We start from the raw sequence: 58779 nt of genomic DNA, 5'->3' as shown, positions 1-58779 counted from the left end.
CATATTTTGAAATAGTCTTGGAAATGATTAAATGTTCCTTATATCTTTTCTTATGTTTTAGGCAAATAAATAAAACATAAATATATCAATAAAATATAATGTTTCAGTTGTAAATCCCTTTGAAATTGGTAGAAAATAAGCATTTTTATAGTTTTTTGTCAATAAACATATCCCCCCCCCCCCTTGTCACACAAAAAGCTTTGGTATGAATTTGTGAAATAACATTCCATATTACCTGTGAAAGTTTTGTGACATGCAGGGAAAGGTGTTTTAAAAATATTTTCTGTTGATTTCTATAGTGAAAAACACAATTGTTATATGTACCAACATTTTAAAGTTATCTCTCTTTGTTTTCCCAAATAAGTATTGTTTTTAGGAGAACACATAATATAATTATATAATTAAATTCATCAAATATGTTAACTTTTGAAAATTGACTTAGAGGTAGGCGGGAGAACAATACCATCGTTCGCGGTTCTTTGAAAAGAGAATATTGCTAAAATTCATTTTACTGAAGAAAAAAGAATAATCCACTTATTAGTTTCTGTAAATCACTTCAGTGTGAAAAAGGGATTGTTTACTTTAAAATTGACATCGTTTAATTATCATAATTGTAGAGAGGTCATTTATTGTTGAATAAAAAACAAAGAAAACAACAAGTTTTTACATTTGATATTTATTTCCCAGTTAGTATCCTACTTGCTCATACCCAGAAAGCTAACAGTGTAACTAACTACCAGGTATATATAACAATTGGTTCTATTCTCAAAAGAAAAATTGAAAGAATTCATCAAATAAAATAGAGTTTATGAATTTAATATACAATCATTTTGTTTGATGCTTTTTTGTTAAGCACCTGTGTATACATACGAGGGGTTATCAAAAAGTTCGTGGACTATCGTCATAAAATTAAAACCGCTTTAAGCACATCAATGAATTTTAAAATATCTAGTAAGCATCATCTTTTCTATCTAAAGAATAAACCATAAATCATAAATTTTATTTTTCAACAAATTAATGATGTTTTTGTAAGCAATGGTATGTCCAGGCGGCGCAACCTCGAACACGACGTTTTTTGCGACCTATGTGTAACCGAGAAAAACTCTTTTGATATGGTCATTTGACATCCAAAAATCCCGTGAAAACAGGTATGTGTCTGGACACAATTGTTCCATAAAATACGAAATTTTCACTTCATTCTGGAAGTTTTATGAAATTCTATCGCAAATTTTACACGGAATGTCCGAACAAATGAGGCCTTGAAAATGACGTCAAAAGGGGGCAGGGGTTTCCATTTCCAACATTCTATAAAGCTTTGCCCGTGAAAAAAACTGGTATAAACCTAAAATATGTTGAAACATAGAAATAAAATGGATCCAGAGTACTTGTCTTTTAATGTCAAAATAGATTCAGAGATGAAAGGGATACACAGCTAATGTCGATGTGCATTCAAGGTGTGAAAAATCAATCACGTCAAAAAATGACGTTGATCACGCGTTGTAGATATTGAACTCCCAAAAGCAAAATATGCCGGCACAATCAAGCGCGGATCTCTCCCAATGTATTAATCCATTTGGAATATTATATTAATTGAAGGCTACTGTTCATGACATTGTAAAGTCATATAAACAAGGTGGGTTTAAGTCCTTTCTTAGCTCCAGGGTTTCTCATCAAGAAAGTGTATGAGGTAGAAGAAGCGGACAATGAAAAGACAGTGACGTTATCGGACGTCATGAAAATAAACGACGACAGCGCCGGGTGATCATATATTGTCGTTTCCATTTTATAATAATTTGGAAAATAATGATGGTATCAGGCTAAAACTTTTAACATTTCTTTATTTTTTGTTGTTTTATGTTCCATATAAATTTTGAAAGCACAGACTACATAGTACTAATTTTATAGCCTCAGTCCACGAACTTTTTGATAACCCCTCGTATTTCTCCAATGAAATACACATGCACAAATAATTCTGATTCATTTTCACAAAGATTATCACAATGGTACATGGTAGTAAAGACTTTAAATATTTGGCACTCATTGAAAGTCTACAAAGAGGAAGATACACTGTTATAACTTCATTCTTAAATATACAAATTTTTATATACTGTATCTGTCAGTGTCAGTGATTATACATGTACAAAGGTTTGGTGATCAGTAACTGACAAAAATATAATACATTTAAGCATTTACCAACTTGCCATTCCTTACCAAAAGAGTACATATACATGTGAACATCAAATGCTGTAAATAACTTTATTGTGAAAACTTGACTTTCAAGTAATTATGCCTGAAATTTCGTTTTTATATATTACTGAAAATAAGGTGTCCCAATTATATAAAGTCATCAACAGCATACAGTTTGGATTTCTTCAAAATTATTGGTACATTAAAATACATACATTTACTGTAAATGTACGTATTTTAATGTACCAGTAATTTACAAGTAAAATTAAGTACAAATTAATTAAATTAAGGTTTGATCATTGTACTAATTTCCAGTGCCTTGTTCAAAGAAAAATATATGTAAAATGTCCTCAACATAATTTTTATAATGCACCAAAAAGGTATTTCTGAAGACTTTTCAAGATGATAAAATATACATGTACTTACATGCACAAAATATTAAATCTATATACCAGTATATAGTGATTGTGCATCACACAGAAAAAAATCAGTTATTGTACATATAGGTACTCATTTATATTTTCAGGGATACATGTACTTACATATAATATCACAGTATAATACACAATAAAGATGGAGGGATTTTGAGTATATTAGAATGGCAAAAAGCATAGAATTCTATAGCACCTAGAAAAGAAGACGTTATTCATGTTAAATGTGTAAAAATATAATGTTTTACAGCTTTACACAATAATGTTTTCATTAAAAAAAATAACATCAAAGAATATTTAGGCAAAACTATAAATAAATAAAAGGACGGACAATGTCTAATATACATGTACCTATAGAACTTAAATAACTACATGTAAATCTAATGTTTTGTCTTCTTAACTAAGATTTCCAAGACAAGCCATTGGTTCTTAAGCTAAAACAAAATCTACATGTAATATAAAATTGTACAAGTTAATTAATTTAAAAATGTTTATACACTGTACATGTGGTTGGTTCATTTCAAGGTTTTTAAAGCTAGAGAACTGAAGTACAAAACCTAATGAAATTAATAAAACTCTCTCTTGACAACATTTCAGAATAATATATCACAGATACTTCACAATGCCAATCACAACTCAGCATTCTGTGGAGGGGTCGTGGCCATCCTGAAACATACAATTTTCAATCAAATTTAATCCATGACTTTTCTGACTACCATTAAATATTGGGTATTAATGAACCATATATTTTACCTGAGGTTTTGAGACTTAATGTAAATTAATTAATTTTATACTAAAGACTTTTTGGGCTAAATATTAAGAAAAATATTTTACCCTTGGCATTCTGTGGCTAAATATTAATCACATATTTACCTGCATCCTTGTGACCAATTCGGCCATGCAAAGTTAATTCCTTGGTTCTCAGGTCTTTTTATGATGAGAGAGGGAGGTATTTTTTTTTTTATTTTATTGCCCTCAAAACATGATTAGGCAGCTTTTTACATTGTGCAAAACTTCAAAAAATGATGAAAGAGGTGATTTGTTGTTTTTATATTTTATTGATTTAACAATAAAAAGGGTCAATGAGGCACCTTTGGAGGAGATAGGGAGGGCCTGAGAACCAAGAAATTAATTTTTTTATGGCCTTATAAAAAAACTAAATATGTTACCTGTGGCCTTCTGGGACTAAATGATGGTTGGGACAGTTGCGTGAAGTCCCGAGGAGAGAAATCAGCCATGGAAACATCAACAGTGGGAGGGGTCTGTAGCACCTGAGATTGCGTGGGCGGGGCTGAAATCACAATGACAGTCATTAATACATGATCCTTACAATAATTTAGATTGACCAAATTCAATATCAGCAAACCACTGGTACATCACTTAAGCAGAACTTAGACTGTTGCTGGGGATACACCCCTAAAAATTCTTAAAACTTAGAGATGATTTTGAATAAGAATTTACAATTCTATAATTCAGTGTAATGCTGCAAATGAATCAAATGCTTGACAATTTGAATTCATGGTTTTTTTTCCCTTCTCCCAATGAAAAAAAAATCCTTTTTTTTTTAACTCAACAGACAAGAGAGTCTCCAGAAAAACAGGCTCAGGACCATAATTCTTAGGCATACACTCTTATGATCTCTGCAATTTCAGGTTTACAAAACGAATTAATAGTAGAAAAGAATCAAAAGTGAGCTCATCTAAAGAACTACATGTATATGCGGTATATTGCATATATTTGCCCCCACAAAGTCAAATTTTGAAAACTTCCTGAAATGTGCTGAATTCAATAAATTGTATGAGAAATATAAATTAACACAAAATATAACAGTGTCAAAGCAGTGTATTCACAATTTTTGTTTTTATTACGTCACAAACTAGTCCGATTTTATATCCTTTTTCAGAAAGAGGACAAAATGGACAAAATTTCAACAATTTTAGCTTTTAAATTTATAGTTACGCTGTTTGTTCAGGAACAATATTTGGGACATATTTCATTGATATTATCATTCTACACATTATATCAAAATATTGATCCTGAACACACATGCGCTCGGTGACTTTTACTCAAAATATCGACGAAATATGTACATTTTTCTGTAAAATTCATCAAAAACTGAAATTTACGTCATGTTTGTGACGTCTTTACATATGGCGTCATTACTTATGAAAATATTCAGTGTTTTGAAGTCAGCATATACTCCCCTGTTTAAGAACTTAATTAAATATATCTCCATCAAAGTTTGATTTGGGGGGCAAATATTGGTTATTACTGAATAAAGTTCTTTAACTTTTCCAGAACCAGGCCTGGGGGCCATAAAACTCTTAGACATACACTCTTTTGATCTCTGTAATTTCACATTTACAAAATGAATTAATAGTAGAAAAGAATCAAAAGTGAGCTCATCTAAATTTTACGGTATTTTTCAGGAATTGTTAACAGCAGTCTTACTTGGTGGTTCTAATAAAGCTCTGTCATCCTCGTGAATGATTTGTTGTCTGTCAGTCTTCTTCTTCTTAGATTTCTTTGGGTGGCTAAAATTTATACATACATTTAAATTCACTGGAGAATAAAGAATGCTAAATATTTTACAGGTATTTATAGTAACAATTAGAGTTTGGCACAGTTCAAGACAAGCCCAAAGTAAAATTGCATTGTACACCACTGGAAAATGTGTTTGATCTGGTAAATTATGAATCTCAGGCCTTCAAAACAATTTTTTTTAATTCTTGCAATTCAATAAACCCTATTCTGCTGATATTGAAAATAAATATAAGAACTTTTAAGGTATAATTAAAATGCTATTTTCCGTGAATTTATAATACATGCTACACACAATGTATCAATGTATGTACAATTTAAACTAATATTTACCCTCTTGCTGATCTTTGTCTAGATTCTAATTCAAGTTCAACCTCTGCAATTAAAAAAAAAATTTAGCAACTTAATTTAAGTATTTAAAACAGACACTGAACACAAAGAATCTAAAATCATGGATTATCAATATAAAAAAAAAAAAGAAGATCTTTTGTTGACAAAAACCTCTTAAAACTGAAAACCCCTCTCCCTCCTCTAAAATCTAAATTGATGAAGAACTTTTCCCCCCAAAACTAACCACTGGCGTCAGGTGGGTTTCCCAGCAGCTGATTTAACAGTCCCGTAATGGTGTTGACGCTAGTCTGTAGATTCTCCATCATATCGTCCTGTCGAACTCGCAGCTCTGTTATACTGTCTCGCAGAATTCCGATCTCGTTCTCAAATCTCTCCACATCCACCATACGGGATTTGTTGTTGAGATCTTCCTCCTCTTCATCCTTAACATTAAAAAAAATATATAAAAGAAGTCTCTCCCAAAAATATATCTCTGAAAAATTTATATAATGGCAAATCATTCTTAAAAAGCATAGATACTACACCTGTATATGATTCTATTTTCTAAGTTCTACATGAAATTCAAGAACAAATTCATTGAAAACATACTAAAAGTGAATGCAGATAAATATATAAATTGAGATAAGTCTAGATATACTGCCTTTCGATTATTTGGAGAAGCATTTTCCTTAATACACCATTGGAAACAGGCAGGGAACTTTTCTTAACATCTTAATTTCACATCAGTTAATAGAATAGATTGTCATGTTTAATTTATTAACATTATATGCATTAGTAGGTCCTAAAATTTCTATGAAGGAAAGAATAAAGACTAGTCTACAGATTCAAAATTTAAAAAAATTCTATTGGTTAATTTAAAAACTTGGCAGATTAAATTTTACCATATGTATAAATAAAAATCAACATTTCAATAATAAAAAAGAAACACTCAAAAGCTATACATATACTTATTACTGTATATGTATGATGTGCAATATAGTATTTGGCCAGCATAGAAGTACATTAGTTTGAACTGAACAAATCAATGTTCCATCAATTAACATCTGTAAATAAGTAAATGTAAGTCAATTTCAACTGAATAAACAAATATCTCAGTATCATAAATAACATACACCTATAATGAAATGCCAGAGATGGATGCTTTTTCTTCATTATTAATGTAACTCTTTATATCTATTAAACAATATGTTTTAAAGCCATGGGGAATGAAACCCCTTTTGCTGTAAGCATCAATGTATTGTTAAAATTTCCACTGAAAATACTGAAGTGAGGGAAAGGATAAAAGAAGCATAAATTATGCACAAGCTGTAAGAATCTTAAGCAAATAAGAGTATACCAGGTATCTGTACATATGTATACATTATTTGTATAATGAAGAATATGTATAAAAAAAAATTATATCTAACTTTAATACAAAGAATCTTTAATTGTGTTTCCTCTGGCAAAAATTATATATCTTGCATAAAAGTTAATAAAAAAATTGAATAAGCAAATATTCTTGAAATCTAATGATAAAATAAATGAAAAGGAATTCAAAAAAAAAAACAAAAAAACAACTACATATACATGTATACGTAAATCATAGAGGCAGTGTGTGACACCCACAGACTGTGACTTGTTAGGGAGATTTCCTAAACTGGATCTAAAAATAAAGTCAAAATTACCCCTCCTTCTGCTGACTTTCCATCTCTAAATAACTAAAGAGTCAAAAGAATAAACAAGGTGCTTCTACAGAAAAGCATGCGAGTCTCATTCACAACATTAATCAAGAACAAAAATGCTTTTTTATAACCCCTAATACATGCACGTACAACATAAAATCATCAAATTTCAATCAGATTTATCAAAGTTACCCATCTTACCTCTTTTCGCTTTCCAAACTTTGAATCAAAGGCGTCTCTTAAGTCATCTAGGTCATCCTAAAGTTGAGAAAAACATTCAATGTCAAACAATATTTTTAACTATCTGTGCAAACATGTATTGACAAAAAATTCTAATGAGATAAAAATACTTTCTTGACCTTGACCACTGACCTTGATCTGCATGGTGACCTTCTTCATGTCTTCCTCTCCCTCTTCAGTCATGTCATCGTCATAGTACTCATTGAAAGGATTGCAGGTACCTTTCATGTAATCGTAGAATGTATTGCGTCGTGACTGAGACATGTTTTCCCAAATGCTGAGGGTCATGAGTGCCTTCTGCATCACTGCATTAGCCTGGGCATTATCATAGACTCTGAAAAGAAAACCAAAGCCAACATAAAGTGATATACCCATTGATTGTAGAATATTAGCTATTACCAAAACAGTTTCTAGAGAAACAACAAAAATAGATAACCTAGCATTTACCGTATAGCGGGTATTCTTGGCGGATGTAACATTTGGCGTTTTGCCTGCTCAAAGGTATGCCAATACTTTTGACGTAATTTATTTTAGCGGACACAGTGTTTTAACTCTTTGCAGATAGACGCTAAGAAGAGTACCGACTATTTTAGCGATTAAAATTTTAGCGGACTACATCGAAACGCTAAGATAAGCCAAAATTAGCACCCCGCTAAAATAACCCGCTATACGGTATTCTTTTATTCTTGAACAAATTGATTTTAAATTCATTCATTTCAGTTAGAGATATGTAAAGCCACACCTATACAAGTCTTGAAGTATATTAAGGACTTAATTTTCATATTTTCTGTGAAAAAGGGAAACATTACCTACAATGTGCCAAAATTCTTTATGAACTGTCAGTGGTGAACAATAACACGTAAAAATGGGGGACAAATTTTATGTTTACTTACCGATGTATACATCTTTAACAATTAAGATCAATTAAAATCAAAAAACTTTTAATATTGCTAGCCTTGGCAAATTATGTCTACACTGAAGACACAATAGATTTTTTTAAAAAGTTATTGGTAAACAATATAAAACTTGCAAGAGTGGGGTCTACTGCACTTAGTTAATTGTTCTGTAAAGTGATTAATGAAAAGACACAATCTTCCAAAAAAAAATGATAGAGGTGATATATGCTTTTCTAACAGTAAAATGGAATATTGTTATGATAAACGTCATGCTACAAGTAACAAAACATGAAATGTTCAGTTTCACTCATTTATTATGATAATGTATGTGGTACTTATTTTATGATCTTTTTTATTTTCTTTAGTACACAGTGTAGCCGGTATGTAATTTTTAAAAAAAAATGTATAGGACTTCCTTTTCCATTCAGACTTCAATCCCTGTTCTAGATATTGACAAAACAACGTAAAATCTTTTAACGAAATAGATATTGATTTTGACAAGAGCCATGATCGCTAACCTGAGTAAATTTGGCCATGCAGCTCTTTACCAGATCCCCCCTTGTAATATCTATTGTGACCCCACCCTACACTCAGAGGTCTTGATTTAGACTATTTAGAATCTACACTACCCATAGATGCTTCCACATAAGTTTCAGCTTTTCTGCTGCAATGGTTCTTTAGAAGAATATTTTTTTTGTTAATTTGCAATGCCCTTTAAGGGAAGTACATTCCAAATTCAACAAATGCTGTACATTCTGTGTAAGTCTTGAATACAATAATCCTGTGTGTTTACCTACCTTTGAAATGTATCAGACAGCAGAGCAATGAAGAGATTCAGACAGAGAACCGCAGACAGAGCCAGCCAGAAGCCCACCAGGATCTTAGCCATTATAGGGTCCACTTTCTCCATGTTCTGGAAAAAAATGTCAGTCCATTATCAACTACTGTAAACCAACTTTTATTCGCGACAACTTTATTTTGCAATGCAAGGGGGGTAAACTTTTTGGCGACAAGTAATTTTTGCTATCAAGTCTTTTTGGATCTGTTAATAGATAGAGACGTTAAGAACCAGTTTGTGGCTAGATATGTTCGAGATGACGAGGCTCTTGCGAACCTTGCAAAAATTTCCCGCACTCGAATAAAAGTTGTTTTTCAGTAAAATCCTTGGCTTTTATAGGAAAAATATATAATTGTCAATAAATGGACACTGAAAAATTATCAAAGAAGTTAAAGTGAATCATTCCTAAAGAGTCACTTACAGGGAAGTCATATTCATCCACTAGAGTTAGCCGGAACAGGCTGTAGAACACATCTCCAAAGTTTCCGTACCCATCGACTTCTACTATGTTGTTATAATCGTAATAGTCCCTCTTGGTGCCTCCGAAGATCATCCAGAATGCACACACTGTATCAAAAACAATACAGAGCTACACAATAAGGTCTCCTCTTTATTTTTTCAAGGTCATTATCAATATAATGAAGATGGGGGATATATTTTTGTAAAAAGTTACACACATCTCAATCTGGACTCCTTTTTCAAAATAACATTGAAAAAAATAAAATATATATATGTCAACAGAAATGTATAGTATTTTTCAAACTAAGTTCAAACATATATTGGAATGAGTGTCAAGAAATCACAAAATGTCACAGTAATATATGATCACTGACAAGGAACACTTAGCTATAAATTGTGAATTGCTGAATGAGTTTTCTTACCAAATGGCAGGTAGAACTCTAGATACAGAAAGGCAAATCTGAGGAGATCCTTCACCATATGGGACAGCATCACAATGAAGGGCCCTGGAATCATGCGAGATAAACATAAAACAAATTACAAGAGGCCCATGGGCCACATCGCTCACCTGAGAAGCTTTGACAATTCTGTACTTTACTAGATTTACACCTTGTATTGTGACCCCATCCTACCCCACTGATCATAATTATATAAGTTTCAGCTTTTATGGCCCAGTTGTTATTAAGAAGATATTCAAAGCTTTTTCAGATATATTTCTATGTAAAACTTAAATTCCTCAATGTGCAATTCCCCGCCCAATCCCCAGGGGTCATGATTTGAACAATTTAGAATCTACACTACCCCAGGATGCTTCCATATAAGTTTCAGCTTTTCAGGCACAGTGGTTCTTGAGAAGAAGATTTTGAAAGATGTTTCCTACATATTTCTATGTAAAACTTTGACTCCCCATTGTGGCCCCGCCCAACCCCCAGGGGTCATGATTTGTATAATTTAAAATCTACCCTACCCCAGGATGCTTCCACATAAGTTTCAGCTTTTCTGGCACAGTGGTTCTGGAGAAGAAGATTTTCAAAGATTTTTCCTATATATTTCTATGTAAAACTTTGATTCCCCAATGTGTCCCCGCCCAATCCCCAGGGGTCATGATTTGAACAATTTAGAATCTACACTACCCCAGGATGCTTCCATATAAGTTTCAGCTTTTCAGGCACAGTGGTTCTTGAGAAGAAGATTTTGAAAGATGTTTCCTACATATTTCTATGTAAAACTTTGATTCCCCATTGTGGCCCCGCCCTACCCCCGGGGGTCATGATTTGTATAATTTAAAATCTACCCTTCCCCAGGATGCTTCCATATTAGTTTCAGCTTTTCAGGCACAGTGGTTCTTGAGAAGAAGAGTTTGAAAAATGTTTCCTACATATTTCTATGTAAAACTTTGATTCCCCATTGTGGCCCCGCCCAATCCCCGGGGGTCATGATTTGAACAATTTAGAATCTACACTACCCCAGGATGTTTCCACATAAGTTTCAGCTTTTCAGGCACAGTGGTTCTTGAGAAGAAGATTTTCAAAGATTTTTCCTATAAATTTCTATGTAAAACTTTGATTCCCCATTGTTGCCCCGCCCAACCCCCGGGGGTCATGATTTGAACAATTTAGAATCTACACTACCCCAGGATGTTTCCACATAAGTTTCAGCTTTTCAGGCACAGTGGTTCTTGAGAAGAAGATTTTCAAAGATTTTTCCTATAAATTTCTATGTAAAACTTTGATTCCCCATTGTGGCCCCGCCCAATCCCCGGCGGTCATGATTTGAACAATTTAGAATCTACACTACCCCAGGATGCTTCCACATAAGTTTCAGCTTTTCTGGCACAGTGGTTCTTGAGAAGAAGATTTTTTAATGACCCCACCCTATTTTTGTCTTTTCTTGATTATCTCCCCTTGCGAGGAGATATGTCCCTTCATTTCAACAATTTAAATTCCCCTTCACCCAAGGATGCTTCATACCAAGTTTGGTCAAAATTGGCCCAGTGGTTCTTGAGAAGAAGTCGAAAATGTGAAAAGTTTACGGACAGACGGACAGACGGACGGACAGACGGACGGACGGACGACGGACACAATGTGATCAGAAAAGCTCACTTGAGCCTTCGGCTCAGGTGAGCTAAAAAAACTCTTGCATTTTTTGAATACAAATCCCAAGTTTATATTTATATAAAGCAGTAACAGATGACTTTTTAAGAATGTTTATGCTCCTTTTTCATTCAGATTTTGTTACAATAAACAAAATGAAATTGGCTTAATTCTCATTTCTAAACATATCATCATCTTGGTTTCCTTACTTTTTTCCCCTTGCTTTAATCAAATACTGATAAATGTATTCACATTAGTCAAAGCATCCCTTACCTAGGAGAGAAAATGCCCTGGCCACCTTCATCAATCGAAGCCACAGTAATATAATAGTGACAGACATGATTCTGATGTGTGATCGAGCCAAGTCATCGGTGTGAACAAAAATATCCACAATGTGCGTAGCAATGCTGGCAATCAGGAAAACATAGCAGATCCAGTCAAAGATGTTCCTAAAATGATAAATGTTCGAAGTTAAAACAGCTGTCCTAAACATCAGAATAGAATCATTTTTCTGAAATCAAACATTCTACATGCATAATACTACTCAATCATCTCAATATGTAGGTTACTCTGATGGTAAATAAATAACAAGAGGCCCATGGGCCACATCGCTCACCTGAGCACTGTGGCTAGGAAAAAGTAGAAAATTGGTTTATTATTGAAAAGTTTTAATCCAAAAGAAGTCCTCTACACTACCTGGGGATGCTTCCATATAAATATGATGAATTATGGCTTTGTTATTCTTGAGAAGAAGAATTTTAAAGAATTTTTCTATATATTTCTATGTAAAACTTTGGTCGGCCATTGTGGCCCCGCCCTACCCCTGGGGGTCATGATTTGAACAAACTTGAATCTACACTACCTGAGGATGCTTCCATATAAATATGACCAATCATGGCTTTGTTTTCTTGAGAAGAAGATTTTTCAAGAATTTTCCTATGTATTTCTATGTAAAACTTTGGTTGGCCATTGTGGCCCCGCCCTACCCCGGGGGTCATGATTTGAACAAAGTTGAATCTACACTGTCTGAGGATGCTTCCATACAAATATGACCAATCATGGCTTTGTATTTCTTGAGAAGAAGATTTTTCACGAATTTTCTTATATATTTCTATGTAAAACTTTGGTCGGCCATTGTGGCCCCACCCAACCCCCGGGGGTCATGATTTGAGCAACCTTGAATCTACACTACCTGAGGATGATTCCACATGAGTTTCATCTTTCCTGGCCCAGTGGTTCTTGAGAAGAAGATTTTTTAAAAATGCAAATAATTTTTCACTAATTCATAATTATCTCCCCTTGGAAAAGGGCGTGGCCCTTCATTTCAACAAAATTGAATCCCCTTCACCCAAGGATGCTTTGTGGCAAGTTTGGTTGAAATTGGCCCAGCGGTTCTTGAGAAGAAGTCGAAAATGTGAAAAGTTTACGGACAGACAGACAGACGGACAGACAGACAGACGGACGCCGGACAAAATGTGATCAGAAAAGCCCACTTGAGCCTTCAGCTCAGGTGAGCTAAAAAAGGTTAAACATCTTTATATCTTGTTTGAATCAACATTTCAAGAATATACATATACTACTGATCATGTTTTATGAAGTATTGAATTTAGGAGGTAAAAAAAAAGGAAATCCTTGTTCCTGTAGACCTTGACCTACCAGAAGCCTGAATTTGTTTCAGTTTCCTGTAGACCTTGACCTACCAGAAGTCTGAATTTGTTTCAGTTTCCTGTAGACCTTGACCTACCAGAAGTCGGACCAGTATCTGGGTCGTGCTTCGTCCAGATTGGCCAGTTCTTTCTTCAGGTAATCACTCTCCTCGGTCCAGCGGGGGTGGCAGTACTTCAGGTCCTCCTCTATCTGCTTCCTTCTGTAGTTGACCCAATTCTAAAACACCAAATGAGAAACTGTTAAGTAAGAGGCTTCGTTATACAAAACTGGAGAAAAAAAAATAACCAAACTATTAAACTTCATATATATATTGTGCTGAAAGATACAATGCTACAACTATAAGCCAATGATTTTTAATTATCTGTTTAACACACAATTAAAAAGTACTTTTATTGCTTAAAAATTGAAAAATAACCACAAGTAACTACTTATGGCGCTACTCACATTATGGAACTGGAGTGAGCGTTTATATTCCAACACTTCCTCTATGATCTGCCAGATTGTAAACCCAATGGCTGCCACCTAGAAGTAAAGAAACGTCCATCAAAAACAACCAAAAATACAAATCCTCTGAAAATAAATGTGATGGTTTTCACATTTTGTGAGTTTTTATGAGCACCACTTACAAGAAGTACAATCCTCCACCATTGATCAGGAAGGTCATACTTGTAGCGGTCATCATACTCAATCAACAGGCCATACACAGTCCATATCATGATGTAGGCAAAGTTAAGAAGTAGATTAAACCATGCCCGAATCCTTAAAAAGAAAAAAATATCAAAGTTCAGCATGAACAAACTTACAGTTAGCAATGGTGTATTAATTGTTGTAGAGTTAATAAAACATTAAGATAACATCACTTATTTAAAGCCAAAGGCAGTGTTACCTACTTATAGGTGCACATTAATAGCTAAAATTGGCCAAAGTTCAGTGTGGTTTTCTTACATAAATCATGAAGGACTGCATGCCCTGACATTTGGTAAGGACACCAGTCCAAATATCAGCTAAGCGAAATCTAAGCTGAGCTTAAGCACATGCTTTTTTTTTTTTTAGATCTGTGTACACCTATGTAAATCTTACTATAAAAACTTTGATTCTCACCTTCCAAACTTGACCCACATTTGGTTTATAAGGGCGAGCATGACTCTGTGTGAGAGAAGATCATATTGCTTAAAGTGGGTGGCACATTGCAGCTGAAACGAAAAATCAGAGACATTTAGGTACACTGTTTCACATTATCATCTGTACAATAATCTCGTAAATGTATATATCACTGTATAATTAATTTTAATTTACTTTCATTTTCATTTTGAATGAAAACTTACAGGAGTTAAACTTTGTGCCTTTGGATCTTTACCTAAAAACAAATATATGGAAAATACAAAAAAAAAATAAATTACTGCTCAAACACAACAGGTATTTTATGTTAACACTAATACTGGTAACTGGGGTACTTAATTTGTCTGAGATCCAAATTGACATGAAGATGACGTATTTCAATGAATAAAAAAACAACACAAGTCTGTACATTTATTCACTTCAGGCCATCATATTTTTTGTTTGATGTGCTCCAACCCACATTTTTCAAAGTGGGTAGGTAGGTTTTGATAATTATCACAAAAAACCAACATACTTATAAAATTTAATGATGTTTCCATTATATATACTCTGAGCAAAGCAGATTTAATTTCTATAAAAACATTACATTGAAAAAGCTTTTTTTTTTCAAGAAAAAATCTAAATCTTTAAAATGAAACACTGAAAAAAAATTAAAAATCAAAGTACTAAAATAGCAATTGGGCAGGGGCGATTTTGATGGGTTGGTCAGAGTACATCAAACAAATTATTTCTTATTGTTGGACTCACAATAAAAGTGAAGTAAAGCAAATTAATGATTATTTCTATAATTGAGTTTTATTTCCTGAGACACTGTAGACTCACTTCTGTCAGTGATGAGGTCATTCAGGTAGAAATATTGTCTTCTGTTTGGACGGTCCGTGGAGTGGAACTGCTTTAGAGCATCCAAAGCCTGTAAACAAACAAAAACTAGTGCTAATTGTAACGGGAACCGTTACAGATGTTCCCCAAACGCTCCCCAACTCCCTTTTGGTGCCATATTCCATGTAAGCCTTATTAAATAAGACAACATCTGTGCATTTTTGACTTTAACAACGTTTTCCCAAAAGGATACCAATTATATTCAAATTTTAACATTGCACGCGTGTCCATGTGAATGCACGTGCATAATGATCATATAATCTTGTTTACAATTTCTATATATTAAAATATACTTTATATGAAAGCATTTATTCCAAAAGTATTTAAAATCACTCATTCAAGTGTATTTTCAATTTCACTCGTTCCAAATGCACGCACGTGCGTGCACGTGCATGATGACCATACCTTCTTGTAGGAGGCCCTTATATCTATCTAAGTTCTAAATCCCATCCTGTTTGGTTGAAAACCAAGGGAATTATAGCCATTTCAAGTTTCAGCCAATCAGATTGCAGCACACGTGCATCCACTTGATTTCAAGAATTTTTTTCTAAATCATATTGTAGAATATCCTAATGCATAACTATGTTTTAAATTTCAAAGCATTTCGTCAAAAATCAAAGGAGATATGGCCATTTAAAGTTTCAGCCAATCAGATTGCAGCACACGTGCATGCGCGTGATTTCTTGAAATTTTTTGTATATCAGATTGCAGGATATCCTAATGCATGACTATGTTTTAAATTTCAAAGCATTTCGTCAAAAAATAAAGGAGATATAGCCATTTAAAGTTTCAGCCAATCAGATTGCAGCGCACGTGCATGCATGTGCATGGTGACCATGTCTTCTTGTAGAAGTCCATTACATCTATCTATGTTCTAAATCCCACCCCGTTTGGTTGAAAACCAAGGGAGTTATACCTGTTTCAAGTTTCAGCCAATCAGATTGCAGCGCATGTACACGCACATGTATGCATGTGCATAGTGCATAGTACCTTCTTGTAGAAGTCGATTATATATATCTATGTTCCAAATCTTATCCTGTTTGGTTGAAAACCAAGGGAGTTATAGCAATTTAAAGTTTCAGCCAATCAGATTGCAGCGCACGTGCATGCACGTGTTTTCATGATAATTGCTATATACCATGTTGTAGGATATCCTTATGCATGGCTATGTTCAAAGTTTCAAAGGATTTCGTCAAAAAACAAGAAAGATATGGAGACTTTAGTTTCAGCCAATCAGAGCAAAGCGCACGTGCATGCGCGTGAGATTTTGCTATTTTGACCATGTCATCTTGTCTATAGTTCTAATATATCTTTACACTATGAGTTTCAAAGCATTTCATCAAAAAAAAGAAAAGTTAAGGCAATATACATTATATTGGTCATTTCACATGATGCACGTGCGCGCTCTTGCAAGCACGTACGCACAAAATGACCTTGATTCCGCAAATCTACATAACATGTCTACTGACCCTAAAAAGGTTTTACCTACATCGGATCAACAGTTTACAAGATCACTCCCGGACAAAAAAGTACCCAGGAAGAAGAAGAAGAAGAAGAAGAAAAATAATAATAATAATAAGAAACAGAATAAAAACAATATGTTCCCCAACTTCGTTTGGGGAACATAATAATAAGAAACAGAGTAAAAACAATATGTTCCCCAACTTCGTTTGGGGAACATAATAAGAAACAGAGTAAAAACAATATGTTCCCAAACTTCGTTTGGGGAACATAATAAGGCAGCAAAATTCAAATTCTCATTTCTCTACTAAGATTTTTACATCGGGCTCGGAGTTGGTTTTCTTCAGAAAGACAGGACTGGGTTCAAGGCGACTAGGGGTACCACACCTGTAATTGACCAATCAAAATGAACTTAGTCAATTGTAGGTCCATACATTAAGCCGATTTTCCTTTCTTTTGAGAGTTTTTTTAATTTCCTTCCAGGCCAGTTTGACAACTCTGGTACCTGTGCCTAGGAAATTTTATCTACTCTATAAATAAATAAAGTTTTTTGACAGGAACTATTTCTCCAGGGCATAGGAGGCTACTTCCTGGGGTGCTTTTGTGATGTTTATAAAGACATGGAAAACACGTGGATTTGAGGGTAGCCCTGTTTGCATATGCAAATAAATCAGAAAATGTCGTGTACGTACCCTGGTTTTTTGGTGTCAGCTAATGTGACAGGTATTGTTTAACACCCCCTTATCAATATTTTTTCATGAATTCAAACACGTGAGGTTTTACTGGAAAGAAACGTGTATTGCTTTTTAATATACCGAAACTCGCTATTTCTGGGGATTGTGTAATTCTAAAAAAAATTCAGATAAATTTCAATGGTGAAATAAAAGAAGAATGCTTGGTATTAAAATATTAATTCATATCAGTAGAATTGAATGCTATTAACGACATCTGGAGAAATAGGCTTTAAAAGGTTTATATCATATCTTTGTTCGTCTGCACTTAAATTTCAAACACGACAGAATTTGTAATTTTTGCCGTAAAAATTCATAATTTCTATATACTTTAGAGACTTACCGTAAAACTTTCAGGAAACTTTCTATGAAGTCTTTTCTGCACCTTAAGTGAAATTTTATGTCGATCCCAGGTGTTGATCGAGTTTCAGAGAAATTTTCTACGTTGTTATTGATTTTTCTTTTTTTTTAAGGAGAAGGGGGGGGGGGTTGACTTTTTTATTCTAAGCATTTGTTAAAGTGAGTTTGTAAATACATCTACGAACTTGAGCTGGATTGTGACCTTTGGGTCAAGGGGTCAAAGGTCAAGGTCAAAGGTCAAGGTCATCAAAGCATTTCATAAAGAAATATAAAAGTAACGGCCATATCAAGTATACAAGTCATTTGATCATTGCACGCGCGCGAAGGTGCAATGCATGAAAGCTATATCATCGTGACTACACTTTTAATGTGTTTCTATTCTTTGAATTTTGAAACGTTTCATAAAAAAAATTACGACTATATCAAGTAAATCGGTCATTTAACGCATTGCGCGCGCACACGTGCATGCAAGTCCTTGCATTCAAGTTTGATAGTAGCATAATGTAAGAATCCGTCATATCTATTCATATTCTAAATTTCATCCTGTTTTGTTGAGAATCAAAAAAGTTATAGGCATTTAAAGTTTAAGCCAATCAGATCGCAGCACACGTGCATGGGCGTGGTTTCTTGAAAACTTTTATATATCATAGTTTAGGACGTATTAAGGTATGATTATGTTTTAAAATTCAAAGTATTTTGTCAAAAAACAAGTAAGATATTGAGATTTTTGTTTCAGCTAATCGGAGCAAAGCGCACGTGCATGCGCGTGCATGCATGTGCATGATGACCGTAACTTCTTATAGGAGTCTATTGTGTCTGTCTATGTTCTAAATCTTATCGTGGTTGGTTGAAAAACAAGGGAGTTACAGCCATTTGAAGTTTAAGCCAATCAGATTGCAGCGCACGTGCATGCGCATGCTTTCATGACAAATGTTATACATCATGTTGTAGGACATCTTAAAGTATGCTTATATTTTAAATTTCATACCATTTCGTCAAAAAACGGAAAAGATATTGAGATTTTTGTTTCAGCCAATCAGAGCGAAGCGCACGTAAATGCGCGTGAGTTCTTGCTAATTTGACAGTGTCACATTATCTACACTATTAATATATCCTTATATAATGAGTTTCAAAGCATTTCATCGGAAAATGTTAAAGTTATGGCTATATTAAATATATTAGTCATTTCAGTCATTTCACGCGCCCGCACGTGCAGGCGTATGCGCGCAAAATGACCTTCGTTCCGCACACCTACACAACACACCTATTAACCCTAAAAAGGTTTTAGCTCAGTTGGGTGAACAGTTTCTGAGAACACTCGCGGACAAAAAAGTACCGGAGAAGAAATAAGAAGAAAAAAGAATAATAATAATAACTAGTGCTAATTGTAACGGGGACCGTTACAGATGTTCCCCAAACACTCCCCAACTCCCTTTTCGTGCCATATTCCCTGTAATCTCTATTAGATAAGAAATACTTTATGGAATTTAGACTTAATCAAGATCTTCCCAGAAAAATAGAAATTATATTTAAAAATAGGCATTGCACGCGTGTTCATGTGCGTAACGACCATATTATCTTGTCTTACAATATCTCAAATTTTAATATACTTAATATTAAAGCATTTAATCCAAAAGTATTAAAAAATTCACTCATTCGAGTGTATTTTTAATTTTACTCATTTAACGTGCACGCACGTGGAAGCACGTGCATAATGACTATACCTTTTTGTAGAAGTCCCTTATATTTATCTATGTTCAAAATCCTATCCTGTTTGGTTGAAAAACAAGGGAGTTACAGCCATTTGAAATTTCAGCCAATCAGATTATAGCACACATGCATGCGCGTGATTTCATAATTTTTTATCTTTATCGTATTGAAGAATATCTAAATGAATGACTATATTTTAAAATTCCAAACATTTCGTCAAAAAACAAAGGAGATATAGCCATATAAAGTTTCAGCCAATCAGATTGCAGCACACGTGCATGCGCGTGATTTCATGATATTTTTCTATATCCTATTTTAGGATATCTTAATGCATGACTATGTTTTAAATTTCAAAGCATTTCGTCAAAAAACAAAGGAGATATAGCCATTTAAAGTTTCAGCCAATCACATTGCAGCACGAGCGCATGCGCATGCTTTCATGAATTTTTTTATATATCATGCTGTAGATCTTCATAATGTAGGACTATGTCCAAAATTTCAAAAGATTATGACAAAAAACAAGATAGATATTGAGACTTTAGTTCCAGCCAATCAGAGCGAAGCGCACGTGCATGCGCGTGAGATCTTGCTATATTGACCATGCCATCTTGTCTATACTACTAATGTATCCTTACATTATGAGTTTCAAAAAAAATTCATCAAGAAAAAGAAAAGTTACAGCAATATCCATTATATTGGTCATTCCATGTGTTGCACGTGCGCGCTCTTGCTAGCACGTGCGCGCAAAATGACCTTCGTTCGGCAAATCTACATAACATGTCTACTGACCCTAAAAACATTTTACCTTAGTCGGATCTGTAGTTTACAAGATCACTCGTGGACAAAATTTTCCCAGGAAGAAGAAAAATAATAATAATAACTAGATGAGATCTCGTTGCGAGCAACGAGTAGGTCTTCCGTTGAATTTCTCGATAAGATAAGATGTGATTTTGACTGAGATATTCGTTACAAGAGAATGACATTAAGTTTTTCTTCATTAAATTTAAAGATTCTGTTTTTTTATCCAGTATTCTGAACATCTTTTGTACAATATTGATTATAAAAATACTCCCCCTTTTCGAGACGTAAAGCATAAAAAATATAGCATTTTGGCCCCTGGTGATCCCTTAATACTTAACATATGATCAAAATTTTATAACATTTTGTTGCATATCATTAAAATGAATATCTTTGCTTCTCATAATGTATACTTATTACAAAATATTGATCATTAAAGAATTGAAGATGAAAGACTTCTGGCCCCTCTGAGCCCATAATTTAAGGAGTCAGCCCCTTTTTCTTGATACCAAACGAAATGTCTTGTGGTTTCAAAGACTTTTTGTTCTACACTTGTTTATAGATTTCTTTTCGTTTAGGAGATATGCTTAATATAAGTATTTAGGGGCCACCCCTACAAGTCCTTAATGGGGCCGTTTTACAAAAATTCAAAGTATGTATATTGTTTAGCACATTAATCTAGCCATCTTTCGTTCAGTATTGCTTATCAAAATATTCACCCTTTTCGAGATATGAAGCGTCAAAGGTTTGACATTCTGGCCCCTTGTGACCCCTAATTACGTAACATATGATCAAAATTTTATAATATATTGTTGCAAATCGTTAATATGAACATCTTTGCTTCTGTTATGCATCACAAAATATTGATCATTAAAGACTTAAAGGTGAAAGACTTCTGGCCCCACTGAGCCCCTAATTTGAGGAGTCAGCCCCTTTTTCTTGATATCAAACGAAAGGTCTTGTGATTTCAAAGACTTTTTGTTCTACACCTATTCAGAGATTTCTTTTCGTTTAGGAGATATGCTTTATATAAATATTTAGGGGCCACTCCTACAAGTCCTTAATGGGGCCGTTTTACAAAACTTCAAAGTATGTATATTGTTTAGCACATTAATTTAGCTATCTTTTGTTCAATATTGCTTATCAAAATATTCACCCTTTTCGAGATATGAAGCGTCAAAGATTTGACATTCTGGCCCCTTGTAATCCCTAATTACGTAACATATGATCAAAATTTTAAAATATATTGTTGTAAATCGTTAATATGAACATCTTTGCTTCTGTAATGCATCACACAAAATATTGATCATTAAAGAGTTAAAGATGAAATACTTCTGGCCCCTCTGAGCCCCTAATTTGAGGAGTCAGCCCCTTTTTCTTGATATCAAACGAAAGGTCTTGTGATTTCAAAGACTTTTTGTTCTACACCTATTCAGAGATTTCTTTTCGTTTAGAAGATATGCTTTATATAAATATTTAGGGGCCACTCCTACAAGTCCTTAATGGGGCCGTTTTACAAAACTTCAAAGTATGTATATTGTTTAGCACATTAATCTAGCCATCTTTTGTTCAATATTGCTTATAAAAATATTCACCCTTTTCGAGATATGAAGCGTCAAAGATTTGACATTCTGGCCCCTATTGACCCCTTATTACGTAACATATGATCAAAATTGTATCATATATTATTGGCAATAGTTAAGATAAATACTTTTGCTTCAGTAATGTATAACAAAATATTGATCATTAGATAGTTATAGATAAAAGACTTCTGGCCCCTCTGAGCCCCTTATTTTAGGGGTCAGTCCCATTTTTTTGACATCAAATGAAAGGTCTTGTAATTTTGCTCATTTTTTCTTTCATATGCTTTAACAAATTATGAACGGGTATGAAGATATGAAACAAAATGTGTAAAATTTTGTGAGATATTTCTGAGACATTTTTTCGGGCCCTATCGAGCTCCGGCGCCTTTTGCGCTAGAAAGATTCGGAGACTCAATTACAACTCACGAAACCTTCCTTTACTTTCAGTGAAAATCTTAAGTCGATATCTTAAGTCGTTTAGGAGGAGTTTCCTGGACAAGCCGACCCTCTCAAAATCAGAAAATCGACCATATCTCACGACCGGAAGTGAGATAATCAAAAAGCAAAAAAACCTATCAAGATCACTTGATTATCTTTTAGATCTGAAAGTTTGGTATAAATCAGACGAGCCATCTCTGAGAAATCGCTTGCACAAAATCGGTTGGAAGAAAAATAATAATAATAATAATAATAATAGGGAAAAAGAAACCGAACGAAAACAATAAGGTCTTCCGTTGGAAACGGAAGACCTTAATAATAAGAAACAGAGTAAAAACAATATGTTCCCCAACTTCGTTTGGGGAACATAATAACTAGTGCTAATTGTAACGGGGACCGTTACAGATGTTCCCCAAACGCTCCCCAACTCCCTTTTGGTGCCATATTCCCTGTAATCTCTATTAAATAAGAAATACTTTATGGAATTTAGACTTAATCAAGGTCTTCTCAGAAAAATACAAAATATATCTAAAAATAGGCATTGCACGCGTGTTCATGTGCGTAACGACCATATTATCTTGTCTACTCTATCTAAGATTTTAATATACTTAATATCAAAGCATTTAATCCAAAAGTATTAAAAAATACACTAATTCGAATGTATTTTTAATTTTACTCATTTCACGTGCACGTACGTGCATAATGACTACAACTTCTTGTAGGAGTCCCTTATATTTATCTATGTTCTAAATGCCATCCTGTTTAGTTGAAAAACAAGGGAGTTATAGCCATTTAAAGTTTCAGCCAATCAGATTGCAGCACACATGCATGCGCGTGATTTCATAAATTTTTATTTTTATCGTATTGAAGGATATCTAAATGAATGACTATATTTTAAAATTCCAAACATTTCATCAAAAATCAAAGGAGATATAGCCATATAAAGTTTCAGCCAATCAGATTGCAGCACACGTGCATGCGCGTGATTTCATGAATTTTTTTCTATATCATATTTTAGGATATCCTAATGCATGACCATGTTTTAAATTTCAAAGCATTTCGTCAAAAAACAAAGGATGTATAGCCAATTAAACTTTCAGCCAATCAGATTGCAGCACGCGCGCATGCGCATGCTTTCACGAAAGCTTTTATATATCATGCTGTAGATCTTTATAATGTACGACTATGTTCAAAATTTCAAAAGATTATGACAAGAAACAAGAAAGATATTAAGACTTTAGTTTCAGCCAATCAGAGCAAAGCGCACGTGCATGCGCGTGAGATCTTGCCATTTTGACCATGCCATCTTGTCTATACTACTAATGTATCCTTACATTATGAGTTTCAAAAAAATTCTTCAAAAAAAAGAAAAGTTACAGCAATATCCATTATATTGGTCATTTCACGTGTTGCACGTGCGCGCTCTTGCAAGCACGTGCGCGCAAAATGACCTTCGTTCGGCAAATCTACCTAACATGTCTACTGACCCTAAAAACATTTTACCTTAGTCGGATGTATAGTTTACAAGATCACTCGTGGACAAAATTTTCCCAGGAATAATAATAATAATAATAAGAAACAGAGTAAAAACAATATGTTCCCCAACTTCGTTTGGGGAACATAATTAAGGAAAATTAAAAAAAAAATGGATGCATATTAACAATTTACTATATAATTTTGGATTAATATGCTATACACATGTATCATAAAATAAAAATAAGCATAGTATGATATATATCATGTGTATGACTTTAATACTTCTGAATATTAAATAACAATACTTATTAACAACAGTCAACTTGAAATAAATCCAGATGAGTGCCCCAACTAATGTATCTGTACATTTGAAAAAAAAATTTTACCTTGCTTGTTTGGTCTGAGTAGTAAAGTAAGATGAAGAAAGAATAATTTTCATATTTCTTTCATCTAGATCATTGACACCTTTAGAACAGTTATTGTCTTTTCATTCATCCCACCTCTTATTTAGCAGCTTTATGAAGTCTCATTGTTTAGAGTTCATTATCTCACACATTAAACTTTTCAAACTTCAAAATGAAAGAATAGTGATATCAAGGTCTATGAAAATGTCAAAGTAAGAATATAATGGCATAGCTGGAATGCTCATGTATTTCTGAAGTTCAATTAAAAATCTTCAGAAGTGAAATTTAGGCCATTGGAAGGTCAAAGTCACAAGGAAGGTCAAGGTTAGAAATTTGTCAAAGATTTAAATTCCTCAGCATTAACCAATATGTTAAATTGTATAGAGTTTGATTAAAAAGTGAAGTAAAGGTCAAAGGAAAGGTCAAAGTCAGATGGAAAGACAAGATAGAAAGTTGGAAGGAGAAAAGACAGACATTACAAACACTGTATGCCCCATCCATATAAGATGGGGTATTAAAAACTCAATTTGTGCAAAGCACAAGTGCCTCCCCTTCTAATGCCAACACTATATTAATGTCTATCATTAAATACATGCTTTAACGAGACATGCTACAAGCATAGGAACAAGTCCTTAGGAAAACTGATGCATTCATAGACGAAAATGAAACATCAACAATAAAAGAAATGATGCATGTTAAAAAAAAATAAAACAAAAAAAGTAACCCCAGAATTGAGGTTTGGATTTTACGGGCTTACATTACATTTTTTTGGGCATTTTTTACAGGATGAAAAATCATCGTTCCAAAATGAGACATCAGAATGCTGAAATAATTTTCAAAATTAAGTTTGATCTGTGTTTTTATATTATTCTGATATCATTTGTTTTATAAATGTATTGAAGATCAGGAAACAAACAAAAGCATACATTCAGTGCAAAATTCAAACAAAAAAAAAACTACTGGCATTAATTAAGGTATTACTGAAACAAATCCACCAATATTCAGTGATGAGAGTGCTGTATAAGTACTGGTACATAATTCAGTCCGTTAGGGTCGAAATTATTCAAAAAATATAAACAATTTCAGAATTTCTATTGCCTACAGTCACTGTAGTAAAAATGCACCAAATACCCCTATTATTACTCACTCTAAAAACTTGACTGAAATTAGCTCCCTCTACAGAAAAGATAGGAGGTAACTCAATCCCTAAACTAGGCAGGAGCTATCTCTGCAAACTTGACAAGACCTTACTCATTCTACAAACTTAACTGGATTTAGTAACTGTACAAACTTGACTGGACTTACTCTACAAACTTGACTGGACTTTCTCACTCTACAAACTTGATTGAACTAACTCACACTACAAACTTAATAGGAGCTTACTCTCTCTACAAACTTGACAGGAGCTAGCATATGGCACGCCGATTGGTTCAAAAATATTTTCTGCACGACCTTAAACAAAAATTACACGAGTAAGTCAAAACTTACACAAAGTGCGGAAAATACCACGATATAATGAGAAAATTACACAAACGTAAAAACGAAAACTGCACAAGTGAGAATACAACATCGAGATAATATACGACGCATCCCCATTGCGCACATTTCATTAATATTCATTGGAGAACAGCTCAGTGTGGCTTGGATGCTTGAAACGTTATAAAACAAGAGGATAAGTAATGTGTTACCAATATTAATCTTTTAAAAAAGATTCAGTCTTTCAGAATTAAGCTAGACTCTCAAGAATATGCTCAACGTGTTTTATACTTGTAAATGACAGGCACACAATATGCAGATAAACTAACACCCCCGATTAAAATATAGATAACGTTGAAAGGGGTGTATATACACTATATATTATCAGTTGCGTGTATAATTGTTAGATTTTTTGTTTCATTCCTCTATATAGCAATATCTTTTGAAAGTTTAAAACAATGATATTATCATAGTAAAGGTAAATAAATAAAAACAGAGTGAGGTAATACAGGAAAGTTAACAACAAATCAAACTTTTCTCCTCCACAACCCACTGTGTGTACTTTGGTAATAATTAAGGATGTGGAAGCGTGACCTTTTCATATCGAAAGAGTCCTCCTTGCTGGGATGGAATGAAAGACACTTGTACGCTAATCGATTTATAGTTATTTGACACATCAATGATACCTTTTGATTGGAGGTTACTAGCAATTCGTACAGAGATTTTGAAGCAATGTTGCTGTCATCTGGGTTGTGGAATTTGCCCAATGTGAAAAAGTAGTACATGCAGTCTTTAAATTTTGAACAAAGTGTGTGGTGATTACATAAATACATGTAGTAAAATTATACTTATATGAATTTCAACTTAATTTCTGTTTTTCTAGTGTAGATTATTTTGAATAGGTAAAATGCATATTTACATGTATAAAGGAGTTAGACAATTAAAAAAAAATTATAATTTAAAATTATAAATTTTCGAAAGCTATAGAGTGTTTATTTAAATAAAAAACATAACAAAATAATTCTAACTTTTTTTTTTAAAAGGAAATCAAGATCCTAGTCAAACGTTCTGTTTATCGTTAGGTACTTTTAGTTCGGAGTCGAGTTTGCATCATATGAAAAACATAATATTTTCGAAAAACGTATTCTCACATATATAGATCACATGGAAACAATTCATTTGTTCGATTGACATTAGCTAGAAATTGGATCGAGTTTTAGCAAAGAAATAAAGAAGCAAAATAAAGCACATGCCATCGTCAACGCCATTTAATTTCCATTCTCGATTACATCCAGCACAGTATACATGAAGCGATAAAGAGTACAAAAAACCAAGAACACAATGAATATTCTATGTGCATAATAATGATATGCGCAGCTGTATGCGCAGTAAAATTGTTTGTGTAATTTTTAGTTTCCTCTGCTCGTGCAATTTTTGATTTTTGTTTGTGCATATTATACCCCTAAATCGTGCAAAAAATGTCGGGTTCGTGTATTTTTCATATTGTTTGTGCTAAAATCTTTCAAACTATGTGCAATTTTTACCTGTACGTGCATTTTTATTTTACTCGTGTAATTTTTTCATCTAGCTCGTGTATGAAATCTTTATCGTTGTGCAGAAAATATTTTTGAACCAATCGGCGTGCCATACTAGCATACTCTATAAATTAGACAGGAGCATTCACACTCTACAAACTTGACTGAACTATATCACTCTACAAACTTGGCTTAACTTTCTCACACTTCAAACTTGACTGGACTTTCTCACTCTACAATCTTGACTTAAATTTCTCACTCTACAAACTTGATGGACTGACTCACTCAACAAACTTGACAAGAATTTACTCCCTCTACAAACTACAGTATAACACACTTATAGCAAACACACTTCTAATGAATTGATGCTTATAGTGTGAAGTGGCTTTTCATTCCCCATGGCTTTAAACCACATAGTGAACTCCGAGATATACACAATTATGGTTATAAACAAAGTAGAATTGTCAAGCCCCGGGGCTTGGTTTAAAACGTGTTACTGTAGACAGAAACTAACTCAGTGTAACTTGTCATGTTACAGGGAGTACGTACCACTGGAGGCATCTTAGTTATCATCCAACTTAATGGCTTCATCCCACTGTCGTCTGTGATTCTGACATCTGCTTTATAATCCAACAGAAGACTGGCTGTCTCACTCCGATCTGCAACATTTCATAGAATGACAGTTACTCTATTATGTACAGTTTGAGACTGTCTGTCCATTGTGATCTCTTTAGATGAAAGAACTTAGGAATTTTCCATTGTAAAATATATTATCTATTTTATATAGATAAATAACTAATTTTACAAAAATTCTGTACTACATCTTTATTTCTGAACTTACCCAGTTCTGCTGCCACAAACAGAGGGGTCCTGCCCTTGTAATCTCGGACATCATTATATTTGCACTTCAGTTTAATCAACATTTTCAGAGAACTACACGCATCATTTTTGGCAGCATAGTGGACTGGTGTTTGTTTTTCGTTACTAAGTGACTCTCTGTCAGCTGAAAAAAAAAAAAATTTCCATCACTGAGTATGAGACACATGGACCCAAATAGGTGCAGAAACTGTAGCGTTATGGTTTTATTTATTTGTCTTTGACCATAACACTACAGATCCTGTAATGCAAATATTGTACAATTTACGGCACAAGATTGTCTGGACACAGTTGGAGAGAATTAATTTTTCCACGTTCGAGCATTGGTCAACCAGTAAAATTTCTTGTATTGAATTTTCTGCCTATCAACAACTTCACAATAAGCGAATTTATTGGTCTGTAGAGGTGACTATAAAGATAGGTAGATAAAATATACAGGTTAGTTCAGAAATATGTCTGGATTTGGGAAGTGAAAGGTAGTTTGTTAAACAATGCTGGAAAGTGGAGATATTCTCGACAACTGTGCACAGAAAATCTTGCGCCGTAAATTGCACAATTTTTGCACTACAGGATCTGTAGTGTTATGGTCAAAGACAAATGTATAAAACCATAATGCTTCAAAATCTGCAGCTAGGACCCAAAGTAATGCATGAGTAAGTGGATCAGACTCTGAGCCAGAGGTCAGAAATTCTAATGTAATCAACTCTTCAACTTTTATTGTAATCAACTCTTCAACTTCTAATGTAATCAACTCTTCAAATTTTATTGTAATCAACTCTTCAACTTCTAATGTAATCAACTCTTGAGAAAGCATTCATGGAAAGATTCTTATATCATGCATTAAAAAAAAAATCAGAAATGTATCAACAGATGCTTTCTTTTCAATGTATAAACAGGGCATCTCAAAGAAATTTGAACAGAAATAAATGCTACCTTGTTCAGAGAATAAATAAAATGTACTATTTAAAATTCCAAGCAGGTGCCCCAATGAAAACATGAAAAGTATCTTGTTCTTTTATAACAATATGACATTTGTCTGCAGCAAAAGTAATCTGATATCATGAGGGAATTCTTATATGTTAAAAATAACACTGACAGTCTGAACACAAACCTCCATTTTTAATGAGTATTTCTACCATTTCGAAATTAGACCAAACTGATACACAGAATTATGTATCTTAGTGTAGTCTACTTATGTGCCATAATCTACAGCTGCAGCAACATGTAAAGGCGTGCGGCCATATTTATCAGCCTGGTTCACGTTAGCCCCCAGCTCCAACAGAAACTTAGCTACATCAATATGCCAGGTGCGACAGACCTGTCAATACAAAATGATATCCTCATGCCAAAAATCATAGCAATTATCCTCATCAACTTAGAAAACATATCCTGGGAACTCTTAACACATCATATTTGCCTGATTTGGCTGTGTGTTGTGTTAAGTATGGCCTATGTGGAAAGCAGCTTTGCTTAATCAAGTATAAATCATTAATATATATCTAGCACTTTCAGAGAGTGCTAAATCAAATCTTAGCTGACTTGATGAAAATCAGTTTTGGTCAAATATCGCATTTACTATCAAAGTTTATAAATCTAATGCATTACTTAGCAAGTGAGGTACAAGTTTGTTTACTTGACTTCTTTACCTCATGCATTAACGTTTGTCCATGTTTGTCTGAGCAGTTTATGTTAGCCCCATTCTTAATTAAGGAATCGACAAAATCCAGGTCCACTTTGGCATTAGGGTCCCTGGACTGCCCTAACTGATAAAAATAGTCAATCAGTGTTTTATCGTTGGCTGAGCGCAGCTTCTTTTTGGTGTCCTGTTTCATTCCAAAAGGTTTAAAAGCGTCCACCTCTTCCATCTGGTCTATCCCTTTTCCCTTAATGGCTGATGTCTCCTCGTCATCTTGTGTATCTGTAACAGTGAGAGGTTAGAAAATTCATGAAAACCTCTTCTTAGTTCAACCTACAGTGAAGGTTTTGTGCACTGGTTGTTCACATGTCAATTACAAAGTCAGTTCTAAAACTTAGACATGATTATCAAATCCTGGTGGATAGAAATAAATACTTTTACACTATATCAAAGCAAAATTATTGATTAAAGTAAAGAATTTCAATCAATATATGTTACGAAATGAAATATGCAGGTAGAACATGTAATACATGGAGACAATATCCATTGTTACTCAATATCAAATGTGATACTGTGGTAAAATAAAATCTAGGATGACAGAATGATAACGATCTTAAACTCTATGTTGCAGAGAATACTCTTGGGAAATAATAAGAGCAATGATGGACCAATTTTTTTATCTAAAATGTTTTCAGATATCGTGAGGAATTTATGTACTTCATGGAACAATTATTGCCAATTCTTTTCATGAGTGATGTATCTAGCTAAAATCATCCAAGGTTCAAAACTGTTTCATTTAATATATATGTTCAGTAAATTAACTGCAAATAATTGCTTTGTTAATACATGTACCGGTACTACAAGTATATTCGGCTAACTATTACTTCTATTCTTCTGAAATTAAGTTTGCCTTAAAAAGCATTCAATTTAATTATTAAAAAAAAAATTCAAATCAAATTAAAATTAAATTAAAAAAACATCATGTGCAGAAAGAATTTAATATCATGCAGTAACTACATAAATCAACTTTTAAAATGTTGAATTTAAAACATCAACGTTTTATATGCAAATATAGTAATTACATTAATATAAAATGCCCTGAATTGCATCTAAGATCCTAGTCATCATTAGGCCTAGAAAAAAATTATGTTTGTTTCCGCTTTCCCGACCGACCCTAATTTATAGTGCCGACCCTAAATATTTTTTTAATGCTTTTGTCCCATGATGTCCAAGATTTCAACCAGGGAATTATAGCCTCCAACTTTGCATTTTCAAACAGAAAGAAGTTTGGGTCACCTTTCTATTATAAGTTAAGTCAAGTAATGCTTGAAAACACCATTTCTTTTGTCATTAATGTTACTTCTATACACGTTTTGATTAAAGAAGCAAAAAAATTTTTTTCAAAAAAAAAAAAAAATTGCCTACCTACCTACCCTATATTTTTTCAGCCTGAAAGCGGAAACAAACATATTTTTTTTCTAGGCCTTATAAGTTAATAGTATTTCACTTGGTTACATTTTAGAAGTACATGTATATACATGTATATATAACCAAAATCAAAATACAAAACATGTTATGTCAAATCCAGTGCTTTTGAAAGGGGGTACATGTTTCAATAACAACAGAGTAAAACATATGTAATCAGAGATTACAGAGCTCACCTCAATAAATAGTGTCTTTAAGTAAGGCAAAGTTCCACATTAAGCTAAAACCGAGAAGTTTACATCCCAAGATGCAACATTTATGTAAATTTGATCTGATAGGGCTTGCAGTTACTTGGGAAGATACTTATCCAAAAACTTCATACTAGTCACTCATCCAGCAAATTTAATTCAAATCCAGTGTCTAAAGCAAGTTTGAGAGTGTTCATCCCTTGATACATTATCCTTGCAAATTTGGTTAAGATATACCTTATAGTTTCCTGGTAATAGAACTTTAACCTGGTTCATTATCTGGAAAATGTATGCCGGTTCCAGCATCCGAAGCAAGTCCATTAGTGTGCATCCTTACATGTATCATCCATGCAAGTTAAATTTGCTCAACATAGAGCTTACGCCTACTTTAGAATGAACCTGCTCCAAAACTTGAACCTTTTCACTCATCTGAAAAATGTAGGTCATATTCAGCATCCAAAGCATCCAAAGTAAGTCTGGAAGTGAGCATCCTTAGATGTATCAACCATGCAAGTTTAATCAATATAGGGCTCATACTTACTTGGAAATGAGACCTGCACCAAAAACATAAACCTGCATCAAAAACGTTTACCTGTACCTGCTCCTAAAACATTAACCTGGTCATTCCTTAGCTGAAATTGCAGCATCTGAAACCTTGACTGGTAGAATGAAACATACTACATGTAGAAGCATCTTTCATGTCTGATCAATATAGGGCATAGAAGTACTTAAAAAAAAAAACTTGTAACCTGGATGTCAACACAAAAAGTTTCACATAAGCTCCCCCAACTTTGTTGAGGTGAGCTAAAAAGTATCAAAAATCTGAGAGAAGGCACACACTTTGGAATTAGCTTCATAACAAACAATTTCAGAACATGCAAGAAAATACATTGTACATGCATGGATTCAACACATGTGATTGATAATCATATGAAAATGTATACATGCACTTAGTATATGTTATAGCAATGCAAACTACACTGCAACTCTGCTTTTACATAGAGACAACTAGTACAGCTGTTTACCTATGAATGGTTTTGGTTTTTCTTCATCCTCAGTTACTATACAGAACAAATCAAATCAACCATCATAAAAAGCAAGTTAGTATGCTAAGAAATCATGAACCAATGGTAATTTAAATTTTGTTTAACAAACCACAAAATCCATGAGCAGACTGAAAGTTATGGCTGATAATTTACTTTTATCATTCCGGGACCCTCAAAAGAATTCAAATATGCCACTTTACAATACAATACTTATTGTCAATCAAATTATAAATAATATGAAATATCTTTAAGTTATACTTATTTTCATAAGTGAGTAGTACCTGATTGTTTGTTGTATATAGCAATAATTACTCCCTTGAGAATCCATTTCTGGTATTTGTTATGAAAAAGTAAACCAAAAATTACATAAAGTTAATATACCCCCCCCCCAAAAAAAAAAACTAACATGAAACCTCATATATTAGTGTTTATTTCACTGCATTATGACCACAGCACTTTCCTTTCCCCAGTGTAGATTGTGAAAGTTTGTCTCACACTTTCAGTAACTAAAGCCACACTAACACAAACTGCTTTATTTACAGTAAACCTCACCTAAAACGTGCAATATATGCCGATTCAAATACCTCAACTCTATCATAAAATTAAAGGAATAAGTAATGGTGTGCATAAATTCTGTTGAAGAATAAGTACCATGTTAAGGGTAACTTTGGTGTCAGGAATATCTGGGGAGTTTGTTTATAATACATGTACTCTATATAATAACTGTATAACTATACCAGCTATATTTGTTTTTTTTGTTTTTTGTTTGTAAATAAATCTGAACCCCTCCCTCCCCCCCCCCCATACCAAAATTATTGGATGTACTGTAGGCTGCTTTAAAATACATGTATGTCATGAAAATTTTTCATAGCTAACTGCATTGGTAATTTTAAGAGTGATATACATGTATGAACTACAACTATAGTTTTAGTGAAAGATAAACACATGCACCCTAATGCTGCTACATTGTACTATATACAAATACAACATAAGGAAATTAAAGCATACTTCTCATACAAGAAGTTAAACAAAAACATGCTGCATATATTTGTGTTTGTATGTACATGTTTACATCTACACATATTTAACAAGATCATACTTAAATGTGCTTTTGTAAAATCCAAAAAGAGAGTTGAAAATTCAAAGTTAAAACACTAAATACTGTACAAGTATTAATCCAAAAGAAATGTCTAAAAATTTAGTGAAACAGGATGAAATATACAAGTTATGAACATTTTAGCATGATCTTATACATGTACATATGTGTATTGTTTTCTATATCTGTAGTCATTGAATGTACATCTTACCATTCTTCTCTGTAGAAGAAATTTATTCCAGTATTCATTGGATCAAAAAGAAGGAAAAAGTTAATAAGGGAAATATTAGCACTTCCATCAAGTATACTAATTTATTCAAATACATAGAAATGCATGCAGGTCTTTTAAATTAAAACTTTGAAGGATAAACTCTATATTTAATCAAACTACCTAACAATAAGTATCTAAACCTACTGAAATATGTGTTACACTGATAGAACCAGTGGGATACAAAATAATAAGCTAGAGTTAAATAGGTTAATCATATAAGATATATTAATTTAGGTACAAGTTGGCTTGTAAATACTTTTAATTTGTTTTAAAACAAGTTTATTATCAAAAGTGGATATAAATTAACTGTAAAGAATACATACTTTTGGACTTAATGACCCGCTTCATAGATGCATAATGCTTCCATTTCGAGGCCATGCCTTTGGCACCAACAATGGCAGACAAAGCATTTTGCTTGTTTGAAGTCTCCATCACTTTGTTCTTTAATGTGTTTATAAGTTTACTGAAAGTAAAAATAAAAAGAAAATTTCATTATAATTACAAAGAGCAGCATATTCACATTCTGTTGTTGAGACTGCAAGCTAGATACAGTCACTAACGCAGTAAAACAGAGATAAACTGAAAAAATTTAGCATCATAATTCATTGTAACCAGCTATCCTTACATGTAAGTGACCAAATAAAATGAATATTTACTTATTATATTTTGAGGAATTGTTCGACTCTGTGAATCTAATGTGTTAAATAAACATGATGCATAGCCACACACACTGACAGAACAATTAAGTTGACCTGAACTGCAAGAACCAGAAAACATTTTATTTATATTTCTATCTAAACATACATGTATATTTCCTTTAGATATAACCTGTATATTTTTGAAATATATATGAAAATATAAATGTAGTTGTTCTAAATCAAATAAGTCTCAATTTACATCTACTCTACACAAAAATAAACATGTGACGCATATGTGCATTCACTCTCAATGGTGAATAAGAAAATCACATGGGTTTTATCAGCTGCAAGAAAGTTTACCTATTATTCTGAATATCAGATCGTATGTCTAGTTCAAATGAGCTGTTCTCCTCTCCCGTAGGAGCTACCTTTCCTTTCCGCTTCTTTTTGTTATCCATCTTAAAGAATTGATTAAATTCGTCTTATATCTTCATAGCTGAAAGACAAAAAATGAAAATGTGGTTATAAATTGCAATTAACATTAAAGTGAGCATTAAAACTGCAATTAACATTAAAGAATGCTGCTTATTCTGTCTTTCCCATTATATATAGGGTCAATATATGTCAAGTCCAGTACAATCACTACTTGAATTACTAATGTAGCGTTATTTATTTAGTTACTTGAGGTAGCTTGGTTAATAGCTAATCTAATGAATATTTTCACAAATGTACATACAAATTTAAATAAGAAGTTTAAACAAAAATTTGCAGGTGTGTGACTTAAACTATATCTGTATGATGGACTTTGAAAAAAGGCAGTCATGGACAGAGATTAGTTAATCAAACACTGAAGTTTTTTGAACAATTTTAAGCCAGGGATGCATTTCCAATGTAACCTCAGGGTAACTGCACCACCTTTGTGCAGCTAGACAATGGAAAAGTGTCCTATATCAAATTGTGCTGAAATATTACCAGTCATTCCGTTATCTTCCTTTTATTCTTAGTGACTAGAACTTGTCTTCTGTGTTATTCAATCCAGAAGCAACTGCATATTAATACTTGTTTCAAAAAACGATGATAGTCCCTGACAGAGGAAACTGGCACAGTGTTATCAGTGTTATGCTTGTTTTCGAAATAAGTGTGGTTTAGTATGATAAAAAAGTCTTCTCTGAATAACCATATAAGTCTGTATGCGTAATTTAAATGAAGTAATAGTATCGGACCCCTACAGCTGCCGTAAGTTACTCATTAGAGGAAACGCGGTCTGTGTTTGTGTAACCCTCAAATTAGGTTGATGCAAAATATTTTATGTAATAAAATTTGTAACTTAATTAATTCATTTAAAGAGAAATCATAACTAATTAGGCATGAGTATAAAAGCAGAGACATATAAAACCCTGATACAAGTACCTGTTGGAAGAATATCAGTTAAACTGTCATATGCCCGTCGCCATTGATGTTTACGTTGTAGTCGGTGACAACGATTTCCCGCGTTTTTTGTATAGTAGTAGGGGTGGAAATGAGATGCAAATTCCGAAAAAGTCTCAAACAATCAATGTTTTATTCCTTAGGGCTTACTTAGAAGAATATACATCTATATAAAAAATTAATAAGTGAGAAAGTTGTTTGTACAGTTTAGAAAAAAGTATAATTTTTTAATCTTCTAGACAATTTTAAAATCGCGGCAACGAAATGAAATTTTAGACATGATAAAAATTAAATAAAATTCCTTTCATAAATTTATTAAGTACAACCGAGAATATGTTCGAAATTAGGCCTACAGAGGCAACTTGCATCACAGGTACTTGTGGACAGGACCCCCACCCCACCCCAATATACTTCCCTGGTCAAATATTTCTTGAATATTTTTCTCATGAATTATGTTTCTAGTACTTATTTACAATGTATTCCATATGAAAAAATCCTTAAAAAAATAACAGATTTAACGATTTACAACAAAAAAAGTCATACCCTGGTATTATAAAATGGAGAATCTTCTTTTGACCAGGGATGTATATGGGGGTGGTGGTGGTGGGGGGGGGGGGGTCCTGTCCACAAGTACCAGTGCTTACAAATTATAAATAAGAATGCTACATAGATGTATGTATCGTTTTTGAAAGGGAACAACTACGGGAAAATTTGAATCGCTTGAAATTTGATAAAGAAAGAAAAATAAATCCCCGAAATAAGTTGGGTAGTGGAGGGTACATGTATATTATTTTTTATCAGAACCGAAATTTCTTCATAAAATACTATCTAATCAGTGGCGGATTTAAGGGGGGGGCGCACCCGGCGCCCCCCCCCCCCCCGCCCCCCTCCTCCCCTTAAATTTTCAAAATTAACGTAAATCACAGTTTCGTCTAGAAAATGTAAATATGTATACTTGGTAGTTGGTAGACCTCATTTTTACCCTACAAAATCTCTAGAATCCAGGAGCTTCCGGGGGCTTCGCCCTCCCCGGCCCCCACCAGGGATTTGCCCTGGACCCATTGGGGGCCTCAAGGCGGCCCCCAGACCCCTTGCCTACTTTTGGCGCCCCCTCTAACTTCAATTCCTGGGTCCGCGCCTGCTTATACGAGGGCTGTGGAATAAATAATGTCCTCGGTGCTCGGAAAGAGTCAAAAGACGCTTTTCAAATGATTTAGTCTTAATGATTTAACTTAAATATTCTTTTTTAAATAAAACACATGTCCGTAACATTTTAATCCAATTTCTGATTAATTTTAGATTCTCATTTCCTTCGTATAATGGAATATGGCAGATCCACAGGCGCTTGTTTCATACACTACGCTAGTTTTGTACTTTATAATAACACTCCAAAGATAGTGGCCAAGGGACATAATTTTTGAAAAGTGTGGGTTCAACTATTTCAGTGGAAACTATTCTCTAACGATGAACTGATTACTCCCCCTTTGTATCAAGAGATGGAATAGGGATGATTTACTATTTAGCTTTTGTATTAAAATTATTAAATAATTACCATTGAACTGTTCTTTGTATAAGATTTTAATGGTTGTAAAATGTAGGCGAGAATCGAGAGTTAGCGTGTGTAGTTCTTTGATACTTTTCATACATATAAGGACAGAGGATACAAATAAACTCGATGTCTTGATATATATTTTTAAATGATCCAATTTTCTTTTTTTTTTTTACTTAAATTGAATGTTTTTAAACTTTCTGATTTCTAAAATATGTTTGGCTAAAGATAGATTAGTTTTATATTTTCCCGCCACAGCCAGACGAACTCTTTCGTGAGAGGAGGTAAACAGGAAGGTGACATATCACCATTTTGCAACAGATGTATCTGGACATAAAGCGTATTTGCCTGGAAAAGCGTGAAATTCGCCGCGAATCCTACCAAATATGGCCGAGGAACACTTAAATTTCTCACCGTCTTTTCATTCCTTCAATATTTTCTCATTTGGATCTACGGTATACAGATAAAGGACAATGGTTTGCAAGGAAAGCGGATTGAATGCATAAGGATCAGAGATCAATTATGGTGACAGAGACGGAAGGATGCTAAAAACAACACAAACTTTTTGACCCCATCCAGGATCAACAGTCGTTAATGCATAAATAGATCTCATATTTCTCCCTTTTAACTTTTGAAGTCGAAATGTAGTTATATAAAGAGACTAAAATATTGCTCGCTTTGGAAGGAAAGGATCGAAATTTTACTCTGAAAATCAATTCTAGACTTATTGATACCATAGATAATGTAGAAAGTATCACCTACCAAAATGGGCGATCCACACAACAGAAAAAATTCAGCCGTCAACCGTTTGCGAAATCAGCTGAAGAAAAAGAGAGAGTCTCTTGCAGACCAGTTTGAGTTCAAAATGTACATTATTTTTCACTTCAAAGAAAAGGTAAACCAACAAAAAAGGTGTCATATGCTATCTTTAAGAAAAATATATTACAGTACACTGTATAAAAGTAGTAATGTCAGTTAGATTTTTAAGTCTAAAAAAGTAAACTTGGACTGATTGTTGCTATCAAAAAAGGCTGAAACAAATTCCCTGCATGCTTCACTTTTTCACTTTTAGACATTTTTTTAATATTCCCAAATACTTTAAAAAACTTTTATTTTTTTTTACCTTTAAATAGGTTTAAATCCAACAAAATCAAGCAGCTCTTCTTTTTCATAGCACTGACATATTCATTTAAGGGCCCTCCACACACATACAGCTTATGTTAGCATTACTTTTAACAAGCATATCAACTAGAGTTGGGTATTGCGAAGGAAATCCATATTGCGATATATTGCAATATTTTACTTTGAATATTGCAATATATTGCAATATATTGTAATTTATTATCATTAATTTTTAAAATAATAAATTTCACAGTTTCAAAGACTATTTGAATTTATCTTTAAGTTTAAAAGCGTTGTCATTGATTGCACACCAAAAATTAACACTTTACTTTTAATCAAATTCCAGGTAAAATAGTATAACAAGATTCTCTTATTTTCACATTGAAATAAAAATAAAAATATATAATTTTTCATTGAATTCTTTTTTTTTTTTTTGGGGGGGGGGGGTTAATGAAGTTATTTTATTAAAGAAAAACAATATACATTTAATTTAATTTTAAAAAAATAAAATTTAAAAAATCAGAAAGAAATTTCTCTCAAATACATCTAGAGAAATTTCACATCAAGGACAATCAGGAAATGGCCTGTTTTAATATATACCTGCTCCTGCTATAGCATAAGGTGTTTAAAATGGCATGAAAGTTATTAAAAATAATTAAAACAACACAAAAAACATTGAATTAAATATGTACATGTATATTGAACACATTTCAATGTAGAAAAATATTTTCAAAATCATTGGTATCAAAAAATGTTTTATATATTTTCCTTTAAATTTTATTTTAAAGTCTTATTAATTAGTAATTTTATTTCAAAGTAAGATATTCAAAACTGCAACAGTGAATTAAAAGCTTCCACCCCCTCTCTCTCCTCTCTCTTTCTCTCTCCCGCAATAGTTCTTTCACTGAGAAACACTAAACTAGACAGAGATACAGTCATGTAAAAGAGGAAAACTAGAAACGCACACTATTTTATAAATATTTATAAACACAATGAGATGATGTCTTATTGAAATGCACAAATTAGTGTGCAAAAAATTTCAACTTTCAACACAGACTGTTGACGATAATCATGTCAGTGGGTTGAGTAGCCGGAAAGTATAAATAACCTAAAAGTTCCCGTCATACCAGCATTCCTTGTTTAGGAATTATTATGTAACATAAACCCAGTCATTTGTCTGTCTTTTACAGAAAAAACGGACATCTTTTTCTATCGGTCACTCCGTGACCATGCCACGTGTTCATTGTTATGAGTGTCCTACTTTCTCTTTCGAAGACTCTCTTACAAGCGGTTTCCAGGCAATTCGCCGATGTAAAATCTAAGTAAAACCGGAAGTAAAAGTATTTTTTCTCTATATACGTCACAAGTCACATGGTGTGGAGGACCCTTAAACCCCTAACCCTGCATGAAGCTATTTTATGTTAAATGGTGGGTCACTCAGTCTATCTACACAACAGTATCCTTGAATTAGGGGGCTGTGTAGTCCCTTTGATAATAAAATTGGAACAATTTTTGTATCAGTCTGTATGAAAGACATTGGACCATCGAACCTTACCGATATACAGTGCCTCTGATCTGACGCATCATTTTTACACCAGACAGAAATGTTCGATGTCTGTGTCTTTTTTTAACTTTACTATTTTGACACAGTGTCATTTAAATGTTTGTTAATGAGCCTTTTGTTCTGATACAGATTGTAAAACTTTTAAATTCATGCATTGATTATCTCTTTTCTGTTCTGTAACATTTTGTTGCTTTCTTTTTAGAAAAAGAGAGCTGCCCTATTTGAAGTTTCAGATGTAGTTCCAGTAATGACAAACAATTATGAGGATTGTATTCTAAAAGGTGTCAAGGTACGTAAATGTCAGCTAAATTTTCCAAAATTAGAGTATATTGTGCATCTGTTATGTTTTTTTTTCCTTCAGGAAGTCATGCAGTGTTTCAATCAGACTTTAATGTTTTTAGTAGTTTTTCAATGAGTAAACATTTGCTCTGTGAACCATTGAACACTGAAAGGAATTGATACTTCATAGCCATTAACACGAATGTTGCATTGTGAGAAGAACTTTGAGTTTGGAATTTAAGAAATCTGAAATAACTTTTTACTGGTTGATGTGTCTGCTTTTTCTTTCAGGATCAAGCTTATTCTTTAGAAAGTTCTCAGGAACTGTTAGAAAAAGATATCGTTCAGCTCCATGCTCCTCGTTGGCATCCATTAAGACGCGTAAGTATTAATTGAACTTCCCCTTTTCACTTGATTTATATCTAACCCCAGCCCTAACACCTTCAGCCTAACCCTAACCATAGTTTAATGCTAACCCTAACTCAATACCAACCCAGTAGCTAAACTTAATTCCAAGGCTAACCTAATCTAACACTAACATTCTTTATTGATGCTTAAATATTGAATATTTTAATTCATGTGATGTGTGATGAAACATATTGAACTTCCTGTGATCTTGAGATGTGTAAATCATAGAGTTGTCTTTCAATAATTGTGCAAATCAAATACAGTAAAACTCATCTTATATATATAACAAATTTATATATATTGCATTTTTTTGTAATATCTGTGCATCATGTTGTGTTTTTTATTAATCATTGATTCAAAAGACTTGATTTCTGAATAAAATATTATCTTGAATATTTTAGGTATACTTTTTAAAATCATTAATTGACCCTAAGTATTAATATGATTTTCTGCATATGACAATTTGATAATGATTATTAAAAGTTCTGTAATAAGACTGTCTTAATTTGTTTTTATCCAGGATATTCTTGGTTGTACTACAGATGTAGATTTTCTTTTGTGGCCAAGAAATGACATTGAGAAAATAGAAGGGAGATTGTTTTCTAGATGGAAAGGAGAGGATATGCCTTTCAAGCCTGTCATGGTAAAAAAGGAATACTTTATAAATTCGTCTTTTATTCTGTATTTTGTTTATGAAAATTATTTTTTTTTTACCTTGTGGAATATGAGACTTAGAAGATACCCCATGTATGTCAAGAGAGTCTTAACCAATTTATTCAAAGAAATTCAACCAATTGATTTGATTTGAGGACTTGGACATCAAAGTTGTGTTTATTTCATATATTTTAGAAATGCCTATACATTCAAATTTTTATATTTTATAGGACATTCATCTTTATTCTAACAAAGTGATATGAAATATCACTGAATGTATTTTACAAATTTAAAAGAAGACATAAATAATATTTGTAGGAAGATTTTTTATCTGATGTTTTTTTTTTTTTTTTTTGAAGGAAGATTTTGTTTACACTCAGGAGGACTATGATAAACAGCTTGCTCGTTTGGTCAATAAGAAGGAGAGATCGGCTCTGATCATCAATGACCCTAAACAGTCCATGTTCTTGTTTCTGGATAAGCACCATATCCAGGTTCAGTTTTAACTCTGTATACTGGTATAGTCAAAGAAATTAAAAAAAAAGGTTCTTTAGGCTCATTGTTAAAATCTAGTCAAATATGAATATTTTTTGTTTAAATTTTTTTTAATTTTTTAAGTTTTGCCGACATTTCTCTCTACTGCCTTAATAAAATTAAGATCAGCAGATCATAATTTCTTTAAATAAAGATTATAATGGATCAATATATAAAGCATTTGTGTTAAGTATTATCTACACATATTTTGCACTGTCAAATATGTAATCATGTCACTGGAACAACCTCTGTTAATGAATCATGGACAGATGGTAAAATTGAATTTATATTTTAGACCACCACAAACAAGATGACTGTATTTAAGCTGTCCAGTGTCTGTCTGTATCTCCCACAGGTAAGTTCTGTACTTTGCTGTAGCACAATAAAGGCACATAATTTTTTTAAAACCCTGAATAGATGAACAGATGGTAAAATACCCCCTGGTAAATGTCAAGATTTCAGTAATTAAGAAAAATTGACAAGGAACGTTGATAAATTTTATGTAACTTTTGACACTGTTTTTAGCATTTGACTAGAACTTTTGCACTTATGTTTCATTTATTCACTATTGCTGGACCATAGCCCCAATTACTGATAGTTGATAAATCCAGGTGAATGACATAAACTTCCCTTCTGTAAATGTGAAAACTCTTACCAACAAAGGAAATTTATTATTAAAGTAGCACTCACTCTGGCCAGGGGACATAAGTTTAAAATATATACTGTTGCTATGCAGCCTATCAAGATAAAAGAGGACAACTTTGTATCATTGAGTTTTACCTAACTGATATATTTGTTTTGTTTAGAATCAGCTGACATTGTGGGGTGCTGGTACCATCAGCGACTTCTTGTCCACACATCTCATGTGATGTCAAACAGCTGTAACACTTGGAGCTCCTACTATAAAAATTTGATAAGGATTTGGACAGTTTGTTAATTTTACCTGCCGGTTACATTTTTATTTTGCATTCCATTTCTTTGCAAGGAACACATTTGCTCAGCAAAGCAGATCATTCATTGTATACAAATTTACAGAGAGTTTTGGTTGAGTTTTTAGGTAAACAGTGCCCATAGCCTAAGTGAGCTTTTCTGATCAAAGTTGTTTAGCATATATCTATGCTCCCACATTCATTTGTACTTTGGAGACAACTGGGTTTGTTTCAACCTGCTGTAAAGCAAGTGTGTATTAAGGTATACGACCCATATTAGGACCAAAATTTCTAACCTTAAATATCAATTGTTTGTAAAATATCCTTATATTATTTTAAAGCATTTTAGAGTAGAAAGGGATTTACCAATAGAAATTTTCAAAAATTTTATTGCCTAAGCAGAAATAAATTATTGAAGATTGCATTGAAGTCTATGGAAAGAAGTAAGTTTTTTAAAATAAAAAAATTATTACTTCAATATATATCTGTGGTGAAAAGATGCATTTGATCAAGGTAGAATAAACTCAAAGGGAGATACCTGGGACATGTCCCATTTTGCACTGAGTATTCAGTCCATACATATCTATTATGCATTCAATTCCATTGAATCGGGGGCTAATATGGATCGGATACCTTAAGGTTGAGTGAAGGGAATTCAAAATTGTTCAAATGCAATGGGATGCTGTCATTAAAAATAATAATAAAACTAAATTGAATTGCAAATATCTCAAATAATCTTCAGATATATATCTGTTCAAGGTAGAAGACCTGGATTTTGGTCATGAGTTTTAAAATTAGCCTTACCTCATGTTCATAAAGGGGTGTGTACGAAAGTACTTTTTTCTGCATAGTATTAATTAATGCTAAAGAAGAGGTCGTAATATTTTACAATAATTTTGGCCCAGTGAACTTGAAGGCAGATAGAAACAGTATAAACAATCAACAGAATTTTTCCTTTTTATGAATTGTGCAGAAATTGTGATCCCACAAAATTATGAGCCTGTGGGGAAAAGTATATTACAGTTACTGTAAATGTATTACATTTGGCTGTATATTCTATTTAGCACTTTTGTCAGACAAAAACTTCCACTAATTTAAGTAAAACGCTAAATGTCTAGCACAAATAGACATAAATAAGAACATTGAGAAATGCACCAAGTCAGATCTTCGCTAATACAATTACAGTATATGGACTCGGGTTAGTGTTGTGTCCTGTGACCTTTTTAACTATTTTTTTGGTCTATTTTTGTTTAGAATTTCTTAAATGCAGTCATACTATTAATTCTTATTTCAATCTAAATCATTTATGGTTGGTACCACAAAAGAGTGCATATTCATTCTCAGTGGATTTTTGTTTTACAAAAAAGGATTGTTTAAGTTGATATGATTACCGGTAAAGTTTTTAAGAATCATACTATGTTTAAATCATTTATTTTTTCTGTTTTACAATGAGAAATATTTGAAATCAGCTTTTAATTTGCAGATTTAGCCTTGAATACCTTTTTGTTTGATTTACCTTCTATTATTTAAACATTTTTTTGTAAGTTTTGATTAATACATGTTTATTTACTAAGGTTTTCTTTTCAAGTTAAAACTTAAATGTGAAATTTATTTGAGCAATTTATGGAAAAAAATGTTTAAAAAAGCATTTTCTTCTGTATTTTTGGCAAAGGATAAATTTGTTAGCATACTCAATAAGCCAGCACATTTCCATGCCTCAATATTAAAAAGTTTAAATTAATGATTGGATTTTAGGGTATTATTGCATTGTATGCAAAAACATGCCCGGTGGTGCATCAGTAATTCTATCTGTCAAATGAAAATTTATCACAGATATTAAAATGCAAATACTGCAGCCAGAGTGCTGATTATATGCAAATCATTTTCTGGTGTATACAGTAAGATCCAATTTAATATGGCAGTAAAAATTTCAAAGAAATTACATGAAAATAATTTCAACATGAATTAAAAGTTTAACATTTTATATAACTTGGATGTAGTTTTTTGCTATCTTTGCTCAGTTATTTGGAGAGAAAAAATTGAGCCAAGTTTCTAAACTATGGCATAATCTTCTTAAAATAATATATGACAACATGACATGTTCATTTATTTACAACTGTTAATTTTTGATATTGTTTAGTATTTTTAAAGACTACTCAAAATACCCCAAAAAGCAAAATAATATGTATGTCCTCTTTCCTCTTTAGTCTGACTGACAAGGACTGTCAAGAACACAGTTAAGCTCCTTTAAATCAGAATATAGCAAAATAATATGTATGTCCTATTTCCTCTTTAGTCTGACTGACAAGGACTGTCAAGAACACAGTTAAGCTCCTTTAAATCAGAATATAATAAGGGCTGTAATACATGTAGATGAACATTAAAAACAGGAAAGAAAGAAGTTGCATTTGCCAAGTCTAATTCTTTGAATTTCCTCAATATTTTAAAGAATTTTATGGTTTAAAGAACAACATATGCCGGAAATGCAATAATGTATAAAGGCTATTGTTTTATGAAAAAAGGGTATATACATGTAAATGTATAATACGTTTAATGTTTTAAAGGTGAAAAAAAAGAGAAAAGTTCGGAAATAAATGAAGTCGTGTTATTGATGATATGCTAGATTTTCTCCTATGATGTGCTTTTTCCATTCTATTAAATTTGAAAGCATATAGATCATCTGATTTGAAAGTCATCACTATGAAGTGTTTACTATGGTTTTCTAATTTTGAAACTATAAAAATGCAAAAGAAAGACTACTGCAGACAGTACATGTTGTATTTAACTAGACAATGGATTAGACACTGGACAAGGAGAAACTTCCTGTAGCAAGGGAATTTGTATTATTTTTCAATAGATGTAAAATTTGTCATGATTGTGATTGTTCAATACAGTCATTAAGTTTGTTTATTTTATTTTATGTTTTTTTCCCTTCAAAACTTGCAGGTAATAAAAAAAATCAGTATGACTTATTTTGTTATTTGTTTGGTGGTCAGGCCAGTTTGGTTACCGCGGTGACCAGCTTAGAAAGCTCAGTAAGTAGAGCACCTGACTAATGATTCCACAACAAATCCAGGTCTGTTCCTTCTCATTGTTTATCTTCATCAGTTATGCTTGATGCTTTGTCCCATCGTCACATGCCACGGGTTTTGTGTCCAATCTGGGGGAATAGAATGGATGCAAAACCCATGGATTACAAAATGGATTTGTCCATGCCTTAAAAATGACTGGTATAAACCTGTCAGGGAAGAGACTGGGTTCTTGTCTTTGAGGGTGAAGTACTTTTAAGCTGAGAGAAATGTGGCCAGGCAGGTTTGATATCCTGTGGCCATATGGCAAGAACAAATTGAGGTGTCATGATGAACTAAAATGACATTCTAAGAATAAAAGTAATGTTTACCAGATGTTTTTTGATATTTATTTGGGTGTTAGCATTGTTTATTTTAAAAATTCAATTTACAAAACTACAGGACTTGCATTTGTAAAATTGTTGAAAAAAAATGTAATGTGTCATTTGTTTTATTAATTATTACTATACAGTATAACAAAAGTAATGAAATGATTTAGCGATAAACCCAAGAAACAAACAGTTGGTACATCTGTAGAAAACTGAAATGCAGCTAAAAGATATATAATGCAAACAATTAATATTTGAATTTTAGAAGAAAAAAAATATATATGGGATAGAAATTCGGGCGAATGTCAACTAGTGTAGCAAATACAATAACAAGGTCTCGTACGGCAAAGAGATGAGACTTAAGCCGTCTCATCATTATCTTAACAATTTAAAGTTCCTGATGTTATTAATTTCTTATCTAATGAGAATCTCTATGCCATTTGGCAGACGCTGATTAAATGCCACGCCGTACAGAAAGTCCAAGGTTAACTGAGAATTGTACTATAATTTCTAACAAACAACGTTTATGTTACTGTGAAAAAAAATCCAATATCATGTTGATTCTTAAAATATTTTAAACTATAATAAATCTAATATGTAAATAAATATTTTATGTTTGAATTTTATTCATTTGCTAATGGTGGAGACTAGAAATATATACAACTGTACAAAAATAAACAAATGTATACTAGTATCTAGATGTACTTGATGCTAAATCTGCAACATATTTCGAATTAATACAACTAGAAATAACAAAAGAGCATGATAGTAGAGGCCAACACACATCAATGGTGCTGAGCTTGTCGACTGAAGAATAACAGGGACCGTTTTTGAGAAAAAATGAATTTCATCTCCTCTGTAATTCACTCCAACAGTCATGTTGTTTTTATTCAACTGCAAAAACTTTCTGTCAGTTGTATCAAACTGCGGCCAATCTTCAACAACAGACTCCGCACCATTAGGGTTCCTAGGAAAAAAAATGATGTTATTAATTAAATGTCAATCACGTACCCAAACTCATCCTCACACACCAATAGAGATCGAGAGGGAGAGAGAGAGACTTACCCAAATTTTGCAAAATTTGTCCACTGGACACGCAAGTTATTTGCAAGCTGATGATCATCTAGATTAACAATTAAATGGGGATAAATCATTTGTAAGAACTCTAAAAAGAAAAGATAGATAAGTTCCGTTGCATGACCTGCACCTTCGAACCACGGCGGAAATACTGTTGCATCAAAGAATACCGGGAGGCTCCACTCGGAAAACACGTATTGATAAGTTTTGGATGAATTATTATTTTTGGCATGAACAGCCAGAGTTTCCATCGCTGGAGAAAGAAAGAAAATGTCTCCATACATTTTGACAGCCTGGCGACTGTTCTCAGCTTGGTCATTTGGCCTTCCATACATTTTGCACAAAGCGTCTGAAACTCTGGAATTTCCTTTGTAGTAATCATTAACAAGACTTGGGATGAACACATCACAAAAGAATTGAAAAGGCAGTCCGCCATCCGAAATATTAAATCCATATTCCTTTTGAACTTTCTCACTTAATCTTATAACAAGTGAACCATCGCTATCAGTAGTGCCAATCATAACGTCCAAGGAACGAAAGAATTTTAGTTCTTCAGAATCATTGTCGGTCAAAATGTTCTTAATGGACCTTTTGAATAACTCGCCATCAATAACTGGACCAATCGGAAGCCGAGTCGAAACTGTTCTAGAGATAATGTTTGCTGTAACATTTATAATGGATGATGTGTTAATTTGACGCATACAATGTAACGAAGCTGTAGTATTCAGTTCGTCATAAGGGCAACCTAGCTGGTCGCATATTGCTCTGTGTGATTCACGAGGACGAAATGCAAATAAAGAGTTTGCAACGCCACTCTGCATTATCGCTCGCTTGAACAGACCCTTGTTACTCGGAATTAGTGATAGTTGTGATACACTCATGCCACCAGCGGACTCTCCAAATATCGTCACCTCATTCGGATTACCACCGTAGTCTTTTATATTGTCCTTTACCCAACGAAGAGACAAGATTTGATCCCATATGCCATAGTTTCCTTTCCCTAAATCATCACCAAAAGATAGGAACCCTTCTAATCCCAGTCGATAGTTTACGGACACCACCACTACGTTACCAGTGGTTGCTAGAGCAGAACCGTCGTATTGTATCGCTCCGCCCGCCACATAACCCCCACCGTGAATCCACACCATGACAGGAACCTGGTCTTCAATATTGACAGGAGTGTATATATTGAGTATAAGACAATCTTCATCCATTTGTAATCCTAGCGTATCCAACTCCTTAGTTCTTGGTTGTGGACACAAAGGTGAAGGATTCGTTCCATCTCTATTTCCACTCCATTTCCCAAAGGGTTCCGGTTTGGCAAACTTGCGAATTCCAACAGGGGATTTTCCATATGGAATGTTGTAGAAAATCGTGGCATTTCTGAAGTCTATGAATCCGGTTATATTTCCAAGACTTGTTTGCAGAGTGACCTCTTGCCTACTTTGAGCTTGTACTGAATTTGATAGACAGACCGCTGCTATCAGAACTGAAACCACCGCCAGCCTGGTCTGAAAGATGACAGATATACATGTATTATCGTTTTACTAACAGCGTGACAGTTTGCTTGATAGGGCGTACTAAAATTTTGTATGCTGATTATCATTTTTACTCATCGATTGGATGTTTGATTTCAATAGAATCAATAATACTTTGCATATGAAACACAGAACACAGCAATACCACTGACAATACTGACCAATCGCGTTGAATAAACAACAATTACACGTGAACGGACAATGCAAGTTTTACTTCCTATAATGATGATATTGATAGAGCTACGTACATAGTACAACAGAAGCAGAGTAGCCTTACTAATTCCATTCTTTAAATTTTCTTATATGTATCCAAAAACCCACCAGGTCAAATCACAACAAATATAATACAATGAAGCGCATTGAAGTGGTAAAATTTTCCTTTTGGACGAAAAGTTCTGAGTCATGTTTTGAACGTCAATTATAACATAACGACACGCCCATTTCTTTAGAAACGAGAAAGACATATTCATCGTAATGTTTTAGGACACAACACTTTCCGCCACAAGCAACATGAGTTACACTGAATGAGGAATTTCAGAATAAGAAAGAGCTATGTATAGAGTTCTCGCTTATGTAAAACACGCATTGCAACGAATTTGTACATAATTATGATTTAATCATGCTTATTGGAGTTAGCATAGCACATGTATCAGTCGAACACGTGCTTACTCGGTGTTTATGTAAACCGTCAATTTCATTGGATGTTATATTTATGAAAAACCTGTTCTACAGGTATTCGATTGAATCATTTGACCGATTTCTCCTTTCTAAAGAAATGGGCGTGTCTAAAGATAGCTCAAAACGTTCCATCCAAACAGAAAATTTTACCACTTCAATGCGTTTCATTGTACATGCTTTTTTGAGGACAGAAAACGAAACGGGCTTTGACTGACCACGTGTTGCTGGTGACTACAAATGCCATACTGGTAAACAACCCTTCAATGTGATTGGTCAGTATTATCAGGGGATTGTTGTATTCCGAGTTTCATATGCAAATTAGTATTGATTCCATTGATCCAATCGATGAGTAAAATGATAATCAGCACACAAAGTTTTAGCACGCTCCATCAAGCAAACTGTCACGCTGTTTGTAAAATGATAATAACTGTAAAGTTCATTGCAGACATTTACCTGAAACCTTGAAATAACCATATTGTTTTATGAATGAATAATTCCTAGCTCTCTGATTGGCTGGGATCAAACAGTGTTTTAATCATACTGTATAATCATGTTCACCTACACTAATTAGTCTTTCGTTGAAACCAGGAGTTCTCGTAAAATTTTACTGAAATTTTTAGTAAATTAAAAAAATACATCATACCTTAATAATAAAACTACTTTTGCTATTATCAAAGGTATATACGTATTTTTTTTATTTCCTAAAAAAAAAATCGCTAAAATTTATAGGTAGGCGAACTCTTGTGGTTGTAACAAGGTCAAACATCTAAACTGTTCGCACAAAAAATAAGAACTTCTAAATTGGTTGAATTTTAAACAACACAAGAAAAATGACAAGTTAAGATTCAATTTTTCACGTACTCGATATATGCTACGAGGGTTGATCCAAAAGTAATGTCACTGGGTCCATATCTTTAATATTTGGTGTCATTTTATCAAATATAATGCACCAAAAGTTGCATAAACATAAATCTAATCAAAACTGAAAATTTCATTTAATAATGATAAATTGAATCCATTTTATAGACGTTTAAAACATTAAACATAGGGGGTGTCGCCGCGTCATAACTAAACGTCACGTTTTAAAGTGTATATTGTTAAAATAAAAGAAGACAAAAACATTTAAAAAGCATCTAAAAAGCGTCTAATCGCCCAATATTTTAAAATACAAAATTTACGACAAGTTCTAGTCTTTAGTTAAAAATTCAATGGCGGCATTGTTTTTTTTTTTTCATCGTTGTTGTTTATATCTGATGTATTGCAGAAAGGAAATGTCGAAATTGAATAAAACGCCGAAACGAGTTGTAATGCGTTTTCCCTTCAAAATCGGGAAATCGCCAGTATAGAGACAGTTACAATAGTAAATCAGACTCGCGAGGAAAGGATGTTAACAAGAGACTTGTTCATAGATGGATTCGGAGATTTTGGGCAGGTCATGGGTAATTAAGTGATCAGCTGAGGACAGAAAGACCGAAAGATAGGAGGTCGGGTGGAAACGTTAAATGGCGTCGACGTTGTCAAAAAAGGGATTCGTGTCACGCGGTTTGAGTGATATGAGCAACTTTCAACTTTGTCTTATGGTACTGTTCAAAGAAATTGATGAAGGAATGAATTATAGATAGAGCGTACAATTGGTGCCAATAATTCTTAAAGAAAGAAAAATATGTGAATGCGTTTGTGAATATCATTTTTTTTTAAATGAAACGCTGGGAAAGCGTTTTTAAAAGTGTCTGACGGCGCATATCCGTCATTTGACGTTATTTAGGTGCGGCGACTACCATAATCGCACTTTGTTTATAATTCGATATTTTAAAAAGTATAAATCATCTTTATTTGAATTTTTGAAGACTGATTTGAAATAAATATAGCTTCCATCATGTATAATTTTGTTAATTTACGTCGACTAGGAGCAATTTTATCGAACTTGTGACATTACTTTTGGATCAACCCTCGTAGTGTTATATAAGCGCCGCTAGCCGCTAAGTTAGCACCGGTTTTATGAAAATCGGGCTATTTCATCAGAAAACGTTTCATGTCAACATAAATAAGTTGGATGCCAACATATTCACCTCGCATATCAATATAAATAAAGGTTCCATAAATAAATTGTACGCTAACATAAATAAGTTAAATGTCAGTATTAACAATTTGAATGTTAACATATATAAGCGGCATGCCAACGTAAATTGCAGGTAGCATTTGGGAGGTCACCTGTGAGCCATATTTGATAATTTTTTGAAAATTTCTAAGATCTTATGATGCTGCATGTTAACAGAATTCTATTGTTTGTCGAAATCTAATTTTCTATGTAGAAAAAAAAACGTGCATATGGGGACAGACATGCCGCTATAAATGATACATTTCAGTGGCGTAGCCAGGCCACTAATGATGTGGACGCAAGAGTAGGCAGGGGGTTTGGGGGCCTAATGTCCCCTATGGATCCGTGGTTAAACCCTGGTGAGGATCCACAGGTCGATCCCCCGACGCCTATTGAATTTAAATGAGCATATTCGACCCCCCTGATCGCAATTTTCTTAAACTTTTAAGTTTGCTATGCACCCATGTTTTCGAGGTCTGTTTTTTTTTGTAGGAAATATGGACAAACACTCTAAAATGAGAAAGGATATGCCCAATACATTGTATCGTTGTTTATGTAATATGAAGAGCCCACTTAAAGCAATTTTAGAATTTTGAAGAGACAAAATTAATCGGTTGGAGTGGTACATGTATATGAGAATGTAATGCACTTAGAGAAAAAAAATCAGCAATACGTAAACCAGATTCAAGGAAAATCTAATGATTTCAGAAATAGAGATGCTGACTACATGTACAGTATCATATTATCCTCTAAAACTGATTCTGTTAATTTCAGTTATTATTTATCATTTATTAAATTGTTTCTAAACATTTCCTTTATTTTTAAAATTATTTATTATTGCAAAATGATTTAAGAGCATAAAAATTTCGCCTGCCTCTCCCTCTCTCCTTTTTTCCCTAAAATGATGTGGACGTTTTTGCGTACAAACGTACGCCTGGCTACGCGCCTGCATTTAGTACAAAAAATAAATACGTGTGGCACGTTTCTGAGGGAAACAGTTGAAATTGACAACATTGTCAACGTTCACCGAAAACAAACGCGGTTGACAATGTTTTTCTCTCGGCATGTCAATTTCATACATTAATAAAAACATGCACTACATGTATATATATATGCAACGTTTACCTTCATTATGTTGTCTTTTCTGGAGTAACGTTTACACCATCATGATCTTCACAGTTCACCGATTTACCGATGACGTTTTGCTAACCCTAAGTAATAAACAAAGAATGACTGCACTTAAGCTATGAGAGTTGGATCCCAATGATTTGCGCAAAATAAAATTCCAAAATTCATTAAATTTATGTTTTATAGGTATTAAACAATATCTTAAGAGCAGGTTTTGGTTTATTATAATACATGAAAGTATTAAATAATGCCGAGCGACACTAGCTTTTGAAACAGGGGTCTAACAGTTTTGTCTCATTTCTATTGTTATTCATATGCATACCAGTTTTCAACGACATTGTTTACATCGAGCCGCAACTTGACCATTTTTCTCATTTGCACAGAATGTGTATTTTAACTAAAACTTATACATATCCGAAGGACAATGTGGGTCAAGTTGCGGCTCATATCTAATTTTTAAAAAAATGTACCCAAACTTCGCTCGAGATAGCTTCTAAATTAGCAGGTTACGAGTTTCAGCCCATGTGACCCCTTTGATATTATAATCACTTTTCTCACGTGACATTCAAGTGTTCGACACGCTTTCATTGTGTCAGTCGTTGGAAAATTCTTTTCATATCTACATGTATTTCCATCTTCAAAATATTGAAGATCCTTGCGTACATTTTATAAGCGTTTTAAAGTTTAAGTTGATTTCTTTCACAATAGTGTTTTTGTTCGGGGTATTTTAAAGGAAAAAGGTATTATTTTGCTGATTACATGCTGTACATATAGCAGTGGCGGATCCAGAAATTTGAAAACGGGAGCCCGACCAGTTTTAGGTCAGGGTAGAAGCCCACAGTCATCATTAAAAAAAACTTTTTATTTTTACGTTACTAATAAGTCCACAATTATTATTCAATACGATTAAGATAAAGTGAAAATGTCATTTTTTTTTTTTAATACACTGTAGGTACAAACACTTAATAATTTTAAGATTTAGTTAATTCGCTGCATGACAGCAAATAATACATGAGCAGTGAAATTTTAAGCATTCCAATTTTATAAGAACGTTAGATAGAGAAAATTATGCAGTGCTTGATAATGTAGAAGCCGAAATTCATTTTTTCAAATGCATTGTCCTTTGTACTCTGAATACCGATCAAAACTTTTTTTGAAAATTAACTCTGCCAATAATCAAATGGCAAGGTCATATATGGATTTACTGTGTGTACTTATTTCAGATTATCCTATAGACAGGTTGCAAATTATTTTTCATTTATGCGAAGACAGCCCATTATGTTCAGAAAATAAAATGTATTTCAGTGTCATTTTCATCGACCAATAATTCTCAAAACAGACACTACCAACCTAAGCGTACAAAACGCATGCATATATATTTATCACAATTGTGTTTATTTTTATAATTTTTTTTTCTCTTAATATTCTGCTCTTTACTTACTTACTCTACTTACATACGTGGATACAAATTAATGAAATTATATGCATGGTTATAAATCATTTATTTTTTGTACAAAATGAACACAAAACCCTCTTCTCGGTCTTTTTTTTAATATATCTATAATATAAATCAAATACGGAAAACCATGCGCTTATGATCCATTTCCATGCGATTTAAATGTCTCCGCCCCTTTGCTGCGACCTTAAAATCGAAAGCGGTCCAGTTCAATTTTCCGGAATTTATGGGTTAAACATGTTCTTTTCAATAGCGTTGTATGTAATTATTGAAATATGTATGACGAAAAATTATAGAAATAAATGTCAAAAGCAAATGCTTGCACATTAATCATAGATTAATTCAGCGATTTATTGTAATGTTAAGCTTCAAATGGGTAGCCGAAAAGGTTCCAAATAACGTCCTTAAGTGCAGTCATTCTTTTAAAAATAAGATATCGCGGAAGGGATAGAAATATTTTTTTTTAAAACACGCACTTTTCGAAGGAAGAGTCAACTACTTAACCCAGTCAAGCAATTAAGCTTGAAACTGTTGTTATCACCACATTTTGTGTATCACTTTATACTGGAAAGTAATGGAATGAAACACACTGGGACAACGAACAGCATAAAAGTCCATAAAACAATACAAAACAGGAGCAGAACCTCCAAAACATCAAAGTGGAATCAACTTGTTTACTTGTCAATAATTTACCTCGTTTTAGAAATTGTTCATACATAGAGCAAGCTCTTGCGTATCAAATCAACTGAGATATATAAACTCCGTACACAAGTGATATGAAGATACTAGTAAATTGCTGCACTAGTAAGGGAAGTTGACGATTGTAAAGTTAAAGTCATCACGTTTATCACAGAGAGTGCTTGTTAGATTACCATTAACATCCTTTTCAAGCAAAATATCCAAACATGAAACAGATGTTTCAGACACTGATATATTTAATAAGAATAATAAAATAGTAGTAGTATCGATAAAGGAATGGAAACCACCACTGTTTAATAGCAATACGTTGTCAATATATCTTGTTGAATCACAGCAAGTGTACGCTATGGTTCTATTTTAAAATTTAGTACATGTATCTACAGATAGCGTAAGTAAGATTTAGAACTCTAGCTTAGGATATGCATATTTTAATACCCGAACCACCCAAAATTATAGCATTATCGATACCATGGACTTCTGAATATATACACTAGTTGTTTAACCATTAAAGTTCATTTATATACTGATTTGTCTACGAATTTTTTCATTCACCCAGTCATGCCAATAAGAACACATGACGGATGTGACAGGTCGACTGGGGATACTTATTCCTCCACGGCACCTGATCCCACCTCTGAAGTAATCAGAGGTCCATTTTTGATTTGCTCCAGATAAGTATTGTTTAAATGAACTTTTAGCTTGATAATGTTCGTTATTCCATATTTCTTGATACCAGAAATAAACAGCTCCATTTCGTTTGGAACAAGAAACATGTACAACAACAAGACACTTTATCATCATGCTTTACACCCCTCACCAACTCTATCAATCTAATTTTAAAGTAAAACGAAACATATGGAGAAAACGAACAGTATTTCAGATCAAAAGTCCATAAAACAATTATACAAAACAGGAGTAGAGCAGACACGGACCTCCGAAACATTGGAGGTGAGATCAGGTACCATGGAGGAGTGAGCATCCCCTGTTGACCGGTCACACCCGCAGTGCTCCTTGTCATTACTGGGAAATAATGGAAAATTCCGTCGTCAATTCAGTGCATAATTAATGGACTAACAATTAGTATGAAAAACGTCAGTCAGCATTTGACTTAATGATTAATTGTTTTTGCTGACAAGGTCATTGTTTCGACCATTGAACTTACGAAATGATGACTTTAAACGAAACAGCTGAAATTACATGTATTGTTTCATCAACTTGTTTGTCAATAATTTTCCTCGTTTTAGAAATTGTACATACGTAAAACTCTTGCGTATCAAATCAACTGAGATATATACAAACTCCGTATGGAGGTGATAAAGGTATACTAGAATTGCTGCATAAGTAAGGAAAGTTGACGTTAGAAAAATTAAAGTCATCACGTTTATCATAGAGCTTGATTGTACTTTGGCCTTTTCGATCATCTACTTTACGCCTCCGTACAAGAAGCACTAAGTGAAAAATCAAAATGCAACTCCGCACGTGTTTGCTCTGCCCCCAGTTTGTATAATTTCAATGGACTTTTCAGTTTGATACCAGTAATTGTGCATATTGGTTATTTAATTAGAATGTATACCTCCTTTGTCTCTATTTTCATACTATCTTCATTAGATGCTCCGAAGTCAAATTTCACCTATCATGCAAAAAGAATAGGCAACTTATAACTAGGTATTTTAATATCTATTTAATGTAAAAGGTTACTCAGTATCTTGAAATATCTTTTTTAAAAAAAAAAAGCTTATTAACTTTTACAAGTAATTAGATCCACATTTATATTAAACAATAATGAAATCTTACCGATTTCCCTGAAATACATCTTAACCAAAGCACACACAAAAGAACACGCCTTAAAAATCCTAAATATGCTCGAAAGCTACACAGCAGCAAAATTACAAACGAGCCTGTCATCACAGTCATCAGGCGAACATAAACAACATCTTCCTGTAGAGTGACATCCCAGAGCTGGCCATAATCCTCACAACAACTGGGGCGAATCACTTCAGATACGTGTCAGTCATACAATTATACAGCTTCCACACGGTACGGTTAAGTAGGGGTTATACATTATTTTTTATTAATATAAATCATAAAAAACAGAGAACAAGATAATGGAGGCGTCTGTCACAATTGTACAGAAACATAATATTTCACTTTTGATAATTTTTTTTTTTTAAGATTTATTGCTTTTTTTTCAATCTGGACACATGATAGGGAAGATGGCAGCCGTTAGATTTAGTGAGTTCGTAAAAAGGCAGTTAATTGTTCTACGTAAAATATTATTTCTAAGTTAGAGCCCATAATATATTTACATGAAATGACTAAATAGATAGCAGAACAATTAAAAGGTAACTTTTTTAAATTTTAAAATAATCTTCTGCCAATGCTCTTTCAGGTTGAAACACCAAGTCCCACCTCTGGGATTTCTGCGAGCCTGTGTTTAAAAATTTGAAAATCACAAAATTCGAAACGTATAACTTTTCAACACTCCAGACATCTATTCCCCTCGATAAATAAGAATAAGTTTTTTTTCATCATGGACAACTGCTTAAAAAATGGAACTCGTAAATTATTTACCTTGGCATAAGTCATTTGCAAAATCATTTTTTACAAATTCTGATTGTAGGCACAGCTACTAGTAGTCTGAAAAATTAAAATTAAAAAGATGCTCGAGTTCTTATTGGCATTTTTTATGTAGTATCTGAAGATTAGGCAATCCAACTGTCTGTCGATCTCCAATTTAAAGTGATCGCGTCCAAACATTAGAACAGTATGTACTAGGAAACCATTCCTCACGAATTTATGATCTCTGTATTCCATTCATTTTAAAGAAAAGTAATGCTTGTCTCCTACAACAAAATAATGGAAATATAATTGGAAAAATGAACTTCTCTGAAGGCATTATATTACAACATCTCAGTCAACAATCTGTAATTCAATTTTTTTAAAATATTTAAATAAAACATGTGATGCTGTCTCTGAAGTCCAAGTCTTTTAGGAGGTAAGCGGGAACCACAACTTCACATTGCCAAACTCGACACCATTATGAAGTGTAATCAGAGTATTCATTGCAGCCCGGAGGACCGGGCTGCTTTATACATGTTGGCGTATGGGGATTGTACTGGGAGAAGTTATTCAGAATTAAAGGTTTTTTAAACATTAAAAAGATTGTTAATTACAATGTTCTTTCCTTCTATAAATTACGAGATACTTAATATATTTACTTTCATAAAGTAAATCTGTCACGTTTAAGATATAAATCTGCTTTTTATTTACTATCGAAAAAAAGCGACAGGTCCCTTTTTTAGAACACCGAATTTTACATGTTGCATAAAAACGTACATGTACTCTGCACAGTTGGTGTTTTACATTCTTCAAGTGAAATACATTTTTGAATACAGCTGATGCATGTGTCTGGTTTCAATTTATTATTTATGCAGCCAACATTTACTTGAGGAATTGATAAAGTTTAAAAGGATATCGTTTTTGTTCGATTTTCATCCGGTGAAATCAAAATATTCTCGACTATCGTCTCCATCAATTAGACGCATGCCTTTTTCACACATATTGATTGATTGATTGATTATCTACTGTTTAACGTCCCTCTCCAGAATATTTCACTGATATGGAGACGTCACCATTGCCGGTGAAGGGCTGCAAATTTAGGCCTATGCTC

The 58779-nt window shown here is 33.3% G+C and overlaps 3 protein-coding genes across 3 annotated transcripts; 1 reads left to right on the top strand and 2 right to left on the bottom strand.

Annotated features, from left to right (window-relative positions):
* Positions 1-2483: 2483 nt before the first annotated feature.
* Positions 2484-36069, bottom strand: LOC134238628 (transient receptor potential cation channel subfamily V member 3-like). The gene is made up of 25 exons (XM_062720751.1): positions 35982-36069; positions 34932-35067; positions 34257-34396; positions 29858-30129; positions 29412-29529; positions 29323-29367; positions 28177-28338; positions 27885-27994; positions 15307-15394; positions 14691-14722; positions 14467-14558; positions 13992-14124; positions 13810-13887; positions 13442-13581; positions 11971-12146; positions 10027-10110; positions 9567-9712; positions 9105-9220; positions 7544-7745; positions 7373-7429; positions 5734-5932; positions 5493-5535; positions 5070-5152; positions 3788-3909; positions 2484-3284 (listed from the first exon to the last, which is right to left on the bottom strand). Exons 2-25 carry the CDS (start codon positions 35027-35029, stop codon positions 3255-3257), a joined length of 2766 nt encoding a protein of 921 aa, XP_062576735.1. The 5' UTR covers positions 35030-35067; positions 35982-36069; the 3' UTR covers positions 2484-3254.
* Positions 36070-37824: 1755 nt separating this feature from the next.
* Positions 37825-43946, top strand: LOC134238627 (uncharacterized protein C6orf62 homolog). The gene is made up of 8 exons (XM_062720750.1): positions 37825-38443; positions 40437-40523; positions 40805-40894; positions 41442-41564; positions 41935-42069; positions 42405-42464; positions 42916-43300; positions 43678-43946. Exons 1-7 carry the CDS (start codon positions 38315-38317, stop codon positions 42976-42978), a joined length of 687 nt encoding a protein of 228 aa, XP_062576734.1. The 5' UTR covers positions 37825-38314; the 3' UTR covers positions 42979-43300; positions 43678-43946.
* Positions 43947-45838: 1892 nt separating this feature from the next.
* Positions 45839-57096, bottom strand: LOC134238626 (fatty acyl-CoA hydrolase precursor, medium chain-like). The gene is made up of 5 exons (XM_062720749.1): positions 56904-57096; positions 56683-56739; positions 52952-53037; positions 47501-49023; positions 45839-47402 (listed from the first exon to the last, which is right to left on the bottom strand). The coding sequence occupies exons 3-5, from the start codon at positions 52955-52957 to the stop codon at positions 47147-47149; spliced, it is 1785 nt and encodes a 594-aa protein (XP_062576733.1). The 5' UTR covers positions 52958-53037; positions 56683-56739; positions 56904-57096; the 3' UTR covers positions 45839-47146.
* Positions 57097-58779: the final 1683 nt, after the last annotated feature.

Source organism: Saccostrea cucullata, unplaced genomic scaffold, assembly GCF_032062105.1.
Source record: "Saccostrea cucullata isolate Sc308-1 unplaced genomic scaffold, CSIRO_AGI_Scuc_v1 ctg196, whole genome shotgun sequence".
Lineage (NCBI taxonomy): Eukaryota > Metazoa > Mollusca > Bivalvia > Ostreida > Ostreidae > Saccostrea > Saccostrea cuccullata.
This window is presented reverse-complemented; position numbering and strand designations above follow the sequence as displayed.

Bases quoted from the DNA above. Each gene is read 5' to 3' on its own strand.
- LOC134238628 (XM_062720751.1), bottom strand. From the start codon at position 35,029: ATGGATAACAAAAAGAAGCGGAAAGGAAAGGTAGCTCCTACGGGAGAG. The intron at 14,125-14,466 runs GTGAGAATCAAA...TTTCTTTTTAAG, and splicing joins ATGTGGGTCAAGTTTGGAAG to GATTCGGGCATGGTTTAATC. The intron at 5,536-5,733 runs GTTAGTTTTGGG...TTTTAATTGCAG, and splicing joins AAACCCACCTGACGCCAGTG to AGGTTGAACTTGAATTAGAA.
- LOC134238627 (XM_062720750.1), top strand. From the start codon at position 38,315: ATGGGCGATCCACACAACAGAAAAAATTCAGCCGTCAACCGTTTGCGA. The intron at 38,444-40,436 runs GTAAACCAACAA...CTTTCTTTTTAG, and splicing joins TTTTTCACTTCAAAGAAAAG to AAAAAGAGAGCTGCCCTATT. The intron at 42,070-42,404 runs GTTCAGTTTTAA...TTTATATTTTAG, and splicing joins TGGATAAGCACCATATCCAG to ACCACCACAAACAAGATGAC.
- LOC134238626 (XM_062720749.1), bottom strand. The intron at 47,403-47,500 runs GTAAGTCTCTCT...TTTTTTTCCTAG, and splicing joins ACAAATTTTGCAAAATTTGG to GAACCCTAATGGTGCGGAGT.